At 31.1% G+C, this 65,535-nt stretch overlaps 5 protein-coding genes across 10 annotated transcripts; 2 read left to right on the forward strand and 3 right to left on the reverse strand.

Annotated features, from left to right (window-relative positions):
- Positions 1 to 2,747: 2,747 nt before the first annotated feature.
- Positions 2,748 to 12,118, reverse strand: LOC137808443 (B-box zinc finger protein 18). Of its 3 annotated transcripts, none has more exons than XM_068609559.2 (5): positions 11,803 to 12,100; positions 10,959 to 11,055; positions 10,757 to 10,872; positions 10,410 to 10,652; positions 2,748 to 3,058 (listed from the first exon to the last, which is right to left on the reverse strand). In XM_068609559.2, the coding sequence occupies exons 1-5, from the start codon at positions 11,923 to 11,925 to the stop codon at positions 3,047 to 3,049; spliced, it is 591 nt and encodes a 196-aa protein (XP_068465660.2). In that variant the 5' UTR covers positions 11,926 to 12,100; the 3' UTR covers positions 2,748 to 3,046. The 3 variants fall into 3 exon arrangements, with proteins under 3 accessions (XP_068465660.2, XP_068465661.2, XP_090155895.1); XM_068609560.2 differs by lacking the exon at positions 2,748 to 3,058 and adding an exon at positions 9,161 to 9,560 and having other exon boundaries at positions 11,803 to 12,118; XM_090299769.1 differs by lacking the exon at positions 2,748 to 3,058 and having other exon boundaries at positions 10,221 to 10,652.
- A 4,234-nt stretch (positions 12,119 to 16,352) lies between these two features.
- On the forward strand, positions 16,353 to 23,734 carry LOC137808444 (kinesin-like protein KIN-7G). 3 transcript variants are annotated; one of them, XM_068609561.2, is made up of 14 exons: positions 16,353 to 16,590; positions 17,577 to 17,993; positions 18,531 to 18,620; positions 18,723 to 18,823; positions 18,912 to 19,025; positions 19,099 to 19,180; positions 19,305 to 19,372; positions 19,458 to 19,523; positions 19,621 to 19,745; positions 20,521 to 20,857; positions 21,377 to 21,481; positions 21,573 to 22,517; positions 22,727 to 23,046; positions 23,161 to 23,734. In XM_068609561.2, the coding sequence occupies exons 2-14, from the start codon at positions 17,783 to 17,785 to the stop codon at positions 23,480 to 23,482; spliced, it is 2,886 nt and encodes a 961-aa protein (XP_068465662.1). In that variant the 5' UTR covers positions 16,353 to 16,590; positions 17,577 to 17,782; the 3' UTR covers positions 23,483 to 23,734. The 3 variants fall into 3 exon arrangements, with proteins under 3 accessions (XP_068465662.1, XP_068465664.1, XP_068465663.1); XM_068609563.1 differs by having other exon boundaries at positions 16,390 to 16,590; positions 17,583 to 17,993; XM_068609562.2 differs by lacking the exon at positions 16,353 to 16,590 and adding an exon at positions 17,125 to 17,296.
- Positions 23,735 to 35,341: 11,607 nt separating this feature from the next.
- On the forward strand, positions 35,342 to 39,361 carry LOC137808445 (uncharacterized). Its single transcript, XM_068609564.2, has one exon. It carries the CDS (start codon positions 35,439 to 35,441, stop codon positions 38,901 to 38,903), a length of 3,465 nt encoding a protein of 1,154 aa, XP_068465665.1. The 5' UTR covers positions 35,342 to 35,438; the 3' UTR covers positions 38,904 to 39,361.
- Positions 39,362 to 44,008: 4,647 nt separating this feature from the next.
- On the reverse strand, positions 44,009 to 46,497 carry LOC137808446 (V-type proton ATPase 16 kDa proteolipid subunit). The gene is made up of 3 exons (XM_068609565.2): positions 46,244 to 46,497; positions 45,877 to 46,162; positions 44,009 to 44,413 (listed from the first exon to the last, which is right to left on the reverse strand). The coding sequence occupies exons 1-3, from the start codon at positions 46,317 to 46,319 to the stop codon at positions 44,281 to 44,283; spliced, it is 495 nt and encodes a 164-aa protein (XP_068465666.1). The 5' UTR covers positions 46,320 to 46,497; the 3' UTR covers positions 44,009 to 44,280.
- A 2,617-nt stretch (positions 46,498 to 49,114) lies between these two features.
- On the reverse strand, positions 49,115 to 53,334 carry VND1 (vascular related NAC-domain protein 1). 2 transcript variants are annotated; one of them, XM_090299771.1, is made up of 4 exons: positions 53,157 to 53,334; positions 51,818 to 51,994; positions 51,208 to 51,479; positions 49,115 to 49,937 (listed from the first exon to the last, which is right to left on the reverse strand). In XM_090299771.1, the coding sequence occupies exons 2-4, from the start codon at positions 51,972 to 51,974 to the stop codon at positions 49,374 to 49,376; spliced, it is 993 nt and encodes a 330-aa protein (XP_090155897.1). In that variant the 5' UTR covers positions 51,975 to 51,994; positions 53,157 to 53,334; the 3' UTR covers positions 49,115 to 49,373. The 2 variants fall into 2 exon arrangements, with proteins under 2 accessions (XP_090155897.1, XP_090155896.1); XM_090299770.1 differs by lacking the exon at positions 53,157 to 53,334 and adding an exon at positions 52,429 to 52,597.
- Positions 53,335 to 65,535: the final 12,201 nt, after the last annotated feature.

Raw genomic sequence — 65,535 nt, forward strand, 5'->3', positions numbered from 1 at the left:
GATGAGAAAAACTGCCCCCTCCGCTCACCCATCTTCGCCTGCGCCTTCAAATAAACCGATCCAAACGTAAATCATACCCGCTCGCCCCTCCCTCCTCATTGCTGGCACCCGGAAACAAACACTGCGTAAGCAAACGTGTTATGGATTATTAGTTCTTAGTAAATTTGAAGTAATATGTTATATTATTTGAAGGGAGATGATTAAAAGGTTATATGTTTTTAGAGTTAAATATGTTTTTCGTCCCTCTTGTAGTATAAAAAATTGATTTTGTTTCTGGTCTAAACTTTAGACTATCCAAATATTTATAATATGAAAATTATTAGAATAAGTCATGTTATAAGTAAAATTGGTTGAATTTGAGGTTCCACTTCATCAACATATTGGAAGTAGTTACACTGGTCATCAATCTGCAATCAAAGCACCAACGAATTTTGAAAAAAACTATCAATCTTTGAAAAAATACTAATAATAATTTTGTATAGTTCAATTTGAGATTTCACTTCACCAACACATTGAAAATATTTACAGTAGACATCAATCTACAACAAAAACAACAATAAATTTTGAAAAAAACCTATCAATCTTTGAAAAAAAACTAACAATCATTTTGCATACAGAATGACTTATTTCAATTATTTCCATACTACAATCATTTGGATGGTCTAAAGAACCAGAGACGAAAACCAATTTTGTATTGCTGTAAAGAGGCGAAAACTTATGAAAGAGAAGGATAAAATAAAAGGTTATGTAAATAAGGATGAGGAACATGCAAGGGATATGACGAAGGTCTTAGTAGAGGTGTGAGGATTTGAGGGAATAGATGTGTGAGGATTTGAAAGAAAAGTGTGAAGAAAGTTAGTGTGTTTAGATTGAGTATGTTAGAGTGGATTTGTGAGAAAGTTTATTGAAGTTTGTTAGTGATGTGATGTTGTGGAAGTATTTTTATTTTTTTCAAAAATGTAAAATGTAAGACTACAAATTTACCATTGTCTTTATAAAAAATAAAATAATCAAATATTATATATTTTTGTGTAAATTTAGATTAATTAAAAATATTAGTAGTATAATATAATACAATTCGAGAATTAATTTCTGGAAAAAAAAAATACGAGTTACTTGACGAAAAAATAATTTACATGCAAAATTTTGAATATGTAAAAAATTGTCAATTGTTATATGGAAATAAAAAATTTAAATATTCATAAATTTAAAAATTGTAATTAGAAAATCCTTTTGTATTAAATGTAAATAGTATTATTATATTTATAATTATTATTATTATATAATTTGTTTATTATAAATAAGTATATATTTTTTTATTCAAATTTTATTTTATTATTAATTATTATTATTATTTCATTTTATTAAAATATTTGTGTTAGATAAATTTATTTAATAAAAATAAATTCAAAAATAATCTCATAACATGAGGTAAATTTCCTATTTAGTACCATTTACACTTTTATTTCCCTAACTAGCACCTTTTTGTTTTTATTTCCCTATCTAGCATCCTTTTATTTTTTATTTCCCTATCTAGTACCATTTCAAAAATAAATAAATAAATTATTTTTTTTTTATAATTTTAATTTTGAATACATTAAAAAGTAAATATTTTTAATGTTTAAAATAGTTAGAAATATAATTAATGAATAAAGAAATGAGTTTTTATAAAATAAAAATAAAAAATAATAATAAATTTAAAATTTTTAGTTTAAAATTATTTTTTTAAGAATGAAGAAAATAAAAAATTAAACCCTACAACAACATAAAAATTGAATCTATAAACATAAATTAATATTTATTTTTATTATTATTGATGATGTAATCATGTTAATTTCAAGTGAAAAATACATGACATAATTAAAAAAAAAAAATCAAAGTCGTAATAATTGAATTGTACTGATATCCTAAGATATATTAAATAAGGTAGAATCTGAAAAAAAAATTGTGTATACTAAAAAAACAGAAATCCTCTCTATATATAAGTATAAATAATATTTTTTCTATGTAAAATACACGTAACTTTCTTTTAACCCTTTCATCCGGTTTTTATCTTTTAATATCTTAAATATGAAATAATTCAAAAGGACAAAATTAGAATATATTTTAATTTTTTTATAACTTTTTAATTATAATTTATAATAATATATGATAGAAACTCCCTATTTAATGTACATATTGTTTTATTTTTTTATTCTTAATAATATTGTAGAGTCATAATGCAAAATTCACAGTGATATCAAGATACTAAAAATAAAAAAGAAATTAAAACATAGTGGAGAAAAAAAATTAATAGGAAGTGACTACTACATATATAGATTACAAGAATAATTGTTCACATTATATACAGTTAAGTTCTAAGTATTTAGAATATTTAATATTTAATTTTATACAATCAAACCTTCTTCTTTTTTTCTTTTTTTGAACCATGAAAAAATTTCGGAAAAATTTCGAGAATTATCGGAAAAAATTTGAGAATTTTGGAAAATTTTTGAGATTTTTCAAAAATGATTTTTTCATCAAACCTTTTTTATTTACAACATAACTTTATTATAATGTACAATAAATAATATATTTAATTATTTTTTTATAATAAATAAATTTACATAAAATAAATAATAATAGTAATGGACATACACATGACATAATAAAAATTATATACACAGGAATGTGACCTATTTTTTTTTAAAAAATTAATTAAACATTACTATAAAACCTGATATCTTAATTAAGCTAATAGACATGTATTTTTAATAGGATTTAAAACATGTTTATTGATGTGTTTTTGGCTAATATCATATATGATTTCATAATACAGTATCTAACTTAACATAATAACATTTTACAATTATAAAAAGACATAGTAAATTGTCTCATCTATTTACATCCTAAATTGTCCTAAAACGTATTGGTTTTTTTTTTCTTTCTCATTTGAACTTCTCAAACTCTTAACTAAAAGCATCTCTGGTTCTTCTTGTGGGAAAAAATGATAGAGGCTTCTGTTTCCCCATGCAATGTGAGAGGGCCAAAAGAAGAGGAACATCTCTTAACTGTAATACTGAACGGAAAACACATGCAAATTAGAGAAATACAAAATTTACTTACAATAGTTCAATATAAACAGTTTGATCGTTGTTAGAGTGACCACCATTTAAAGAAAGCAATAAAAAATTTCACAAGTAAACCATATTCGTGCACACAACAAGATATCCTAATTTAAGGGAATATGCATGCTCTCGTATTTGATACTATACCAAGTTTGTTTTGGCTTTTATATATATATGAATTTATGTTAGATATTATTATACAACTTGACATTTAAGTTAAACTGACACCTCAAATAACAACAATAATTTGTTATCACATGAAAAAAATATTATTAAAAAAAATACAAGAATAAGAAAAAAATTATGTTAACAAAAACAATACATACATATAGCTAAATTATATCTATTCATTGTGGAAATTTTTTTTTCTATCAACTTAGTGTATTTTCAAGTTGTCCCTTTCATCCTGTTATATACTTTAAATATATAGAGACTTGGACAATAAAACCATGAATAAACATTGGACAATTCATTATAGAAAGATAATACTTTTACATTCCTAGAAAAAAATATATAAACTTTACAACTCATTTTAATATATATATTAAAAAAATTAAGTTAAAAAGTAAAATAAATATGATTAAAATATTATTATTTTAAGTTGTTAAAAAAAATATGTGTTTTTGTTTGGTGGGTGTCAAAGTATCACGATTCTTCATTTTATGTGCGATCTTATACTATTCTCAATCATGGAATTTTATATGTATGTGCGATCTTATACTATTTTTAACCATGGAATTTTATTTGTATTGCTCTCATCACAAAACCCTTCCCCTCTACCACGCATTTATTTCTTTCCTGCCACATGCACCATACAAATTGTGGCTACTTGCAAACCAACATTACACAATGGTTCTACAATCATTTTGACTAGTCATGCAATAATCATATTGAAGACCATTGATATTAGATTAGTAAATAAGTTTTGTAAAGGTTGTTAATATTCTACTTATTAATCTTGTATAGAACATAGGATGCATTGTCTCTCGTTGATTCTCTCTGCTACCAACTAGAAACGTATACAGACTTATAGGTTGTTGTCTACGTTTTAGCTCATTGTATTAATGTGAAAAACATGTTTATATTATATAGAAGTGACTAATGACATGATTCACAAAATTAGTTATAATTTTTTTTATACATATAGGACATTGTGTGAATGCACTAACATTGTGAGAGAGCATTCATTTGAGATAGAAATGTTTGAGTTATAATATCTGAAGTTTTTTATGTGACTTTGAGGAAGAAGAACTTGTTTTATAGTGAATTGTTTGTGGATGCATATTAAAGTAAGTTCATTAATAATCTTGATGAACCGGTCTAACTTGTGTATTTTTATTCTTTCTTTTTTATTTCTCGTCAATGTTTTTAATGTTTTTAATATTATTGTCATGTTTGTTGATTGTGGTGTTCTTGAGTTTGGTGAACTTTTCCAAAATACATAACAAAATTATATGATGAATAAGGTTCTTTGATTCAATTATGTCTTATACAAAGTACGAAGTTGAGAAGTTTACTAAAGTCAATGATTTTAGATTATGGTGATTTACAATGTGTGCACTTTTTTTCAACAAGGCCTTTCGAAAGTGAATCCAAGATAGATTTTGGGATGCTGGGAAGGATAAGAGAATTTTGTTGAAAATAACTTACAATGCTATTATTTTTAACCTTGACGATAAGGTATTAAGGTAGGTGTCAAAGGAAAATATAGTTGCAATACTATAAACTGTACTCGACAGGAGTATTTGGGATCTCGGTCCAAGCACTTGGGTGTGGTCAGCTCGGGTTTTGGACAAGTATGGGCCAAAGGGTGGATCATGAGTTTGATTCGGATATTGGTAGTCAGCTCAGGAAAAATAATTAAAGATAAAATAGGTATTTTATTCTAGTTGTAATACATATGTTAGTTAAATACAAATAAAAAGTTGTTGAGAATAATGTTGTTAGCACCCGAGAATAATAGTGTACATGTAAATAGAATATTTTCTTGTTGTTAACACTTGAAGATTAGAGGTGCACGTGAACAAGTGATTTTTCTGTTATGGTTATATGCTTTTTGTTGAGGTTATACTTTCATTGGTAGAAGTTGTATCTATAAAAAAGGGCTTGAGATCCCCGGTAAAGGTACATTGTTTCTGAATAATTAAGACTGAAACTAATTTGATATTTGAATGTTCTCACTGACTTGATCGTCGGAGTGTGATCAACAGGTAGAACCCCTTTATCCTAGCGAAGCGGCACCTTGAAGCAACAATTGGAGACAAAGCAGAAGAGTAACTTACCCATTCAATCCGTTCGAAGTCAACCGACGAGAACATAAACTAAGCTTGAAGTCTTTATATGACGAAGTCTCTAGTGAATAATCTAGTTCAATCAAGTCGAACCCTACACTTATAAACCACTCATTCTTAAAAATAATAATTATATGTAAAAAAGTAAAACATATTATAATAAAAGTTAAAAAAAATTATTAAAAGACATGTATTATAATTTATATATCACATCAGTATATATATAAAATTTATAATTAATTTCATTAATATAACTTAAATTTTTAAAATACATATATTTTTTATTTTTTTATTTAAAATTATTTTACTTTTAAAGCAAACCAAAATAGTCACTTGATCTGATATAGGGTCGATTTGAGCCAAAAAAAATTATATTGTATTTATAATATGGGTTGAGCTAATATAAATTTATTAGGCAATTCATTACACCAGGTTAGGCCAGATTGTTTGACACCTCTAATCTTACCCAATATTTTATTCATTCTTATACTTTGAGCATCTCAAATTTAACCTTGTCCCTATAATGACTTGACCTCAAATATTTTCTTTAGCTCCAACTATTTTTAGCTCAACTTCACACTTTAAATATCCTTACACCGACTTAACATTTTAAGTACTAAGTCAAGTTTTAGGTCTTGAACACTTAATTTGTACTGGTAAACCTACTTGGAATTAGGGGTGAGAAATTGTATCCCTTCATTTTTCTATTGCAAGAAAATGCCAAATTTTAAATTTGTGTGTCAATAAATTTATATATATTAATGACTCCATTATCAAATGAGACATATCTTCTCACTCACCTTAGGTTTCCTCTTCCTTCAAGCTCATCTCACCTCCTCCTTCAAGTTTGCATGTGACAACTATGACGATGAAAACTTACTCTTTAAAATTCACACATGAACATGTAACACCCATGAACAAAACTCATCTCACCTTACTTTAGGGTTTCTCCTCCTTCAAGCTTGGAACATGACAACTACGAGACATCTCACACACAATGTCAATTAGGTTTTCATCTCTTAAGGTATGGTTTTTTCCTTCTCTCCCGAAAGGTTTTCAGTTTTTATTGTTATGCTATTGCTATAATATGGCATATGAATGTGTAGGCCAAGTCACATGTTTGGAGTTATGTGGATCAAACAAATTTATTAGGCATATGAATCAAACAAAATAATACACAATTGTTAAAGAGACTATTTCATTCCAATTCATTTTTTAAAAGTTAAATGTGACCTTAACATAAGAGTCTTTATTTTTTATTATGTTGCTTTTCTTTATTAATATTTTCTTCCAAATTATATGCGATGGTCTTTTTCCCCCTCATTATTTCTACTACTTCAATGCATTTGTGTTCATGATTGTTGAACTTGTAACCAAGATTTTTCTAATCTCTAGTCCCATAATTTACTAGTTGAACAACATTCTTTGGGCAAAATAGCTCAAGATAAAACAATACTTATTATCTAAATCTCTAAAATATTTGTTATTTTCTTATCATATATTTCTTCATTTGACAATATCATTGCATAAAAATATGAATAAAATAAAAGTATATTGCTTTTTATCTTTCAGAAACTGAAAATTGTCATATTTAACTAGAATCTTACTATCATTAAACCTCTACTAAAGTTTTTCTATTTTTCCATGCCTTGAATCATAAATAGTTTCAAGAATTTCAATTTATAGGTTATGTGGCTTAATAATCTTCTAATAAATTATATTTGTTTAAACTTTATGTTTTTTCTATTAGAATTGAGCCAATTAGTATTGTCAATATCATCTGTAACAGATTGTTCGCTAACTTATTCATCAACTAAACTCATTGCTAAATTCTTTTCATGCCGAGTAACAATTTTATCAAGAACACCACATTGAGACTGAGTTAATTTTTTGAACATTTATCCTTTTTTTCATATTTTTAAAACCAAATTCATATATTATATTTTACATTTTCCATTGCAATTCTATAAAGTGTAAAAATATAATAATAAAAATAATAAGAAATATAAATTAACAAATTTTGCAAAGTAAATAATAGAAAAGTATGAGTAGATAGGACTGAAAATAAAATAGAACTACACATTGTTATTTCCTAAATAACAATTTCATATCAATTATTCAATTGAGATATCAGATAGTTTAAAAAATTCAAAAGAAAAATGATTAAACTAAAAGTTAAAAAACTGGTTGACTATAAAGGTTGAAATAAGGCATTTTAGAATTTAGGTCGACTTAATTATACATTTAAAAAAGAGTATATATAATAATAACGCTTTACGCATTAGAAAATTTTCTTTAAATATGTTAATGGACCTATACTTATATATAGAGGTTAGTAACAAATATGTAACATTAAAATATTACTCTAAAAATCTTAATATAAATATTTTATCATTACAAATAGTATTTTAAAAAATCATTCTTTAATGTCCAACTATTTTTAAATAGATGGTGCAACTACAAATTATTTAACATTGAATCAAAATATATTTCAAAAATTGAAGTATGTTTAAAATATTTTTTTTGGAATGATGGAATGAAGTAATTGATTCAAACTTTATTAGTATCTGAACCAAACTATGTGGACTTTTTTGCACGTTTTATCTTAGACTAGCTCTCTTTTACATAATTATTCTGACTTTTTAGACCCCATTAAGAAAGCAGAGAAAAAAAATGCTGCTTACACACTAGTTTCTCTGTCATTCAATTATATATACCTTTCGAAGCATATTAACCATAGGGTAGTATCCCTGCTGAGCATTGATTTAAAGTGGAGGGACCACAGACTAAAACAGAGTAATGCCAACCAAGTTCCATGTGTTGTCGTTGTTGTAGTTGGTGTTTTGGACCAATACAATAAAAGGAGAGAAAATTTGCACCATCTTTTGTTAGGATGTCCCTTTCTTGAGTTTCAAGAAAGATGTGCTCCAAAGCAAAGAGATAAGGGTCATGAAAGTAAATGAATGAAAAGAAAAAAATGGAAGAGACAATTAGATACTGAATATGTTTCGGTTCCCCGAATGGCTGAGACACACATAAATAAGTAGTTGCAACAGTGAAGGTCATCATTATAGTAGTAAATGATGGTGCCTTTCAGAGATAGACAAGTGCTCAATAATTCAATATTTCCACATGTGTAATAAGCCAACTGAGTCTTTTGAAGATAAACAAGTAAAGCTAGAAATCAAGGCTACTTCTACTTCCAACCTTGAAACAAAATGTCTTAATCAATCAATCAAAGAACTAGGAAAAAATAAAAGATTTCAGATGCGACAACCTACCACCATAGGTGGTTTGGCTAAAGTTTGAGTTATTATACTCTCTATATCTACCCTTCCCTACCCCGTGTTTGTTGGAAATATAAGAGAAACACTGTGTTGTATCGTGATAAATAAGACTTCCCTGTAAGCAAATTCAATTCAAGTGATCTGTGGTGCAACCCTTTATTCAGTTTGCTCATCAAGGTTTATACACTGCGTGTTTCAACCTATGCACTCAAGATCAAACATGTTGAAACTTCACAAACAATCCCCAGAAAATTCTAAAAGAAAACAATCCCAAAAAAGTTCCAAAAGAAAGACAGAAAAAAATATTGTAGAAAGAATGTATTCTCGTCTCACATAGTCTCTCGTGATTGTTCTATGTATACTCCATTGGATATATGTTTCTGTTAGCCACCATTAAAACACAACTTCCAGCCTTTTGAGAACAAAATCAATGGATTTAAAAGACTACAATTATCATGATATTGAATCTTACAACTGACAAAACCACTTTGAACTTTATAAGAAATATAAAAGATATTAAACCTCTAATTCATTGTCATAAAATAATTTCAATAATATGAATAAATAAAAAGATTAATTGCCGTTATTCCAACGTGTTGGCTTTTTCAATGGCACAAAAATCCTTCGAACCTTAAAAGTTACCACACAATCCATTGCATGGGGATTAAAGATTTACAGTTAACAATGCTAAGCAGTAACATATGTGTTAAAATAGGAAATTGGTCTCCACCATACTCCTCAAATGACTTGATGATCCAACACATTTGAGAGAATAGGATTGTGAACACAGTAGTATGGCAATGCATGAGAAATATATAAAGCCTTTCCACTTTAAAGATATCTGGTGTATGATCCTGTTGCAACTGCATTTATTGCTGCCAAGATAGACAAACATTCCTGAGAAATGTGTATGCCACTACATGTTATGCATACTGTAACATGGATATGTGTAGTAGTACAAAAGTTACATGGTTCTACTTTACTTTCTTAGTCACCGGTTGACTGCACTCTAGATGAAAAGAGGAGGGATATAGAATGGGAGTCATAAAAGGGTCTTTTAATTGTTCTCTATATCATTCTTTACTTCAACTCTCTAACCAAACAATGGTTAAGCAACAGACGAGCAGAAATTTCAGTGTTGTTAGGCGGAACATTGACCCAGCGTTACAACAGGTTCTTACCATATAGAGAAATCAATTTCTAATGTTTTGCCAGGATTTACTGGTCCCTACTTCAGAAGGAAGAAGCAATTCCTAAAAGTACGTAAAATTCCTTTTTACCAGTGTAACTTTTCTTTACGTCAATATATATCTGAAGGATTTTCCATCCCACAATTAGGAAAACATACTAATAGTCCTTGGAGGTTGCTAAACTGCTTATTCACTAAACAACTAGGTACCCGAGGTTGAATGATGCCATGACAGCCATGCTTTAAATGACGTTTAGTTAATCGTTTAACACGATAACTAATTGAAGACAACATAACACTAGAGATGAATGCAACAACAATTTCAAGGCAATGATCCAGGTTCAAGTGTAGTAAGATGAAATTCTGCTATTTGAGTCAAAACTTCATAAATTCATTATCCTAGTAAGACTTTAAAGAGGAGATGTGCTTGCAATATATGCAAGTACCTGAAATGATTACATTTATGTGCAACATACCCATAGCAGAACATACTTTCTAACTAGTAAGGCAAAAATTACTTTTCTTGCATCCTAACCTGATTATTTGATGCTGGCTCATGTATTCTCTGAGGCTTCATGTTCAAATCAATCATTTTGGTTCCCATCATGGCATGCTCATCAGCATTGGGTTCTGGCGTCAGAATCAGAGGCATCCTGTAATTTTGCTGTTTCTCTCCCATTTTTATTTTGGGCAGTGCATTTTGTCCTCTTTTAGTCTCACCTGGATCCAGAGGCTGTGAAGCTGGGTTTTCTGACTTACCAGGTTTATCTCCTGGAAACTATGTTGCAAGCAGACATTAATTTTTTTTCTTAAAACAAAAGGCATCACTAAGACCCTCCTAAACCATGGCCAATTCATGTTTGCAAGGAGAGAAATACATACCTCAACTCTCTGCCTAAAAAGAAGATATCTTTCGTGTGTCCTTTTACCTCCAACATGAACTATCATATCACACTGCAAGCAGAGGGAACTTCCATCTGTCTCACAATAGAAGAAAGCTGCATCCAGATTCAAAGGAAAAAACAGCAAATGAGGAAAAAGAATATGAGAATCAGAATGAGGATAGTGAAAGAAGAGTATCTACCAGGTGCATTCTCACAAATGTCGCAGCGCGGCACATCACTTGGACTTGCTAGACCAACCCTTACATGCCGGCTTGCTAGCTTATTACACATGTGAACCTGCCACCCCAACATAGTTTAAACTGTGAGCCACTGTTTGAAAGATTTTGACCAGGAAAGGAAAAGCCAAGACATTAAGTAAACCTTCGAAAGATTTTGACCAGGAAAAGCCAAGACACGAATTAAACCAACTTGGATTTCAGAACTACCCAAGTCCAAAGAAAGATAATTTGATAAAAAAAAGCATTTACCTATTATGAAGCAACATCAAAATAGGTGAGTTAAATTCAAGTCCTTCAATTTGAAGTACCATTTAGGCATAACAGCCCATAGGTACTTACTTTTAGTAAGGAACTTTCTGCTTTCTCGAAGTTCAGCCAATGATTCCAACACTTTTTGGCATAACCAAGTGGTATGCCTTGACACAGCACTAAAGTTGCGCCTTGGTAACCGATTCGTCATAGATTCAAATCCAGAAATAACCTCTTTACCTTGAAAAGACAAGGTCATGTATAATCCAGAAGTATAGTTGACCCTTTTCCATACTAAAGGGAGGATCAAACACTAGACTTGATTAAGGGATGTCACACAGCATTTGGTTCAATAATTTCAACATTGTTAAGTCTTGGTTAAAGCTTTGTGGGTGAAAAAAAGACGAAAACTTCCACTAAATGGAACAAAATTGATAAAATGAATGTAAAAGAAGCATGAAAGGTTGAGAAAAGAAGATAGTATATAAGAGACATTGAGGGAGCAACATGAATGGATAGTTGATCGAGTAAGAAAGAAAAGGGTGGAGAATTGCACCTTCTTATCACAGGCACGGCATAGGGCGGCCTCATCGGCGGCGCAGAAAACGATAGCGGCGGCGCTCTCACAAGCATCACAAAGCGTTCGCATAATTGAAGTTGAAGGTGTGTTGTTTTGCATGATCCAAGAGAGAGAGATGCATATGTTTGTTTATTTATTGTTAAAAATTCAGAAGCAGTGACACAATAAATGTGTGTTTGTCAATTTTGTTGGTCTGAGAGATTACTTCTCAGCCACAAATTGAAAGCCACTCTGTCTCTGTGCGGTGTTGTGTGGCCTTGACAGCACCTCTCCCATTATTCTCTTCCTAAACGATTCATATCGCACCTGAGTGGGACCCATTTAATGCTCTTTATTTATGCTTAAACTCAAAAATCAAAATCTTTTGCTTATTTCAATAAACAATCCATCCACTTCCAAACCCTTTCAATACTCTCATATTAAACATCTATATTTATATATAAAATTTTAACTCAATTATTTAATTATTTAGATTTTAAATTTGATAGAAAAAAAACTTTATAGCTAATTAGATACCAATTTATAAAATCACTAAATAAAAATCAATTTTAGAGATAAAAAATAATTAGTTGCTATAATAATTAAATTATAAACCATTTTATAGACTAAAAAAATTATTGGTTTCTAAATTAGTTTCTATTATTGATAAATAGTTTCTAAATTGATATCTAATTAGCTACCAAGGTTTTAACTACCAATTATTTAGATTCTAAATTTGGTAACAAAAAACTTTGGTAACTAATTAGATACCAATTTAGAAACTATTTATCAATAATAAAAACTAATTTAGAAACCAATTTTTTTAGTCTCTAAAATAGTCTCTAATTTATTCACTCAACCCATCTTTTGGCTTCCAAAAAAATTAGATTTTGAAATGACAACTAACATAATTTTATAAGAGAAATGTTACATTAGACATTCTAGCAGCCTTTCGACAAAAGCCAGCACCCACACCATACTTAGATAAGGACATTAATCTCAATTAAAGAGATAATAAAACGATATCAACGTCTATTGGGCCTGTTTGGGCCATCTTGGCACGACAAAACCCATCAGAGTAGTATAAATAAGGGAGGAACCCTCATGGTGAAAGAGAATGTTATTTTGAATCTTGAACTATACTATTGATATTGATCTCAACTGACTTAAACGTTGAAGTGTCTTTACAGGTACTTCTCCCGCCTAAAAAATAATAGAAGGATAGTCGAACTAAAAGGAAAAACAAGATAAATTATATAAATAATATTCGATCTCAAATAAATTTGTAAGAATTGTTATCTTAAATATATACATAAATAAATGGAAGAAAAACAAGAAAGTTTGTTATCTTGAATATAAACATAAATAAATGGAAGAATAATGTGAAAAACAATTATGCAATGCAATACCCATCAGACTCAACAATGTTTGGTTTCACTTTAAAATTTCATATTTTGTTTTTAATGTGAAAAATTGAATATTTCCAAGTAATTTTAATTTTAATAGAAAATAACATTTTAAAAATATTGTTAAATTTTTTTAGTAACATTTGTTTAATAAAAAATAAATTATAAAATTTAATTTGAAAATTTTGTAGTAAGCTTCTTTTAATAAAAAACACAACATTCTAAAAATGTTTCTAAATTTTTTTATTTTAATAAAGACAGCATTGCAAAAATATTACTAATTTAAATATTTTGTAAAGCTCTAAAATTATTACTAAAAAATTTTAATAACAATTTTTTAACAAAGGCAAGGTTATAACAATTGTAAAATTTTGCAACATTAAACAAAAGTTCTTAAATTATTTATTTTAAAATAAAATAGTTTTTTAATAAATTATACAGACAAAAATTCTCTTTATTAATGTTGATTTTTATTATAACTGAAACACATTACTAGTATAGTGTAATATATTTAGTTAAATTTAGTATTTACAAAAATAATTTAAAAACCATAATATCTTTATTATCATTATTATCTATATACTATTCAAATGATAAATTTTCTTATATGATCATCCTTATTTAGTGTTTGAGAAGGATAATATTATAAAGGCTACAAATAAAATGTGAATTAAAGTTGAAAAGGGCTATGAAATGTGCATAAGGAGTATTTTAGCCTAATAATATGAGATATGTTAGGGACATGAATTTATGGTGAAACCAGAGTAGTGTGGAACCATTAACAATACCTAAGTGCAATAGCTATTAATTCTAAAACTGCTATAAGCCATTAAGACATGGAATGAAAATCTATTTCTGGGTGCTTCAGTAATATAGGTATGGAATTAAATTAAATAAGATGGAAATTATAAGTATAAAGATCACACATGCAAAAGAGTTATAAATATAAAAACAACAGTAGAATAAATATAATTTTAAAAAATAAATAAAATATAAATAAATTTAAGTTTATGAATTTACTAAAAATAAAAAGATATGAATTTACTAAAATTGTTAAATTTATACTTAAATTTAAAAAAATATAATATGCATTTGAGTTACTTTTATCTATACATTACAAATAAATGTGTATGTGGTGATTGTTATTTTTTTTATAAAATGATGTTTATATTCGTTAAAATATATGTGTGTAGCGATTTTGTGTATGTTCATAGATATGACCGCCACAAAATATAATATGAGAGTTTATTACAAACCGTCCGTCCTAGCATGCATTATATAATATCTTGTATAAAATGATGATTTTAAACATGTAATTTATATCAACTATAAATATCGTAATTTTCTAATAGGGTAAAACAATTCCAACACTTTAAACGTCACTATATACTATATAATATGATATTTATATATTAAATAGTGAATATTTATTTAAAAAATATCACAGTAATATATATATATATATATTATTTATAGTAATATTTGGGTTTGATTTTCACGGACGGTATTAATATTCTGATTTCAAGTCTATTAAGATAATATTACTAGGTTAATTATCTCAGGTATTGTCCGCTTTAAAGTTCATTCATTTGACATGAATTTTTAAGCGATATGAAACGTGTTGAGTGTAGTGGAACAACTATTATAATTTGTATAATAATTTTAATAAATGTAACTAAGAAAAGAAAATAATTTGAAAAGTACTAAGTGGTGTAGTGAAGAATGTACGAGTTTGTTTTCCAAGGATCGATCATCATGGACCAGTTTTTGGATCTTAGCCCCTTGTCTCTGTACCCTCAACTCAACAACCAAATAACATCACAGCTTGCTCTGTGTCCTATTGGTTTCCAGAAGAAAAATTGTGTGACAAAGTAATTATGAAGACGTATGATAAAAACACAGGAGTTTGGTTTCTAAGCATTGATCATATAAGAATTTGTATACGGTGATTTCCAATTAAGGTAATCTCAAACGCAGGTGTTGTACCAAATTTGGATTCAATGATTAATTTTTTCACACCTTTCTTCCTACAAACTTGTGGCTTCTAGTGTTATACATTGGATAAAACACGAAAAGATAATATTTCGTACGAAAAACAGAGTGTAGAAGTTGAAATTATGTTGGAGGTAAGTGTGGTGCCGTAGTACAGTGGTTATCTTTTTTCACACACACACGTCAACGACTGCACCTGTAAAAGTTGAAAAAAAGAAGGTACCACGTGCATGTGTTTCACCCATTTATTTATGCTCTCTTCTCTTCCTACATAATTCAACCCATCTCCTTTCTTTTCCTTTTTTGCCTCTCATTAAATGTTACATTTATTTCTAATCTATTTACAGATACGATACGGACACAAAAATATATATAATTTTTAAAATATAAAACACGAATATATATATATTATATAATTTATATAATTTAAAATTATATAAATTAAAAATAAATATTTATATAAAAAATATGTTTGAGATTCTTTTGAATTTTGGAAGCATAAAGATATTCTTTTATGATAAATTCAAAAGAATTTATTTCTTATTTTTTAATTATAATAAAAATTTATACAATAAATTTGAGTTCTTATAAAATATTGTATTTATATCTTTTAAAATTGTGTTAGAACCGTGCTAGAATTTTAAAAAATCCAACAAATAATTTTTGAATTAAACACTTCACTAATAAGTGTCTTACGAGTGTGGACACCAATACGTATGTTCGACACGGATACGTCATTTAAGAGAATTATTTAAGCTTATACTACATTAATTAAATTACATTTCGTAATAAATCAAATTATTAAAATATCATTAATATTATTTTATAAAATAGAGTTAAACTTAAAATTAATTTTTTATGATTGTACTAGAATTATATAGAATTTATTTTAGTGAAAATTTATTAGTTTTATTCTGCTCTTGAATTATTTATTGTGTAGTTTTACACATAAATTGATAGTATCGAGAGAATATGTTATAGATTTAAAAAAAATAAAAAATTAAAGATATTTAGCAATGTGAATCAGGTAGACTGGTACAATGTAGCGGGTAGGTTGGTAATTTCCAGCGATTGTGATCTGTGATCTCTGAGCGAGGAGTGTTTGTTTATAGCGCGGTCGTTAAATTTGTTTGAAAAAAAGAAAGAAAAAAGGGTGAAAAAAAATGTAGAGTGAACTGCAACTAACAAATTAAGAGGGAGACGCTATATCTTCTCCTCACTGTTTCAAAAGCACATAACACACTCTCACCATTTTCATGCTTTCACCATTTTCCTTTCTTCTCTTTAACAACGCATCTTACTGCACCTCTCAACAACTTTCAACTTCCATTTTTCCTTTTTCTCACCTTCTTCTCTTACTGTTCGATTTCAGCTTGCGTTTGCGCAGGTGAAGAAATGCTTCGACGTTTTTTTTTTCTTTCAAGTTTTTTTTCCTGCATTTTTATTTTGCTTTTCCGTTCATTTTTTTCAGAACTTGTTTCTCAACTTCCGCATTGTATTTTATTTTTCACACTACCGAGGCTAAAAGCCTTCTCTGTTGTTGCTTATTAAGGCTTATGAATATTATCATCATTCGTGTTGTTGTCTTTATTGATTTGTTAGTATTTGTGAGAGCTTTTTCTTTTTTCTTTTTAATTTGATATAGAGTTTTGTTTTTGCTGAAAATGTGAATTTCCTTGTGCTTGATCCGTACTAATAGATTAATGTTTATTATCTGAAGCTCGGATATTTATTCGGGATCTCCAGTTCTAATTTTAACCGTTTCTTCTTAAACACGGCAAAATTTGCGTCAGATTAACGGTTCAGCAATGAGGCACTTTACAATTATGGTTTTATTTTTAATATAATCTTTTGTTTCTAATTTATCTCCTTTTTTGTTTGGATCATCTTATACATGTTAAATTTAGGAGAACAAGAAGACAATTCTACACAAGAGAAACACGTAGGAATTTTAGTAAGATAATTACATCCATTCAAAATTTTCTTTTCTTCTGGCAATACCATTCCAGATATTTTATTCCTAAATTTCGCAGCACACCAAGTTGGTGAAGAATTTCCTGCAAAACTTGACTCCCTAGTCTTTGTCGCCGTTGGTAACTCTCTAAAACTAAGTCTAAAAGTTCAATGTTCCATGTGAGGGAGAATTTGACAGTCTGTTCTGTGTCTTGGGGAACATCCCAGAAAACTACAATTTTTCGATTAGAATAGGCAGAGCACCGTATTTTTGTGTAAAATTATATGAGCATGTCATGCTGGTCAATTATTATTTTTGGCCCCTCTCTGGTATCTTTGAATTTAAAACTGCGAGAACAATATCATTCTTTTTATTTTCATTTCTTGTTTATGGAGTTGTAACCTTCGATTATTTTGTAGCTGCAGATAATGATTGGGGGTTGAAAGCTTTGGTGGCCCTTGTGTTCCATACCGTCCCAGCAATAGTACAAAACAAGATTCAGAAAACAACTTAAAAAGTAATAAAATAACTGAATGCCGAAGTGGCCTTTTTGGGGTACTTTGAATTCGGGACATGGTTTCGTTGTCACTGGGGGCATTGAAGTTTTAGAGAGAAAGTAGAAGAAATGGGTTCCATTGCAGAGGAGGAGGCAATGCAAGGCTCAGCAGGCAGTGAGGAGAGGATTCTTGTTTCTGTTCGCGTGAGACCTGTGAATGAAAAGGAGCTCGCAAGAAATGATCTGTCTGAATGGGAATGCATTAATGACGCTACCATCATGTACAGGAGCAACCTTTCAGCTACAGAAAGGTCCCTGTATCCAACAACTTATACATTTGGTATGAAGAGGCTAACCTTACGAATCCATGCGTATATTTGCTGATGTTAGGTTTATGTATGAAAGCTTATGGTCGAGATGCAGAATGCTTTGGGCTGAAAACATTTTTGAGTGAATAATAAGTTAGTGGAAACACGGACTTAAATTAATTTGCTTCATACAAGGCTACCAGGGTTGTGAAATTGTTGGGTGTTTTGAATGGTTTTTCATTTATAAGATAAGGCCAAATGAATTAACTTGGAGGATGTGGTAGGAATTCATCATAATTGATGTTGGTGGCGCAAGTTGCTGGAATGTTTCGGGGTTTTCAATCAAGGGCTCTTTGGGATCTTTGTTTAGTCAAAGTTATATAAAACTGTCATAAATCTGGTCGTTTCTATACATGGAAATAGAAGGCGGTTCATTGTTTTTATCCATTTAAACAATTCTACCAACACCATACTCATGGCTTTAATTTCATTAGATCAACATGGGTTAAAAGCTAAAATTAAGTTCCTCTCTTGATTCACCTTAATTTTTTTTTTCTTTTTTGCTGTAGATCGAGTATTTAGTAGTGACGCCCACACAAGGCAGGTGTATGAAGAAGCAGCTAAGGAAGTTGCTCTTTCAGTTCTCAGGGGCATCAACTGTGAGTTTTTTCCCCTTTATCTGCCTTTCTTCCTTCATTAGAATGAACTTCCTTGGAATTCCTATATGGGCTTATTTGGTCTTTGATTAACTATTTGATCAGCAAGCATTTTCGCATATGGACAAACAAGCAGCGGAAAAACACACACCATGAGTGGTGTAACAGAGTACGCTTTAGCAGATATTTTCAACTACATTCAAAAGGTAAATGAAATCTGAACTCATCGATTAATCACTGCATGGCCTTTTCATTGTCAGAACCCTATATTGATTACATTTTGATTTTTCACAGCACGCGGAAAGGGATTTTGTTTTGAAGTTTTCGGCATTGGAGATCTATAATGAATCTGTCAGGGACCTCCTTAGCGTTGACAGTACACCTCTCAGACTTCTTGATGATCCAGAGGTAAATATCTTTTATCAGATTTTTCAAAAAGCTAGTGCTTCTACATTATATTAACAGTTTGCAAGTTGAACAGAAAGGGACAGTTGTTGAGAGACTCACAGAGGAAACTTTAAGGAACTGGAACCATTTTCAAGAACTCATTTTTTTCTGTGAAGGTAAGGACTAAGGAGATTTGCTCTATTAATTTTTGTTTTCGTTTAATTTTCCTCAATACAAATTGAGTTTTTGCCCTGCCAGAGCTGACTGCTAAGTTATCATAAAATTGATTGCATTTTTCAGCTCAAAGGCAAATAGGGGAGACAGCACTGAATGAAGTGAGCTCCAGATCTCATCAGATTCTTAGACTGGTACGTATGTTCCTATTTTTGTGCAAGGGAAAAGAAGTTAATTGGACCTCATTGCTAAGATTTCCTAAATAATGTGATTCTTCAGACAGTTGAAAGTTCTGCAAGTGAATTTATGGGAAATGACAAAATGAGCTCCCTTGCCGCTTCTGTGGTACGACTGATTCACTCTGATTACAGAAAAATATAGAAGAATACTTTTTTATGTTGAAGAACAGTAATCGAAACTAAATATTTTTCCCCGGGTACAGAATTTCGTTGATCTTGCTGGGAGTGAGCGGGCATCCCAAACTAATTCAGGTGGTACGAGGTTGAAAGAGGGTTGCCACATAAATCGTAGTTTACTAACTCTAGGAACTGTCATCCGCAAACTGAGGTTAGCTTATGAAGTTTGCATTTCAATATATATTTTACTCAACTAAATGCATACTGTCTCCACATACGTTTAGCCTTATCCAGAACTTTACCCCACAAGCAACCAATCTTTGAGCATGTTTGAAATAGCAGAGATAAGTGTTGTTGGAAGATTGTTCACTGTTTTATAAACATATAGCTTTTTTTGGCTACATGAGGTTACTTTTCTTATAATGACATATGGTGATTTCTTAACCCCCTCTTCAAAATTCAAATATGAGGTGATTTTTTTTATTTACTGATCTTTACAACGCTAGAACCTGCAAAACTGTATTAATACAAAAAAGGAAACCACCATAGTTTTTCTGTCGTCTTTCTCTCTTTTTTTTCATCATCTGTCATTTCACTGTTCACTTGTATGCATGTTCATATAGATTAACTGGTGAGCTTTTTCTCTGTTTTTATAGATATACTCTAATTGTGGTACAAAAAGATTATAGATAATAAATATTGACAACCAATGAAAGACACAAATATTTACCATTTAATGCCGAAAACACTAGGACACTACTTAATCGTTAATTTACATTATTATTATGCAATAATCTGGCCATTGACTCTGTTACTACGAAGTTTATTATTATATTGGGAATTATGAAGAGAAGAAACGTTTTCAAACTTTTTTTCATTAACTGACCGAATGTGTCAATACAATCAATGTTTGATATATAAAGAATCTTTTGTACTCATTTTTAAGAAACATTGCTTTAACCTAAAAACAATTATTTTGATGACAGCAAGGGGAGAAATGGACATATTCCTTTCAGAGATTCAAAGCTAACGCGCATACTGCAGTCCTCATTAGCTGGCAATGCTAAAACTGCAATCATCTGCACCATGAGCCCTGCAAGAAGCCATGTTGAACAAACCAGAAATACCCTTTTATTTGCTAGTTGTGCTAAAGAAGTGACAACCAACGCAAAAGTCAACGTAGTGATGTCTGATAAGTTGTTGGTCAAGCAACTGCAAAAAGAGTTGGCTAGACTGGAAAGTGACTTAAAAAATTCAGGGCCAACGTGCCTTAAACCTGATACTTCAGCATTACTGAAGGAAAAAGATCTCCTGATTGAGATGGTAAGGATCAACATTTTCAGAACAAAGATTCATTACGTCTGTCAGAGTAGAATTTATTACGCTAATGAAATATATTAACCACAATGTTACATCATGTAAGTGCATTTCCTTAAAAGGTAAAAGTAGATTTTGCACTGTTTGTAAGATAGTACATTCTTTCCTGATTGTTATTTAATTTAAACTATTTGTTACTAGTCCTGTAATGTTCAGCAGTTCAGGGTTTATTCCACACCTTCCCTGATGTAGACTTTTTATTCTTAGACAACAAGGGTCCCTGAAGTGCTCACAGAACAGCTAGTTTCAGCTGGTCTTTTTAGATATATAAAAAAAAAAAGCATTTTGGTGACATAACTTCAAATGTTTTCCACTATGTATCGTTACTGACCATGTACGCCCAACCAGCAGATGAGTTTTAGAATATATGGGGAATGAGGGCACTATGATTTCCTAAAGTCTGAGCTTGTGTTTCCCTTTTAAGCTGTAAATATGAAACCAGCTGTTGTTCCTCTGTTCTTGCAGTTAAAGAGAGAGGTAATGGATCTGAGGATGCAGCGGGACCTTGCTCAATCTCAAATTAAGGATATGCTTCAAGTGGTTGGAGAAGATACGTCCTCAACTGAATTGGTATGTGTACTATATTTGCCTACTCTAAAGCATTAAAAGTAGTAATTGTCATTCTTTTTTAATTTATTTTATGTTCAAACCCAATATACAGGACAGTTTGGGTAATCAATATCCCAAATTACGTGTGCGAAGTTCATATGACTTTGATAATCAAACTGCCGAGCGACCAAAATTGCCAAGTTTTGACTGCATTGAGAGTGTCAGATCTTTTGATGCATCTCAATATTCAGATGGACATAGCATTAGTTCTGATGAGAACTATTTCCAACTTCCTGATTTGGAAAAGAGTATTCCCGTCAGGATTCCTTCTCCTGTGTTTTCTATTGAAAGTCTTGATGGTGCAAGTAATGATTTGGATCAGAAAAGTGTTGAAGAACAGCACGAAGATAATTTAGAGGAAGGTTGCAGGGAAGTTAGGTGCATTGAGTCAGAAGACATGATTACAGACACCCCTACACATTCAAATCCAGCAGATATAAGTAAAAATGTATACACAGACTCTGTTGCATCATCTCCAACCGTCTCAGGATTAACCGAAGTTGATAACAGATGCAAAGAAAATCTAGATTTGTGGTCAGCTGAGCTAAAGGAAAACAAAGAAATAAACAGCTTAGAAGAACGTTTTGTTCTTCCCTCTCCAGAGAAAATATCTCCATCGCTGACACAAAGTGGTTCATCTTGTTCTAAAGCCGTCAAATTAACCAGAAGCAGAAGTTGTAAAGCGACTCTCATGAGAGATACATCTTCAGATTGGTTTGACCAAGAAGAAATAATTCAGAACACACCCCCAATAGGAAGCGAAAAAGACTTCACTGGAAGACCGGAGGGCCTTCAAAAGACTTATACACTCAATTGTAATGCCAATACTGAGATGTTACCATGGGATGATCACGAGAATTCCCAGGGAAGTACTGTAGATATACTGAATACGAAAACAGATATCGATTACGTAGGTTATGACGACAATTCATTAGCACCGGGAGAAAAGGAAAAAGATGATGGTCTTGAAAGTTCAAATCTGCAAGCGAACCCCGAGGTATGCTTCTAGTTGTTCATCTTCCTTAATTTGTTTTTTTGTGTGTCTTCCTTTGATCCAACTAAGAATGCTTCTAATCTACTATACCGATTCAGTTTTGAATTTTGGTTAACCATGCAAGTGATGGGAAGTAGCATTCCTATATTATTAACCAAGCCCATCCTGTAATGAGATTTCAACCAGTGATTATGACTTAACTTGCATGGCAGGTTCCAGCAACTGGTTTGCAGTCCGATAATACTGCAAAGAAGTTCAAAGATGTCGGTTTGGACCCATTGCAATCTGAGGAAGGAAAACAGTTGGAATGGCCTTCAGAATTTAAGCGGCTGCAGGAAGAGATTATTGGACTCTGGCATGCTTGTCATGTTTCATTGGTTCACAGGACTTACTTTTTCCTTCTATTCAAAGGAGACCCATCAGATTCTATCTATATGGAAGTAGAGCTAAGAAGGCTGTTTTATCTCAAGCAAACTTTTGCCAAAGGGAATGAGACTGTGGAAGACGGACGTATCCTTAACCCTGAAACAAGGTAAGACTTCAAGCATTAATCCTCTTTAAAAAGATTTATGAATTTTTATTTAAACTATAAGTTTCACAACTTTTTGTGATTACAAAACCTACAATGCCTTTCTTTTGCAAACAGCCAGAGGTACCTGAGAGTTGAGAGACAGATGTTGAGCAAACAAATGGAGAAGAAGCTGTCAAAATCTGAAAGAGAGAACTTGTATATTAAATGGGGAATTCGTATAAGTTCAAAGCATAGAAGGTTGCAGCTGTCCCATCGCTTGTGGTCAAAAACAGATGACATAGACCACATTAGAGAGAGTGCCAACATTGTTGCAAAGCTGGTGGGTTCGGTAGAGCCGGATCAGGCTTTCAAGGAGATGTTTGGGCTCAACTTTGCCCCACGGTACACAAAAAAGAAACATTTTGGATGGACAACTAGTATGAAGAATATTTTGTAAGCTTGATTGTCAAAGCAAATTATTTTTTAGGAAGTTTGATTTGGCCATGTAAAAATTCCCCTTTGGCTCCATTTAACATAGGACATTCTTTTTTTCAACCTTCTTAAAACAATCAGATCTCTATTTTATGTTTCTAACTTCAATTGCTGCTTGATTGTAAAGAGTTTATCAGGATGTGCAATTCCTAGCTACAGATTTCTTTTGTACAATGTGCTTACCTAATCATTGAGAACTACCCTTACTGTGTATAAATGAATGCATAGCACTAGTCAACAGTTAGTTTTTATATATAACCTTTTCTTTCACATATCTCGACTTTCACATTTGAGGAATCTATAAAGCATTATCTAGCCTTTGCAATTTGAGTTAGAGACGAAGTTGTTAGAACAAGAGAAGAAAATTATAAAGAAAACTCAATTTTGATTAAATTTCATATGAGAAGTCTAGGTTTTCTTGCGGAGCAAGAAGTTATGATAATAAGTTTTAACCTTATTTGGTCAAGTTCAATAGAGATGGACTCTTGTTAAACTCAGATGATCATTTTGCTAGTTTAAGAGTTACGTTATGTTTGGATCTGCAGATGTACAGTTGCTGAAGACGGAATTGTAGAATGAAGCGCTTGGTTCTACGGATGTGTGAAGAAATGCTAGCAAAGATTTATGCGATGCTACACTGTAGACATCCTTTGTGAGCTACGAAGAAAGCAAGAAGAGAAGGAAATTCATGTCAGCAAATGCCCTTGCTAATCTAAAAGGGTAATTGATTATGTTGGTTAACACAGAAAGGAATAGATTGTGTATATAATTTTATAATATAATATTATTTTATAACATAATAATAGTATAAATACATTTATATATTTATAATAATAAAAAATATTATTAATACTAATAATATAAATAATAATATTAACTAAAATAAAATTTTAAAATAATCATGATAAATGTAAATCAAATAATTTTAATAAATATTATTATTAATAATTATTTTAAATTAATTTTATTTGTATTAGATATTAATAAAAATAAAAATAATTATTTATATACAAAAATTATATAATAATAAATAATATTAATTATATAAATTAATTTACTAATTTTTGTATATATTAAATAAATTTGTGATTTTTTTTTCAATTACAGTGATCATATTATTTATAATTTTTTTTATAAAAAAATTGTGTTCTAAAATTGATAAGAGACTTGTATTTTTTATATAAAAAATTAATTAAATTAAATTTTACAAAATATTTTAAATATTTTAAAGATAAGGGTAAATTTGTAAACTTACATTTTAAACATTCAAAAAATAAATAATTTTTTTCTACAACCATCACATCACTCACAAACTTCAATAAACTTTCCTCAGTCATCCACTCTAACCTACACATCCCAACACACTAAACTTTCTTCTCAAATTCTCACATTTTCACTTCTCCACACCCTCAATTTTTCACTCTTCAATCCAAACAAAACATTAAAGATATTGATAACACTCACTCGAATTAAAAGATGTTATTTTTCATGATTTAGTCACATCAACCCTATCTTCCTTTCCATTCTCATATTTAATATTTTAGATCAAATTTATGTATTTTTATTATTTTATATTTTTGGGAGTAGTTTCTATTTTTATTTTTTTTTATAAAAAAATATATTTAAGAGAATGCAATATCAAGACGATTAGGAGTAAGCATTTGATGAGATTGAACGGGAAAAGAAGCCCCACGTTCGAGGAGTCCTCCTGCAAGACAACATTTGGATCTCGAGTTGGTTGTTCGAGGAGGTTTTTGCTACCAATTATTTAGATTTTAAATTTGGTAGCTAATTAGATACCAATTTAGAAACTATTTAACTATAATAGAAACTAATTTAGAAACCAAAAACTCTTTTAGTCTCTAAAATGGTCTGTAATTTAGTTACTATAACAACTAATTATTTTTAGTCTCTAAAATTAGTTTCTATTTAATGATTTTCTTGTAGTGATTGTCTCCCTAACTCATCTCATCTTATTCGATAACTCTATAAAAATGAATTTTAAGCTTAATTCAACCTTACAAAACTGGTTTGTAAAAACGAGATTTGCATCGACTTATTTACTATAAATTGATCTTATCTCTAATCGATGTGGGATATTCAATACTAACGATTTTTTTTTCTATAGAGCTTCGTTGGTACCGTGAAACTATAAATGTAAAACATTTTTTTCACTCAATATAAGCAAGTAATTTGATTAAAAAAATTCAAAATTTCTTATTCTTTTGTGAAAACAATCTTACATACCGAAAACTCAGATACTATTAATATTGGAAACCAAGTTACACATTAAAAGGTTATTACCAAAGTTAGACATAGTCAACCTTCACTTGTTAACTAATCCAAAAGATTAACAATTATTCTCTTTTGTTACAAAGAAATTTTGCAAAGACTTTATGGCTTGCTTGCTAGAATGCATATCATATCACTTGAGATTGTGAAGAAAAATAATTTTAATGAAGTTTTTTGCCACAACATCACCCACATATTCAATGGACTACTTTAGACCACGCAAGAGGGTCTTTGTATTGAGCTCACAAGTTTTCCTAATATTAGCTTTGGTGGAACCAAATAAGTGATGGAACCAAAGTTATGTAGTTGAGTTGGTTGGAAGTTTGTCTTCATAAAAGTTATACATGTGGGTTAGGGTTAGGATGCTCTCATTTGATTGCTTTCGGACTCTCTAATATACAAGAAGAATTGGAGATTTATGAATCTATTATTTTTATCAATTTAAAGAAAAAAAAATTTGTCACAAGAAAATCATTAAATAAATGTCCTACAAGAAAATCATTAAATAAAAACCAATTTTAGAGACAAAAAAATTAGTTGCTATAGTGACTAAATTAGAGATCATTTCAGAGATTAAAAAAAATTACTTTCTAAATTAATTTATATTATTTTTAAATAGTTTCTAAATTGGTATCTAATTAACTATCAAGATTTTAACTACCAATTATTTATATTCTAAATTTGGTAACAAAAAACTTGATTGCTAATTAGATACCAATTTAAAAATTATTTAATAATAATATAAACTAATTTAAAAACCAATAATTTTTTATTTTTAAAATAGTGTCTAATTTAGTCACTATAACAACTCATTATTTTTTTCGTTTTTAAAATTAATTTTTATTTCATAATTTTCTTATAGAGATTTACTGATAAAAAAATAATAATTTCTCTTTCATAAACATAAACAGAAGTAGTAGGAATAGAGCATTAGAAGAGAAGTATGTTGGAAGCTACAAGTAAGGGTTTAATGGGAGATTTTTTTACATAAAATAGGAAATGGAATTATCAAAAAGGAAAACAGGGAATGGATATGAAGTTGATGCCTTAGAAGAATAGATTCTGCAACCTTTCATCTCATGACCACTACAATTAATACTCATAAGTGTTGTCATTTATTTTGATGTCCCATTCACATGGGTTTCTACTTTGGGTTGGTTTGCAAAGAGGTGAATAGTAAGTTTTCCAGCTTCTGACAAACTAAACTCAGATTTACTTACAATTTTTTTAGTTCACGTATATTTTCATAAAAGACAATTTTGTTCAAGTGGGAAAAAAAATAGTGAAAACTCTTTGTTAACACAGTCGCTTACTAACTTTTGATTAAGTTAGAATACTCTTATATCAATTTACTGAGGTACTCATACTTAATGTTCTTAAATGAGCAACTTAGGAGATTAAAAAAGAAAAACTGAAAACAAAAAACATTAACTCAACACATTCAAGTGAATATAGAGTAATTAATTGATTACTTAATTTTTTATTCTTGAGTTGCATTCTCTTAACTTCTTTCTTTGTTTTTTTGTTTTGTTTTATTAACAAAAACAAAATAAAAAATGAAGAACAAAAGGCTAAAAAAAAAAACTTTTTAGAAGATAACATTATTTACTATTGATATTATGATAGAAAATACCTACAAATAAAAGAAAGAAGAACATTGAAGTTTTATTCATAAAAAAAACAAGGTATACATTTGAGACAAAGAAGAAAGAAAAACGAAAAACATATAATCATATTATGTAAATTATAGAGAAGTAAAAAGAATCTATAATAGGAAGAGAAATTGTTACTCAGGAGAAAACGTTGACCGTCTAACACTTAGTAGACGTTGATTTAACACTAAAAAGACATATGAGTGTCTGCTTATGTGTAGACCGTCTAACACTATACTCCATAGTGACCGTCTATCACAATATTATACAAAAATATTTATTTCTAATAAAATCGTCTAAGACCAAATGATACAAAACACAGATCGTTCGTGTGATAGAAAAATCAAACTATAAAAAAAAAAGTTAAGAGTATTGAGTTAGTTAAAGTTTTATAGATAAGAAAAGTAAGAAAAGTATGGGTAGTGTGGAAAATGAAGGTGTGGTGGGTTGGGTTTGTGTGGTGGTACATAGTGATTATTGATAAAGTATCTATTTGTGTCCAAAAAATGGTATGCATAAGAGGTGTTGATGCATGGCCACTCTGCTTGGTGTATAGAGAACATGTAGAATTGACAATTAACCCACTTCCCATTCCCATCTCTGTATAAGGTTAAGACCATTCAACATCATTATGCTTATGTCTCTTCACTCACCAATCAACAAAGTTTCCAACTACCATAGTCCTTTGCAAACCATTGTATTATGCTGTTTATTTCTACACAAGGCTACATATTAATAAAATATATGTTTATGGTGCACCCTTTATTATAAGGTCCACTACTCTACTATTTCAAACTACAACACTGTATGTTGTTGTTGCAAGCTTTCATTAAATGCATTGCATTAAATTTATATATAATGCAATGAAAATTGTGGAAAGAAAAAGACCATAAAGTACTTTTTTTCTTTTAATTTCAAGTTATTTACAATAAGTCTTAGTAGGCAAGATTTTAGTAGTAAATTATATACCAGTTTAAAAATTAATTCATAAATTTTATTTTATATATTTATAATTTCTAAAATAATATTTTATTGAATTAATATAATGATTATTTATTTTTAATTTCTAAAATTAATTTTTATTTAATAGTTTTTTTTTTATTGTGGGTTCTAAAAAAATGAAAAAACCTTAGTAGGAGTTCTTCTACTTCCATAACCATTAACAAAGGCTTATCCATAATATAGATTCGAGCATTATTCTATAGTTTTTAAATTCTCTTCAGTACCTGATTGAATGGGAGTGAATATTTTCGATTAATTGTTTCTTCTTATTTTTATAAAATTTCTAGGACGAGTTCAATAAAAATATGTAATATTATGTGTTTGTTTTTATTTTTTTGGGTTTTCTCTTTTCGATTGAAGGATACAAATAAATTATAATATATAAATAAAGAGAAATTTCATTTTATTAAGTCAGAGATTAACTTAAACTTAAAGTGTTGTATTTTTATAAAGATAAAACCAAAATAGCTTCTAACCTAGTATACCTATAACTAAGGAAGTGTTGCTTTGGATGTATCTTGAGTAATGTTCATGGTTTGTTTATAAAAAGTGATTTTCTGAGTTTTGCTGGTTCTGGATTTTTTAAAATGATTTCTTCTACCCTTTTGTTAATGACATGGCCTACATATTTGTAGGGTGTTCGATTGGATCCAATAATTCAACAATAATGCGATTATAAATTTACACTGCAACAAAATCATTAAATAGAAATCAATTTTAGAGACAAAAAATAATTAATTGTTATGACTAAATTAAAAATCATTTTAGAGACTAAAAAAATTATAAATTTCTAAATTAGTTTCTATTATTGATAAATAGTTTCTAAATTTGTATCTAATTAACTACAAAGGTTTTAACTATCAATTATTTAGATTCTAAATTTGGTAGCAAAAACTTTGATAACTAATTAGATATTAATTTATAAACTATTTATCAATAATAGAAACTAATTTAGAAACCAAAAAATTGTTTAGTCTCTAAAATAGTATTTAATTTAGTCAATATAACAACTCTTTTTTTATATAAAATTGGTTTCTATTCAATGATTTTTTTTATTTATTGTTATTTCATTTTAGAATCATATTCACGACCCTATTTAACATGATACTTAACTAAAATTACTAAATAACATTAATAAAAATAATAACAATATAGTTATTATTCATTTTATTCTATAATTTTATTAAGTAATAGTGTATTTATAAAAAAATAAATTATCCAATACTTTAATATTAAATAATATAGTTTATTTTGAAAATAAAAATCTAAAAAAAGTTATGAAGATGACAAAACATTGACATCGAAAAAGTTATGATTAATTTTAATAATGATAGCTTAATAGAATTGATGACAAAACATTGACATTGTCAATAGAAAGAAAATGAAGGTTTAAATCACTTCAACTTCTTATTCTTTTATTAGGGAGTTTAATTGGATATATTCAAAAGTTTCATATAATAATTAAGGTCAATAGTAAATTATACACTATTTTTTTTTTATTTCATTAAGACATCTTTTTAGCACAAAATTGAGATCAAAGTCACAAAATGTTAAAAGTTCAATACTTCAAGCAAGTTTTTTTTGGTCTAATCACAATATCTTTAAGGTACATTGATAAATTATACTACCATTTTGTTTCGGGTAAGGAATGCGAGTAAAAAATGGACTTTCATTCTACTCTCACCTCTATTAGAATTATTAACATCACATTTTTATCATTATCTTTAATATGGCGTTTATTATTCCTCAAATATTGTCATTATCATTTTCAGAACTTTTATTATGTTACCATTATTATTACTATCATCATTTCTATTAACATTAACATTTATATTATTATTATTTTTATCATTATATCATCATACCAATTCCCACCATCTATCATCAATATTATCCAATATTTATGATATTATACATTAAATATGAGATAAAATTGATATATATATATATATATATAAATATATCTTATTTTTAAAAAGCTTATATTGCATCATCGTGTCTTTTATTTCATTCCATTTTATTTTCTCATATCTTTATCCCCAATATATTAGTGTCTACTAAATGGGTTATGAATGGGTTTAAAGTCAAAAGAGTGAAAGGTCGTTAAATAGGTGATCTATTTTACAATTGTTTTTAATAATTAAGATTTTATCATTATAATATCTTACAAGTACACTCATCAAATCTTGATTGAATGTGAATCTGGATCCAAGTTAAAAGTTGACCCAAATCTAATAATTAAGAAATAGTCTAAATCCAGTAATTGAGAACAAGTAAAATCCACATAGATTGAATGAAAAAAACATAAATCATCAGTAAAAGATCGAGAAACCGTGTGAGGGAGAAAAGGAAAATTAATTGTTTCACCGTCCTCTTTTAGTTTTTTAAATTTTTGAATGAAATTGAAAATCATGAATGGAATTGAAATGATGAAGCAGAGTGGGTAGAGCACATTCCATTTCTCAACGACTGCATAAAAGCATGCAGTGTTATTAGCAGAAGAGGGTTGTGATTAATGTGTTACAGGGCAGTTATTGGTGGCAGGAGAGGACCATGGTTCATTGCCACATAATTAAGAATAAAGGATCAAAACCCTTTTCCCTTTGTTCTGTACTTTTTGTTTTTTCCCACTAAACTACCTTCAAAAACATTGCGCTGATTAGAAATTTTGTCGTATGGCTTGTCTTCGAATTGTCAAAAATTTCAACTGAAATGAGTATGGACGTATCTTTCCACTTGTGGTCCTTCATATCCAATCACGTCACTCCAACTTCTTCCTGCCACAACTTTATGCCCAAAAATACATTCCAAACCCTAAAAACACTCCAAACTTCCCTCTTTCTGCTTTCAACTTCGCCAAACCTATTATTACAACTTATTATTCTACATCGACTTGAGATAAGGACATTTTATAATATATAAATGGGTGCAAACCTCATCCCTATGAGTCAGTTTTATGAGGTTGAGTTAGGCTTAAAACCCACTTCTTTACATGGTATCAGAGCCATTTCGATCTCTACGCATGAGTTGGTAGCCTCGGCGTGAGGGAGATGTGTTGAAAATCCTACATCGACTAGAGATAAGGACATTTCATAATATATAAATGGGTGCAAACCTCACCTCCATGAACTGATTTTATGAGGTTGAGTTAGGCTTAAAATCCATTTCTTTACCTACAGTAATTTCGATCCAATAGATACATATAAATAAACACAAGTTTCAAGTAAAAGTTTACACAAAATATCAAACACTTGAATTTCAGAACCTGTAAAAATCTTTTCGATCGAGAGCGAAAGAAGAAAAACTAAGATAATGAATAAGAATTGAGAAAAACTAAACCTAAAAAGTTAAAAAATATTGTGCAGATGGAAAGAGAAAAATCAATTATTTCTTTTTCAAGAAAACAAACTATTTTATTTTAATGTATTTAATCACCATAAAGTAATTGGTGTCGCTTTCTTAGGAGAATCTTTTAACTCAATGTAAAATATTGTTAGAGATAAGAAAAGTGACATTGACCTTTGAAGGCCATAGAACCAAAGTGAACATTTAAAAAAGAACAGTGAAGGTGCAGCCAAAATCTGGGGATGGAAGTGTAAGTAGCAAACAAGTAAAATATGTCATATCCATCAGAACATCAAGAAACCTCAGCTTCATAAAATTCAATTATCGTCCCCTTGTTCTTTATTTTGGCGCAAGCATTTGTCACCCCATTATTCCAACTCAAGACCAGAAGTGGATCAGATCCAAACCTCAATTCCAACATTAAATTATACAAAATAAAATGAAACATCTGGGACAGATTGCTTGTTTCCACATACGACCAAGAGAATTTCTTAGGAAGCATCAAACATTATTAAAATTGACATCAAAGAATATAGATTCATTATAACTAATGTATTTACTTTTATACATATTAACATAATAAAAAAGTAAAAAAAAAAAAAACTGTAGAAAAGATAAGGTAAAATGAATGATGAAAAACACTACTCCAAAGTTTCACGTAACTCATACCACATATAAGATGAATCTTCATAAATTCTAAATCTTAAACCCTAACTCATACTACGACACCTATCACAAACTGAACTCCCTCACGCTGAGACCCAACACAAAACTTGCTAGAATAGACTCAAAATGGTTCTGATACCATATTACAAAATGGACTTTAAACCTAACTCAACCTCATAAAAACAACTCATAGAGTTGAGGTTTGCACCACTTATATACAATAAAAGACTCTAATCTCTAGTCGATGTGAGATCTCCAACAACACCATTTTAAAAAAAGTTTTTGAAGTTACTCGGATTTGTAAAAAGATAGTTAATGCATGTTTTTTTCCTATGGACGAAGAGGGTTTGAAGTAGGCAACGAATTGGAGACAATTAGATGCAGTGATTAAAAGGGTCGACAAGAAAACAGAAGGGAAAGTTAAACATGCAAAGATAAGATAGATAGCTCAATCATTCTTCAATCACATCCTTCACAAACATTTAACTATGCCAATTCATTCAAAACCTACCACATTAGGCCAAACATTAACATATATATATATATATATATATATATATATATATATATATATATTTATAACTAAATTAATATCTGTTACATTTAAATAAAAATCACATTATTTTTATTCAGATAACCTTCTCAATTATTTTGAAGCCCTGATCCCTTTCATATTGGATTAGATTATGATCCTTATTTAAATTACAATTTATATTTTTTAAATTATTCTATTAAAATTATTAAATTAAAAAATTAAAAAATGGTTCTAACTAACAGTTTACTGTACCTTCACATATTAATGTTCACCCTCTATCGAATCTGAATCTGGAGTCTCTGTTTATAATTTGTTATCTTAATATTAAAAGAATGTTTCATTAATTGAGGTTGGCATTCTTAATTTCCCTTTCTTTGGTCCAAATTCCGTTTTAATTAATTTTTAATATCGAATAAAAGTACTTATTACGGCGGTCCCCACAAAAAAAGACTATTGATACATACTAGTTAAATAAATATTATAAGGAGAAATAAGCGGATTTAATAATAATTATTAATTTTTTTTTAAATGTCTTGATATTATTTAAAGAAATATCCATAAGGGAAAGTGTACGAGAGGAAAATATGAGATAGATAATATTAGTAGTGAATATAGATGTAAAGATTATTATTAAATATTTTTATCTCTCACAGTAATTTTGTGTGTGACTTAATGTGTCCTATATATATATTTATATTTGTACGTACAATTTTTTTAAATATTTTAATTCATGGAAAGTTAATTAATAAGAAATGAATAATAATTTAATTGAAAGTCGATTTTACACATTAATTTTTTTTAAAGAAGATAGTAAAAAATACATGGAATTGATATTTTTTTTATGTAACTACATATAATTAGAAACCTAAAAATTAATTTTATTTAATATTTGGTTGAAAAAATGGAAAAAAAAAGTCACATTGAAAATATGGAAACAATGATTTATAAAGGACACTAAAATCGCAAATACTTGTCTTTTTATATAGCAGTTGATATGATGCTAGTATGTTTTTTTTTTTCTTTTCAAAATGTTCATTTCTTTCTATCACGTTTTTATATTAATAATTTTAGACTCATGCTTTAATATAGTCTTATTCGTTTATATACTTCTTTCATCTTTAATTATCTGGAGATCTTTTAAGAATGAAATTGTTTTTAAGAATAGAACTGGATAGAATATCCATCTTCAAAATAAATAATATCTCAAATACAATGATTGATTATAATTATATTATTTAATAATAATATATTGATGTGATGCATATATAAAAAGTAATAAATAAAAAGATTAGATATAAAAGAGAGATAGAAGTTATGTTATTATGGAGTTGGGAGGAAATAACAGTTCACATGCCTTTTCCCTTCTGCCGGTCTACTTGATGTCCTAGCAAAGGACTCTATTTCCCTTCATTACTTCCTTTTGTTGCTTTATTTCCGTACTCCATCCATAAACACAACACCTACCATACACCAATTCTCTTTTTTCATTACCTCTCTCATCATACAACTGCATCAAATTCTTGAAATTATATTTTAATTCAAATCAATTTTCATTTCTATAATTTTGAAAGAAAAAGATATACTATTGGTGAGGTACGGTGGAGAAGTGTATTAAATAGAGGGAATCAAATCGGATGAGAGATTCAGTATATGAAGAAGAAAAAAAATGACCGTTAAATTAGTGTTTAGTGCAGCAGAGTGTGAACAGCTGGCTTGCATTGCATTCTTAATCTAATAAATTGTTTTGAGCAGACAGACTCCATGACTCACTTCTTCCTCTATCTAACTATCAATAACAACTTTACTTTTGTCTTCTCCATGCATTTAGCCAAATGGCACAGCTAGCTTGCTTCTAAATTGTTTATGCATAAAAACAAATATCATATTAAACTTTATAACAAATAGATATTTTAACTGTATATATTTTCGAACCGGTTTGAGAACGATTCCTCCAACATGTCAATACTTTAAACTTTGTGTTTCATCTTCTTTTCTTTTCTTGTCTGATTTCATAAACGGATGGTACATATAGAAGACACTTCAATACTCAAGTTAATCGGAATGTCAGCATTCGAGTGTAAGAATATGATAAATAATAACATACATTTTTATTTAAAATACGTATTATTTATACTATCTTAATAGACATTCATTAACGAATCGAATTAAGAGATTGATTCATATTTATGATTGGACTAAGAATTATGGATTAATCTTTTGAATTGTCGCCAAAAGTTAGTCGTTCAAACATAGTATTTTACCTTCTCACCGTCCAAGTAGACTAGGACTCACTTACTCCTTGTACAATATATATAAATAAATATATATTTTGAAATGAGTGTATAGATAATTATAGAGAAATAGTGAAAGTGAAAGTTGAGTGTTTAAAGAGAGTGTATGAGGAATTGTTGTAGGAATGGGGAGGGAAGATGGGAAGTGAGGATGTTGGAATAACTCAAAACAACACACTCATCACTAAATTTCTTCTTCTTCTTCTTCCCTCGACTACCATGACTAAATTTCTCATCCTCCTCTTATTCTGCGCACGCTTCTTATCATGCGCCCACTGCGCCTCCGTCACCGAGATCCAAGCCTTGACGTCCTTCAAGCTCAACCTTCACGACCCTCTCGGTGCGCTTAACGCCTGGGACCCGTCAACGCCGTTAGCTCCCTGCGACTGGCGTGGCGTTTATTGCGAAAACGACCGAGTCACCGAGTTACGCCTGCCTCGCCTTCAACTCAGTGGCCAGCTTGGTGACCGCATTTCTGACCTACGCATGCTTCGAAGGCTAAGCCTTCGCTCCAACTTCTTCAACGGCACCATTCCCCACTCTCTCTCCAAATGCACGCTTTTACGCGCCTTGTTCCTACAGTATAACGACCTCTCCGGCCAACTCCCTTCGGAGATCGGAAACCTCGCCGCTCTCCAGATTCTCAACGTCGCCGGCAACAACCTCTCCGGGAAAATCCCCACCGAACTTCCTCTCCATCTCAAATACGTTGACCTTTCCGCCAACGCCTTCTCCGGCGAGATTCCGACCACCATCCCCGGGCTTTCCGAGCTTCAGCTTATCAACCTCTCCTACAACAAGTTCTCCGGCCAGATTCCGGCGCGCATTGGAGAGCTTCAGAATCTGCAGTACCTTTGGCTCGATCACAATGTTCTCGACGGAACCTTACCTTCGTCTCTCGCGAATTGTTCCTCGCTCGTGCATTTGAGCGTCGAAGGGAACGCGCTCGCCGGGGTGTTACCGGCTGCGATTGCGGCTCTCCCGAACCTCCAGGTGTTGTCACTCGCGCAGAACAACTTCACCGGCACCGTTCCGGCTTCGGTTTTCTGCAACGTGTCGCTCAAAGCGCCGTCACTTCGCATAGTTCAGTTAGGGTTTAATCGTTTCACGGATTTCGCGTGGCCTCAAGCCGCCACGTGTTTCAGTGTTCTTGAGGTTTTGAATGTTCAGCAAAATAGCGTGCGCGGCATGTTTCCGCTGTGGTTAACGAACGTGATCACGCTGTCGGTTCTCGACATTTCTGGTAACGCACTTTCCGGCGAGGTTCCGCCGGAAATTGGAAATCTCTGGAAATTGGTAGAGCTGAAGATGGCCAATAATACGTTCTCAGGTGAGATTCCGCCGGAATTAGTAAAATGTAGGTCCCTGCGTGTTCTTGATTTCGAAGGAAACAGGTTTTCCGGTGTGGTTCCTTCGTTTATAGGAAATTTGACAACGCTGAAGGTTCTCTCTCTTGGTGTGAACCATTTCTCTGGTTCTGTTCCGGTGAGTTTTGGTGGGCTCCATTCTCTTGAAACTATGAGTTTAAGGGGTAATAGATTGAATGGTACAATGCCAGAAGAAGTGATGAGGTTGAAGAATTTGACTGTGTTGGACCTCAGTGGAAACCAGTTTTCGGGTCATGTTTCTGGGGAAATTGGGAATCTGAGTAAATTAATGGTTCTGAATCTGAGTGGTAATGGCTTCTATGGGGAAATTCCTTCCACTTTGGGGAATCTTTTCAGGCTCACTACACTTGATTTGAGCAAACAAAATCTCTCCGGCAAATTGCCATATGAAATTTCCGGGCTTCCCAGTTTGCAGGTCATTGCTCTTCAAGAGAACAAGTTGTCTGGGGTGATCCCTGAAGGGTTTAGCAGCTTGACCAGTTTGAAATATGTGAACCTAAGCTCCAACGAGTTTTCTGGGCATGTTCCTAAGAGCTATGGCTTCCTCCGATCGTTGGTTGTTCTTTCATTGTCTGATAACCGCATCATGGGAATGATTCCCCCGGAAATTGGAAACTGCCCTGACATTGAAATTCTCGAGCTTAGATCAAATCACTTGGGGGGTCCCATTCCCACGGATCTCTCTGGCCTAGCCCATTTGAAAGTCCTTGATTTAGGTAAAAACAACTTAACTGGGGCTTTGCCTGAGGATATCTCCAAATGCTCAGAGTTAACAGTTATGTTAGCAGATCACAACCAACTTTCGGGTGCTATACCAGGGTCATTGGCCAAGTTATCATACCTAAGTATGCTGGATCTCTCGGCCAATAAATTGAGTGGCGAAATTCCCAGTAATCTAAACACCATCCCTGGTTTGGTGTACTTCAATGTCTCAGGCAACAACTTAGAAGGTGAGATTCCACCAATGTTGGGTTCTAAATTCAACAACTCCGCTGTATTTGCTGGCAACCAGAACTTGTGCGGGAAGCCATTGAATAGAAAGTGCGAAGAGACAGACAGTAGGGAGAGAAATAGGTTGATAGTGTTAATCATTATCATCGCGGTTGGAGGCTGCTTATTGGCTTTGTGTTGCTGCTTCTACATCACCAGCCTTCTGAGATGGCGCAGAAGGATTAAAGCAGCAGTGTCAGGGGAGAAGAAAAAGAGTCCAAGAACAAGTTCGGGAACAAGTCAAGGTCGAAGCAGCACTGACTCCAACGGACCAAAACTCGTCATGTTCAACGCCAAAATCACACTCGCCGAAACAATTGAAGCAACGAGGCAATTCGACGAAGAAAGCGTGCTGAGCAGAACAAAACACGGTTTAGTATTCAAGGCCTGCTACAACGACGGAATGGTTCTTTCCATTCGCAAGCTACAGCACGGGTCACTAGACGAAAACATGTTCAGAAAAGAAGCCGAATCGATAGGAAAAATCAGGCACCGAAACCTAACCGTTCTCAGAGGCTACTATGCAGGTCCATCGGATGTTAGACTCCTGGTCTACGATTACATGCCCAATGGGAACCTCGCAACGTTGCTCCAAGAAGCATCACACCTAGACGGTCACGTTCTGAATTGGCCAATGCGACACCTCATTGCATTAGGAATAGCCCGTGGCATCGCGTTTCTACACCAATCCTCACTTGTCCACGGTGACATCAAACCCCAAAACGTGCTCTTTGATGCAGACTTCGAAGCCCATTTATCAGATTTCGGGTTGGACAAGTTAACAGTTACCGACCCAGTTGAAGCCTCCACTTCAAGCACTGCTTCAGTTGGCACGTTGGGTTACGTGTCCCCAGAGGCTGTGCTAACAGGGGAACCCACGAAAGAGTGTGACGTGTACAGCTTCGGCATCGTTTTGCTGGAACTTCTCACTGGGAAGAGACCAGTGATGTTCACGCAGGATGAGGATATAGTGAAGTGGGTGAAGAAACAGTTACAGAACGGTCAAATTACGGAGCTACTAGAGCCTGGTTTGTTTGAACTGGACCCAGAGTCTTCGGAATGGGAAGAGTTCTTGCTGGGCGTGAAAGTTGGTCTGCTTTGCACAGCACCAGACCCTCTTGATCGACCAACCATGGCTGACATCGTGTTCATGCTTGAAGGTTGTCGTGTTGGACCCGACATTGCATCCTCCGCTGAACCCACGACGCAACCTTCTCCGGTGTAACATAAACAACAGACACGTGTCTGTTGAAGTTTGACACTTTTTTTTTTCTTTCAGGAAAAATGGTTTTCTGACTTCTAATGCAACTTGATGATGTCAGACATTGTTTCTGTTACCAAGGATAGGGGTGGTGTTTTGTAGTGGTGGCAGATACGAGTTTCTTGATGCTACACGTGGCTCTCACTGTTGTCCTAATTGTAGTTTAAAAAATAGAAAAAAATTGAAATTGGAATTCATGAGTTAGAGGTCTCAATTATTAGGCACTGTGTAGAGTGGGTCCTCATTTATTTGATTTGGATTATTGCAGTATGATCTGTCATTTTGACCATTTTTTGAGTTTTGGGCGTGTATCAGCAACAGGGATTCAGAGAAGGAAAAAGTAATCATTTGTCACTCACCTTTTATCTCTCATCTTCCATATTGTTTTCAAATATCAATAAATATGTTCTTTTAATTTTTAATAGTATTAAATATTATGTTTTTAATATAATGCTATATGCAATTTAATTATCAGTATTATTTTCTTGATACCAGTTGAATAGTCCTTGTCTGCATTACTATCTTTGGTAGCATGTGGAAGATGCAGAAGTAAAATTTAGGTATGAATTCTTATATGAACACAGGAACGTGTAAGCATGTTTGGTTAAAAAGCAGGGATTGGCTTGTGATGTTGCGTTATAGAAGGTTAAATTAAATGTTGTTTGAGTTGTTTTGTAGTGTGAAAGAAGAAAATTTGAAAGTAGGTGAAGCGCCAGAGAAAATATAGAAATGAAAAAGGAAGAATTGATGCGACATGAAGCATCACAAGTCTAAGTTCATAATAACAATCCTCAAAATTTTCACTCTTTTCAACTGTTCAATTTGAAGTACTCTTCACTTTACAGAGCAAATCTCGCCAAATCTTTTCAAGTAATTCAGCTAAAAAAATTACATGTTTGTAACACTTTATCTCAATCACACCGTTTTTTTTATTTATTACATATTTTTCTCTTTATGTCAATTTCGGAATTTTAATTGAGATAATATTTTTAAAACAATTTGTTCCCTTTAAACTCGAGATTTTATTAAGGTTTTATTTTTAAAACATTAAAAAAATATGTATTTAAATTGTTGTTCATATCAATATTAAAATAATAAATTTGTAAGTTTCTTTTATATATTTATTTAACTTTTTTTTCTATCAAATATCAAACTCTCAACAAGTATATTTTTAATCATTATTTGTGCTTTAGCAGAGATGTTTTGTAAGTTTAAGCTTAATATCACTTTTATACTAGTTTAATTTGAACAGGGTATTAATTCAGTTTTTAATTTTTGAACTTATTAAATATCTTTATTTTTAAATTAAATAAATTTGTTCCTCAGTTAACTCCTTTTCCATTTATCTTCAAAGATTGAATTGATTACATTTTTGTAAGAATAAAAAAAGCATTCAAATCTCCTTAACTTAATTTTTTTTACAAATTGATACTCCAAACTGTAATTTATCCAATTTTGAATTTTACAACGTTTGTAAACAGATACCTTAATTTCAATTTCAATTAATATTTAAAATTTAGCACTTTTATTAAATTCAAATTAATTTTCTAGTAAAGAAAAGGCCCTGGTTGTTGATTTATTTTAAATCATTATTATTTATTAATTTTTATTTTTATAAATAGCCTTTTCAAATATTAACATCTGATAAAATTTAGAACTAAAAAGTTTGTAAATACTTCTAGTGAAAGTATATTCTATTGACATGCTTACAATAACTTCTCCAGAAGGCTTTTTTAAAAAAAATAAAAATGAGAACTTATGTACAACTGAAGATAAAACTAAAGAAATTACATGAAATAACATTTATACACAAATTTATATATAAGTTAATTTTAATTTGTAGCATAGAAGTCTTTAAGGATAAATATCTCTTCATCCCGATACGAGGAAGTGATGTATGGGTTGGAAATGTTTTTTCTTATAGTTGTTCTCTGCTAGGTGCACTTAATTTTTCGTTGCATGGAATTTAATTTTAAACAACTGAGAATGGTACCGGTAAAAAGTATTTCGATATTTAAGTTATGATTCAATATAAGGTAGGTGAAAGTAATAAATATTGTTTAGTGATACATACATTTATCTTGAATGTAATGCATATTTATTTATAAGATCCTAATGGGACATCAATTTTGAACATGTATTATAATAGACTCCAAAGTTAATTTCATACCTTTGATAAAACTCATTGCATTCTATAAATCATACTCAATCATATCATCCATGGAATGTCCGATATCACAACCAATCGACCACGTCACCTAATGGGACACTCAATCATTGATACCGATGGTAGAATTGATAATATTTTTTAATATAATACACTATGCACAAGATGAAAATATTGAAGTAAAAAAATAATAATCTTTGGATTTAAGATTCAACATTAATTAAAAGTATAAATTATAGTTGAAAATTTGCTGATGAAATTAACATTTATATGAATGTATAACAGAACATGTTTATTCTGTGCTTTTATTTTGTAACTAGTAATTTTACTACATATTTATAATTTCATATTTTTAACTAACAAAATTCAAGTAATAGCTAATTTTGTTAACTCGTATTCATCTATTAAATTTGTTAAACATAGGTCATTTTCAACTAAAATAGGTCTAATAAAAAATTAAGATACTAATGCGTGTTACTCTTATATTATAAATTAAGACACTTACTTTGCATATAAAACTTTTATTTTCTTTACTCTTTTTAATTAATTCACTTTTTATATATCCATTTCTTTCATTATTTTTAATAGACCTCCACGGCATAACAATGACAATTATGAATAAAACGATCTACTCAATGAGCCTTTACTGATGACAACTATTTATGAAACAATAAATGACTATCATGCGATAAATTCAAAGCTCGCCATCGAAAAGAAATATAAATACCTACTCTCTAGGGAATATAATCCATTATAATATACATCCTTAACTCTCATATTATTAAACCTTTATCATTATCTTGGCGCTCCCACTGACTCATGTATCAAAAAATCTTTTTTCTAGTGGAGTCCTCCTCTTGCTCGAGACCAACCGAAAATCCATTCACTTAGGAACATCTAGTCCTTATTAAGACGCTCTCCAAATACATTTTTTATAGGAGCAATAATGATAACAATGTCATTTTTATTCATGTATCTTGTGAGAGTGGATAGGTATACAAACTTCCAAACTTAGAATTTATTTGAACATAGGGTCAAGTGCTCCTTTATGAAGGAGGGACTTTGAAATTCCTGAAACATATTAAATGATGGCTATTTAAAGTTGTTTTGGTTTGCCTCTCCCTCTTTATGCTATTTTGGAATTGTTCACAAGCATATTCATGAGTGTTTTGCTTTCTTTATTCTCTTTACATTTTTTCAGTTTAGTTATCATCCTCCGTTTTATTAAAACTAGGTACACTTCTTCTCACAATGTTTTTTTTTTCTTTTGTTCTTCTCTTGGTGGTAAGGAGGGTGCTAACATTGAGGAAGAATATTTCTTTGATAAAGGAGATGTGGTAGAGATTTTGAGCCTTGCTTCCCTTAGTGATGTAGTTGTGATGGAGGCTTCTCCAACAAAAGAGGCTAAACTAAGTGGGGCAGAGTATCCTTCGGAGGAAATGAATGGGCAAATTCTCCCTTATCTCAAATTTTGAGTATCATTCCCAATGAGATCGATGCATATCCTTCCAAAGAATTAGTTTATGACTTCTCAAAATATTTGAACATATGTTGTAATGTAACAATATTTCCTCAAGGATTTAGACCATTTGTTTCTTTTATCTAGTTTTGAGTATATGATGTTAACAACAATGAAAAACATTTTTTAAAGCTTTTCAAATCTTATATGTGAATATGTTTGCATGATCCTTATAGAAAGAAGTCCAATCTCATTGCCCAATCCACGTTTTATGTTTTTATTTTCAAATTTAAACTAAATCATATTCTTTACAAAATTAATTAAAACAATTATTTATAGTTATTTTTGCCTTATAATAAATAATTTTTTATGAATATTCTCTTCAAATTCAAGCCAAATTCTATTTTATATTAAAATCTAACAACTTTTGTTATCTTTAAAATATTATTTCGATAACTGTACTATTATCATTAAATTAAAATTTATTTAATATTTATTTTAAAATTATTTGAATTCATTAACAAAATGAGTTATACAGTTAAACAAATCGTATACAAAATATTTAAACTATATATTTGTTGGAGTTAAATTTTAATTACTTATTATTTGTCGTAAAACTACATAAAAAAATTATAATATCAATAATCATTTATTTTTAAAAGGAGATATTTTGAGAATAAAAGGGAAATATTGGGTGAAACATATTTTAAAAAATATCGTAAAAATTACGAAGTTTATTTTTTAAAAAGAATTAATGGTAGTTTTGGTTGTAACGTATTTTTCCAAAATAAAATAATAAATTATTTAATTGGAAATTGTGACATGGTATCAACAAGTTCTCAACCAGACCTTTTCCCCCTTCATTGCTTTTGGTTTGGGTGTGGGTTTGTTTGCAGTTCATGGTATGGGTGTTTCTTCTTCCACCCCATCAATTTCCAAAAACACTATTTTACCCTTTTTTTAATGACTTAATGATTATCTTTTCAGGATGTTTTTTCAGAATATCATTTCCAGAATTCATTAAATGTATTTCAGAAAATCAATCTAAAACCCATATAATAAGATTCCAAAAATGTGTTTTCTGAAATAACTTTTCTAGAATATGTTTTGAAAAGAACTTTCCCAGAATGAGGGCGAATCAGAAGAGACATTTGGTCATTTCACCTATTTGATTGGGATGCAGGAAGAGTTTTGATAGGGTGCTGGAAGAAACACCCTCATGGTATCGACTTCATTAATGTTGTTTCATGGCTTTGGAGAACTTTTTGTTCTCGCTTCAGTCGCGTGGTTACATGGAAGGCAAGGACGCAGAAATATTTTTGGATCCTTGTTTCAATTGAGCCTTGTGCTGTTTCTCTATGGCGAAAGATAGAATGAATGCGACATGAGGATTTCAGCTGGAACTTAATGCTGTCTTATTTTGAATAAATTTAGGGGGAGGCATTTTGAAGAGTAGAAAAAACAGTGAAAGTAAATGGAATCAAAACATACATCTGTCTTATTATGGAGATCTCTATTCTAGTTTGGATTGAGCATATAATTAAAGAAATAATTACGGCCTAGGAAGAGATTGATTGACATTATTCCTGGACAGCCTCAATTTTATAATGCGAACATAAGTAGACTCACATGAGCAAGCCAAAGCAGGAGTCAGTGTACAGTCATTACCCATCAAAATCTGTGGCTGTGTATCACATCCAACAGCAAATTTTATATCAATCAGCCCTGGATTGGCCGGCACGGGAAGAGAGGATGATGCCAACAATAAGACCATACAAGGCCAAAGCCTCAGCAAAAATGAGGATGAGAATCATTCCAACAAAAAGCTTTGGCTGCTGAGCATTTGCTCTGCAAAATAATTACCAACATGTCACATTCAGTTTGTTAAAATGAAACTTAAAATCTTAAATTATCATTAGTAATTCTGAATCAACAGGCGGAGTAAACTAAAATGCAATGTGATGTGTCACCTAAAACTAACCATATCGAATTTTACCAAACTAGAGACACCATACTATCATCCCAGGATCTGAAGAAATTAACAATTCCTTGCAGCAGAGTACACACGTGTGATTACGGCTCTGCACTACTTTTTGTTGTCCATGCATTTTATCACGATAAATGCATGGAAACATTCAATCTCTATATCAGCAACCCCATAAGATCTCTTCCACCCATCACTAGCAACTTGGTTACTGTTTATCTTCAACTGATAAGACACTAATTAGTACATCAAAGGAAATTTTCACATATGGTTTAAGCACACATTCCTTCTGCCCAATTGTACGCTAAAGCAGTCTTCAACATTTCACCACATTGCATCTCTCCAAATTGCGAAATGTAAAAGGCCATTGTGATTTTGGATTCACTAATTAATTCAAGGATTGCAGCATTTGGAAATGAAACTTAGTTGACTTGACAATACGTACACAGAAACACATCTAAATATCAACAACATTCATTAAAAAGTGAGTAGAAAGAAGCTACTTTGATGGGTACCAAAGCAGTGGTAGGTTGCACAAAGATGAGGCTCAAAATATCACATCAGGTGGATTCACATGGAATCATCCATGTTCAAAATAACGTTGAAATGTCATGCCATCTAATGTGATTTTAAGTAAATTTTCACAATTCCCGCGTGGAGGAATTGATTATGGGTCTAAGAATTGATTTTAAGTTCAAACAACTTTAGATAGCTTTTGCATTTGATAAAAAGTATTCTACTTAGTCTTACTACTAACTTTCGTTTAGAACAAAAGAAAATCCAAACGCATCAAACAACTTCAAAATCAATTTTAACCAACATGGCATAATTAATTTCATTCAAAATCAATTTCACATACACACAGTGAACAAAGTATTTCAAATCACAAACAACAGTGGTAATACTAGTAGTAAAAATACTAGAAGTAGCAATAATAAGTTCAATAAAAGAAAAAACCAATGAGACGCATTCATCACTAAACACTTCCAAACTGGCTAACAAGACCCAAATAGATGTTTCTTCATTTCTTCATTCTAGTGTTGCAACTTGCAAGTTGTAAACTCGCGAGTTACAACCACACAAAACACTCCGAAAAACTAATTCACACAAGTAAAAATATATGTATTTTGATGTTATACTAGAATAACTGATACCAATAACACCATAAAAAAAAAAAATATGACAAAGTAAAACTGTACACACACTCCCCCCTCACACATGCGTAGTATTTGATAACTAACCAATAACAAGCAAACAGAACAGTTGCAATAACTCGATTTAGAAGAACAGTTCATGATGGAAAGGGAAGAATTGAGAAGATGAATACCTGACACCAGCGTCGCCGACGATGCCGATGGCCATGCCGGCGGAGAGGCCGGCGAGGCCACAAGCGAGACCCGAAGATAGGTGAGCGTAACCGTCGAAGAGGTAATAGGATTTGGCCTTAGGGTTAATGCCCGTACTTATGATAACCGCAATGATCAAACCGTAGATCCCCAACACACCAGCCATCACGACCGGCACGATCGATTTCATCACCAGCTCCGGTCTCATCACTCCCATCGACGCTACACCCACGCCGCTCTTCGCGGTGCCGTACGCCGCACCCATGCCTGAAACGACGCAAAAATTCAGGTAAATGACATCGCGAATCAAAACGATGATACCAAAAAAAAAAATAGTGAAGAGAGTACAGGAAAAAACGAGAGCGGCGGCGGCTCCGAGGAAGCCAAAGAAAGGAGCGGTTTCGTCACCGCTGAAGGCAGCCATTTTGTTTTTGTTCGGAGAGAAAGCGATTCCGTTGCGGTTGTTCGTTCTTTGATCGCTACCTCTTCTCTGTTTCGTTTCTTTATTTTACTTTCTTCTCTGCTTTCAAATAAATTATTTTTCAAATTAAAGATTAAGAAAACAATTTCAATTTTAGAGGACAGAAGGAAACTAACCACAAATTTAAGAATCTAAAAATATATTTAAATAAAAAAAAAAATTATGAGATGAGGTTTATTTGAATTGGGCTTCGGCTTGGTTTGATTAGCCGTGATCAGTTTTATGGCTTTCTACACCCTCCAGTTTTATCTTTCCACCTCCTCTTTATTCTGATATTTGGAATATAAATTTTGTATTTTAAATTATATAATCTAGATTGTAAAAATCACAAATTTTAGTTTATGGATAGATTTAATCTTGAAGTTTCTAGATTTCATATTCTGAAATTAAAAAAATGTTCAATAAAAAATATAAAAGAATAATTTTGTATTTTTGAAAGTTTGCATATGTATAACAGTTTTAGGGTCTTGGCCTTGTACATTTTTCGTCCTCCACAACCTTTATTTTTAAGTTTTGGATCTTTTTTTTATTTAGAGAACATTCTACTGAAATAATTAAGTGGATTTTCTTCTAGCACAAACAATTCATTTATAATTTTTTTCTAACTTGAAACATGCTAACATAATCGAAAAGTCTTTAAAATTCACATTTTAAATAAAAATATATAAAACGAAAACAACTTTCTCCTCTTAATACAGATCTAAACCTTTTTTAGAAAATAAAGTTAGTAAAATAATATATATAGGAAAAAAATATAAATTTGAAACCCAAATTTTTGGTTCAAACATGACAGCAAAACATAAAGAAATAAGTTTTAGGGTGCCCAATTTAAAAGCAAGCAATAGAAATGTAACATTATTTTAGTTTCACGATACAAAAAATCTATCATAACTAGGTTGTAGATGAAATTAAACTGTTTTGGTCAAATATACTTTTCTAGATAGTAGAGACCGAAATAATTTCATTTGTAAATCGAGATGGGTAATAATATTCTCTCTCACAATAATCTATCACATGAGATGGATTTTCATTTCTCTTTAATTTTGTGTCAAATTTCTTTGGAGACGAAAATATAACGAGTTTAGAGCTATGAAGCCCAGACACAGATACGAGTATGGATACGACACGGATACGGACACGGAAATACGACTAAATTGAAAATTATAGGACATGGGACACGACTATGTATGAATTATTTCCTTTTTTATTTGTGGATTTTCTTAAGATTTTTATATATATTTTTATTTAAATGATTTGTTTAAGATTTTATGATTTTATTTGAGATTTTAGTTAAGATTTTCTGTGAAATAAGGGTTTACAGAGTGAACCACGCCCCTCCAGCGTGTCCAAGGAGCGAACCGCGTCTCCTTCGTCGTGTCCTGGAAGAAGGCCGTATCTGACCCATACAACACCGTGTCGTGCACACCCGCCGCATATCTGCGTCGCTGACGTGTCGGAAGCACAAACGGTTCGATTTTGGCCGTATCCGAGCTTCACAGGTTTAGAGATAGAAAATATCTATCTTTATATATATATTTTTCACTAGTTGTGACATTGAATAATTGTATATGATAAAAATAGTTTATAGAAATTCAAAAGAAAAGGAAGTAAGTAGTTTAAAGATGTTACAAGGTGATTTTAAAATGTCAAGATACCAATATCATTTTATTTTAAAGATTCATTGATGATGACACTAGTAATGTTATATATTTTGAAACCTTTCAAGTTATATATATAAAATCTACAAAAGCATTAATATATGTTTTTATTTTTTTTAATAAATATTTGATGATAGATAACTTTGTTTTAAAATAGTGTGGTTGTTAGCTCCCTTGGTAGACTAAACAAAACAATCACAAAAATTACTACTAGTTCAGCCTGAAATCATGCATTATGGAAAAAAAAAAGTTACTAAAGTGCCATACCATGACCAAAACAACACACCTGCATACATTACAAGAAAATCATCAAATAGAAACCAATTTGTAGAAACCAAAATAATTAGTTGCAATAATAACTAAATTAGAGACTATTTTAGAAATTAAAAAGAAATTTGGTTTCTAAATTAGTTTATATTATTTTCTATTATTGTTAAATAGTTTCTAAATTGGTATCTAATTAACAACCAATGTTTTTGCTACCAAATTTAGAAACTAAATAATTGGTAGTTAAAACCTTAGTTGCTAATTAGATATCAATTTAGAAACTATTTAACAATAATAAAAAATAATATAAACTAATTTAGAAACCAATTTTTTTTTAGTTTCTAAAATGGTCTCTATTTTAGTTTCTATTGTAACTAATTATTTTAGAATTTAAAAATTGGTTTCTATTTCATGGTTTTCTTGTAGTGATAAAAACTTAGTATATGTAAATCAATTTTTCTTAGTGGAATTAAACTATGATAAACTATTATAAATGGTTTATATATAGTGATTTGCGACGTTGAATTAACACAAATATTTTATTCATGTCTTTTGCAAAGATTAAGCTTATACTCAAACAGAGAAATAAAGCAAATTGAACCAGAGAAATGTGAGCAAATCTAAGTGGCTTCTAAACATCACCTAAGAAAGAAGTGGCAACATGCATGCTTAATGAAGAGGGCATATGATAAGGTTTCTTTTACTAAAAACTTAAAGAATACAACATTTAATAGCTAGGAATAAGAGTGATGAGATGGTGGAATATCACTATTTTTGTGGTGTGGCTAGGCACTAGGGGACTCATTATTACGCAACATATAGCACAGTATGTGTTTGTGATAATTTAAGTGTTAAACTACTTAGCTCCTGAGAACTCATATTGGCAGCATCAATCTTAATTTACACTGACACACCGCACTCGTGTCTGATGGGAGCAGAGAGATTCTAAATTCTCACTCCTCCATGCATTTTTTTACAAATTAAGATTACATATCATCATGTCTCTCAACATCCATAAAACATTTATATAGTTACTACCAATGCAACAAATTAACCCTACTCATGGATCCCTTCATTTTTCAAATACACATATCCCAATGTCACAGTCTGATGAACTTGTATTCAAAAACGGGTTGAACTTGTTCCTTTCATTAGTATTCTGGAGTAGCAACAATGCCATGTCCGAGCCAGTGTGATGAGTTGCAAAGCTTGACATCCCTTCTATTTCATGCCTCTCTTCTTGACTCAACTGAGAAGCCACAAACTTGTCAAGTGCCCTCCAATCAGTCACTTTCTTTGTGTTGGATAATTCCTCTGGGGAACCATTTTCGTTGTTAATATTCTCTGATATTAGTAATGGCATGGAAGGACTTTCTAGCTGAGGAAGCTGCATCACTCCTTCTGCATGCATCAACCTCAAATTATTATCTGCTTCTATCTCTTGCTTGTACAAGAAACTTTTAGCTGTAATTTGATTCCTCTGAGGTTGCCTTAACATGAGGTCAATAGGGTTCACTGAAGAGTTGACACCACGTGCTTGTTCATCGTATATGTAGCTTCGATCCCATCCTTCAATACTCTTTGTTTGGCCGTTAGTTCTTTTCCTGAAGGCTCTGCACACAACCCATCCTTCTTCCTGCATACACTCGATTATGTGTTGGAAAGCTAAGATGAGACTTTTGTGGACTTCTTTCACTGTCTCTTCAAATGTATTATGTTTGACTTGACTAGGTCAACCAATGTTTTTAAAGGAAAAAAAAGTGAAAGTTCGTGTTTAACTTTTTATGAGTGTTTTTTTGCTGTTAGCTTTTGCAATTTTTCGGTCTGTTTGTAAGAAATAGTAGTCAAATAAGCAAATCAATAATTACATCCGATAGAAAAGCATTTAATAAAAAGATATTGTTGTGGCTTATTACATGTTATGTTTGATAACGAAATAAGACTCCTTTTGGTTCTTTTATTTGTTTACCTTTTCTGTCTTCCTAATTAAAAATTGATATGTACTAGCAAAAGGTTTGTAAATGGTGACATTTTCTTAATTATTAGCTTTATTTCTGGTTGATATCTATGTCAATTTTCAACCAGAATGACAAGAGAAAAGATGAAACAAAAACTGACAATTGATTTGAATCCACTACTATGACTTTAAAACAATTTCTTACTTTTTATAAGTAAATAACAATTTATTGAAAACAAATGACTACGATTTTTTGTTCAAAGTCATTCCCGGCCATAATGTGGCTGTGCTTCTGTTGGTGTAGAGACACGTTCCTTTGTTTCTCAAAATTTCTTTTACCATATAAAGGTAAAAAAGAAGAAGATGGGTTTTCACATATGACAAGAATTAAAAGAGTAGCAGAAAAGAAAAAGAAAAAAGTTGAATAAATAGGCTTTTGAAAGAACTGACTTTTGACTTGCTGTTGGAAAAAGTTCTGTAGCAAATAAGTAGAAAGCTTGTACGTGCCTTGAATATTCAGCTAGTGGTGTACGAAAGCAAACTTGTCATTAGGGTGTATATTAAATTATAAAACTGATTTAGGGGAACCAATCAAGTGCTTAATATGAGACTAAACTAACGTGAGAAACAACGTTTTGGGTTCCTTGGAAGTGATTAATTAACAGTGACTAAGCTAGGAATAGTAGTGGATCCCCAGTATAAAAAAAGTTTCCTTGGTTGCGAGTGTGAATAGGACAAGGTTAGGGTAGTGAAATGTGTGATAATTACGTATAATTGAGTAAATGAAGGGCCATCTAAAGCCACTCATCAAGTGTGAACTTATATAAGATCTCAAATTCAACTCCATAAACAAGAAGATAATTGTTTATATATAGTTGAGAAAGCAAGAATTTAGGAATGAATACGTAAAAGGGTATATGGTAGTGGTAATATATAAAGATATACTTGCCTGTGGAGGTCCATTCTCGAGAGTTTCAAGCCTATACTCGTGCATGATCCAATCACTTTTTTGTCCATTAGGGGCTCTTCCTTTGTAGAAAACGAGGGTCTTTCTCATGCCAATAAGTTTGGTCCTTTCGTACACTGATTTGTCTCTTCCTGTCGCCTTCCAGAACCCTGCCATGGTAGCTCTGTTCGTTCTTGTCCCAGTTGGATATTTTTTATCTTTATGACTAAAGAAATACCACTCATTCTGCTCCTCATACCCAATCCTGCATCTCTCTGCCAAACTCAAAAATAAATAAATAAATCTACCTACACAACACTTCTTCAACAAAACTTTCATCAATTTCACAGTTAAAACATACTTTGATTCACAAACAACTCAAGGTCTAAGTGGGTGTTTGGGAATAAGAAATAATCGTTTCTTTTTCCTTTTAAAGTTCATTAAGCTGAAACAAATGGAAGATTTCACTTCTTCTTAAATAAACTGAAGCAACTAAACGTTCAGTACATGTATATATATCATGCATTACCTTGTAGGATACTAATTAAGCAGTACTAGCATACGTATAATATATATATATATAATACGTTTATGTATTTGTGCATATACATACCTTTGAGATCCCATGGTTCAATACGATATAGGTCTATTTCTTTGATAACGTCAAGATCAATGTTCTGAGAAGCAACTTTTTTCCTGAGATAATAACCCACAAGTTCTTCATCTGTTGGGTGGAACCGAAACCCCGGTGGGACACATGACTCCATCATATATATATCAATCACTGGAACTGCATCAAATTCACCACCACCACCACCATTAATACCTTCCACCCTTGACTTTCTCCATCATGTATAAATTATAAGCTTGAAGAAATGAATGTATGTGTGTATGAATGTGAATGTGGGAGAGAATAGAGAGTGAGAGAGAGAGGGTGAAAGAAGAGAAGCAAAGAGAAAACACTCCAGTAACCAAAAAGCTAAAAAGGCAAACCCCAAGAAAAGGAAATATATAATAGGAGTCCTCTTGGTGAAAAGGTGGCAAAGTGGCATCAGAGATAAGCATGATCTGATTTGGTGGAGAAATTGAAAAGGAAATAAAAATAAGCGCGTGTTATAAACAAAAACCCATAATTTGAGAAACAATGATTAATTTCTTCCCTGGGTGCACAGAGATCATGAGAGTTAGGTTTTGATGAAAACCATGAGGAGTTGGAGCTTAGACCTCTGTTAGTGAAGGGTGTGCGAGAAACGGACAGCTAGAGCCTTGTGCTAATCATGCTGTCTTGTGTTGCTGAATGGTGCGAATCATTCTCCAAGAACGGGGTTTCCCAATCCACGTTACCATTCATAATTATACATATTCTCAAATAATCACATCAAAACATTTTCACATAAACACTCTACTTTTTATTTGTTAAAAAACACTCATGTTTTTGCACTGCACTTGTACTTGGTGGTAAAAATATTATAAGAGTGAAAGTAAAGAAAGGGTAGATGAGATGACGTTATCAGAAATTGGGCACGCGTTTGGTCGAAAGCTAAAAGCTCGAGGGACAAAAAGAGAGGCACCGTTTTATTGGATGAAGGCCTGCCACGAGCAAAGGGATGATAATAATAAAAAGAAAAGAGAAAAAGTTAAGGATAGAACACAACACAACACAACCACAGTAGCCATTCCCCAAAGTCTGTCTCATTGTGGAAGCTCACCCTCTGACTCTGCTGTCCCTTTGTCGAGAATTTTCACAGCACACATCAGTCTTCAACTACAACTTTTCGGGTACCCTACCCTTACCCTTTGCCCTACGTCCTTCCTTTTCTCGTTTTCATCAACATTTTTCATCAACACTCATTCACTATATTAATCAGTTATCAGCATTAGACATAATTAAATATGCAAAGTTAAGATGAAGAAACAAACCAACACACATGATTATAAAATATTTTATAAACCTGTAAGCTGTGTTCTGAGGGTTAATTGTTATGAGATGTTTGGATTTGGCATGCAGAGATGGCAATGAGCTGAGCTGATAATCAGTGTTAGTGTTAAAGAGAAGTGCAATGAGGAAGAAGTGGAGAGAATTATAATGATGATGATGATGAGGTGAAGGAGAAAGTAAGAAGATGAATGTAGAAGTATGAGGGAGAGAGAGTGAGAAGAAAAATGGTGTCATATATAAAAGAGAGGAAGGACCACTGAGTTGCGCATGGCTTCATGGTTGTTCCCTCCATAGGTGACGTCATATCTTACCTTCTTTTCTCTTTTTGGTCATGTTTTTGTTTTTTTCTTTTTGTTAGTTTTGTTTTACCTTTCTTCTTCTCCTCCCACCTTCATCTTAGCCAACCTATTTATTTTACTCTCTCAGATTATTTTGTTTTTTTGAACGGCTGTTGTTAAGTATCGTAGACTCAACGTTTACATCATATGGCAAAAATATGGATGGACCCTTCCTTTCTAGAGACATCATGTCTCGTACCGTCACTCACTTCATCCAATTCATTTTTCATATATTTTCAGCTATTGAAACTGAACTTCAAACCATTCTATCGTGGAACTAACTTAAATTAAAGCTTTTAACATGCATCAATTTACTATGTAACTTTCTTAGTGGTGTACATTTTTTTTAAGTTTTTTTCTATCTGCAACAAAGAATATCATGGAAGTATTTGAGGATACTTACCAATTATCTCGAGTAGTCTGTTAGAAAAGACTACTCGAAACAAAATTGAGCCTTACAAATGATACAAAACAAAGTAACTTAGCATGTTTCGAAAAAGGCATACACTTAGCCACATATATATTTCTGACAAAGAATTTTGTTTTATCAGCAAGAAACAATATATACACAAGAAATGTATTTTATAAATTGTTGGAGATCCTACATCGACTAGAGATTAGAGTCTTTCATTGTATATAAGTGGGTGTAAACCTCAATCCTATGAGCCGGTTTTATGGGGTTGAGTTAGGCTTAAAGTCCACTTTGTAACATGGTATCAGAGCCATTTTCGAGACTCTGTGGCTCCATGTTACTTCAAATCAAACAAAGCCGAAAATATAGCAAATCCATGCCTAAATCTGCATACTACGTTGCCTCACACCATTGGCTTTTGGTGCTCCTTTTGAACTTCTACTCCATATTTCATAACAGTTCAGTTTAGACTTCTGCATCATGAAGATGCCCCATTGATCCTGCATAACCACTTCTAGTCTGCAAGAGTATCTGCGCCATGATAGAGCCAAAGAACTTATGCAATCCATTCTGGAACCTGTAATCTCCAAACAACAAGAAAAACACCTTTCCCAGTAGAAGATACTGAAGACCATCATAAAACAAATAGCAAAGGCCACATCATATAAATTAAAAAAATTAGATTTTTTATACATACAATAGGGTATAAATAATAAGAGAAAATTGACACATTTTTTAAGTAGAACATATAATATACATGTCGTTTGGTCTTAACAAGTCAAAACATTGTAAATCGTTTTCTATCATATAAAATGTTACTAAGTTGGTTTATAACTTCACTGTCGGTAATTATTGATTTGGTCTTTCTATTATTAGGTTTTATGAGTAGATACAAGAGGAGTACTGATATAAGATCATAACCTTGCACCAGATTATAATGGATAAGAGAAACAATATTTTACTCAAATGGATAAATTTTTAAACTGATGTCTTTCTATGTGCTATCAAGGTAACATTTTCCTAACGAGAGAGTTAGTATCTTGAGACTTCAGTCCATCAAAGACTATATATAATCCATATAAGATAATAGTGATCTTTTTTATCAGTAATAATTATATGTAATAGTGATAATAATAAAATATAATAAGTATATAAGATAATAGTGATCTTAATAAAATGGAGGTATTTCAGGAATACTACAATCCTTATACAAACATTTTTCGTCTAAGTTCCTTGCCCAAATAAAACAGAAGAACTAGACAAACAAAATTAGCACCCTTAAAGAACCCCTATAAAACCCCACATCGCAAAAAACCACCTAGTAATTTCTGACATATCTCATACATACCAGAGGCTCAAGACACCAATCGGAATACGAAAAACTTATTCTGCGGATTTTGGATAACACCCTTAAGTTGCACCATTGTGAAAATTTCAATGTGGTCTATCATGCCATTTTTAAATTTTTTTTTATCAGCAAAAAAAAGAATATATAATGGAGGTATTTAATGGATACCTCAACCCGCTTTTAAAAATCTTCCTATTCCTATGATTCCACAACTTAACTATCACAGCTACACATACACAACCCCAAACTGGTTAACACTTTTATTCGCCCCACTAATCTTAAAATTTAAAAAATGCGTTTTTGGTTCCCAATGATCTGTCAAAGCCACCCTTATTCACTCATAACACTTGAACCATACTAGCTAAGCAACTCTGCATGTGTAAAAGAGGTGAGACATGATTTCCTCTTCCTCCCCACACAGACAACAAATGCAGCTATCCATCTTGATCCCTCTTCTTGTCAGATTCGCTCTAGACGAAATCTTGTCCTCCAGAACCCTCCATACTGTAACAAGAGCCAATGGTTGAGCCTTAATCTTTCAAAAACCCACGTATAAATCCCCCTCTTCCCCGTGGGCGTCTTCTTTAAGGATTTTATATGCAAATTTGACTGTGAACTCCTTTGTCTCGCCATCTTTCCATATTAACGTATCCTCCTTATCCATATTTACGCTCTTCTCCCAAAAGAAGTAGCAACTCTTGTTCCTGCTTCTTCTCTCATTCAAACAGATTCCTCCTCCAATCAATCTTCCAAACCCACTCTAAATTTTTGTTCAACTCCCCTCCTTGCCAAAGAAAAGATTCCTTATCCACACAATTGAAAAAATCCTCAAAAATTTGGTCTTGACACAACTCTAAATCCAAATTTTTGATACACTATAATCCAAATCCAAATTTACGTTCAACACAACTCTAAAGTTAGACTCACATTTACTATGTAGTATGCATCCATCTAAATTGATAACGACAATTTATATTTCCACGTGATGAATATAAATCCTTTCTTAAAGCAAGACGATCTTAAGTTAATTAGTTATGCTCTGAACAAAAGGATAATGAAGAGAGATTATTTACATGAATGTTTTTCTCGTGCTTTTCGTTTTCTAAAGCCAAATTGTGTCCATTTGAATACCCATTGTAGAACTTTTGTGAAGTGTTATTTCAAAGAAGGGAATGGGGAAATGGGGTAATGAACGTAGGTTGAGTAGTGGGATCAACCAACGTGTCTTTGGTGGGTTGGTGAACTTTTGTCTCCCACCTTGACGTAGAAGATAAACATATACATAATAATAAATTAAGACTTGAAACAAAATCCCTTCCAATTAACTAAGAACATGCCTTCTCTTACACACCATCCTCTTATTCTTTGCTCCTCAACTCAAACTAAAACTACAAATGAAATTTGTTTCCAAATTTAGCTTAATTTTTTTTATACATTATTATACATAGTTGAATTTCTCTTCTTTCTTTTGTATAAGGATTAAACCACTCTTGAAATGACTCACATTTATTAATTTATTATTGACAATAAAAAAAATTCACAGTTGAATTAAAAAAAACTATTATAATTCATATCCTAGCATAAAAGTTCATTCATATGGTCAGATATTTCACATAAACTATTTATAAAAACATAAAAAAGATGTATGCAAATTTTACTTATGAATCAATTTTATAAGGTTGAATTAAACTTGAAGTTTAATTCCTAATATAATATCAGAGTTATATAGAATCTATCATAATGAAAATTTGTTCGACTGATCATGTTACCACTCATAGATATATAGTTTTGCATTCGAGTTGACAGGTCTGAATATGAGAAAATGTATTAAAAATTGCATATCGACTAAAAATAATAATTTTTCATAATATATAAATGATTGCAAATCTTATCTTATAAATTTATTTTCTAATACATTTTACTACAGTAAAAGAAATGCCAAATTAGTGATATATTTTGTGTTAAAAGGAAAAGAAAATGTGGCTCTACTTGTAGAAATTGAATTGGATGCAATCCCTTTCATTACGTATTACAATGACATATATAAGGAACTTGGGTATAATGATTTGTGAGAGTATAGTGATGTGAAATGATACTGTATTCAGTGTTACTATTTTGCTGAAGCAGTTAGAACAGTGAGAGTTTGAAATAAATCTTGCATAATCTGAGGTAATCAGAAAATAGGAAGAAAACGCATGCAGCAAGCATCGTTTAGTGGGTAGTGAAATCACATATCTTTTACGCAAAATCATTGCTCATTAGTAGTAATTTTGTAATCATAATAGTTATGGTGCACGTGTCGTTCTAATACCCTAATTTGGATGCAAACTATTTACCTTTATTTATTGCTTCCTTCTTTTGTTCCGCGTTTGGATCAAAAGATAACTAAGCCATAATTTACCCTCTCATTTCCTCCATTAGTAACTTCTAAACTTCATATTAGCTTATTACTATTACAATCTCATCTCTTTTGTTTAATTATAAAGGAGTTAAGATAATGTAAAATAAAGTGAAGAGAAATACAATACAAGCAAAGTGATTCAAAAATTCAACCTAAAAAGAAAGTTCTATAAATAATTATATACCTTTCTATAACAATGATACAGGTAAGATATTTTATTTTATTTTTGAGCATTTATATAATCATTCCTATGCTGCTATTCTCAATTTACTTATGTATAAAGTCAATAAATTAATAAATAACTTTTTTTATTAAATTTTACAAAAAATGCAAGTCTTTATATGTTTATTAAGTTGATACAATCATAGAAGCAACAGTAAATAAATAAAATGATATTAGGATATATCATAAATTATAAAAGTAGAAAGATATATAGTTAAAATAATTATATATATTATCCAAACATAATAGAAAAGTCCAACTATAATAAAAATATCCCAACATGTTGCTATTGATTGGCTTTAACGCAAATTTGTAAGTAGTGTGTGTAATACAATTTTCTTAACAAATTATTGATTTTGTGGTTGGTGACTATGTGTGCAACCACTGTTACTCAAGGTGATAGGTATTGCTTGACCCATTTCCATTCAATTTTGAAGATAAGTACTTATCTTGAATTTTTTTTAATCAGCAATGTAACCATTCTTATAAATGAATGAATACTTACCTTTTATTTATTTATATATATATATATATATATATATATATATTACTATTGCCCAAGATATAAAAAGTAAAAAAGAATAATGATACCGAAAATTTGTAACATGGGAAAACTTCATCAACTTGAGAGATAAAAATTAACGGGATCTACTACAGAAAATGTTTTCAATGTGAAAGTAAAATTACAATATTTTTTCTCACTCTATGAGGATAACACTTAATCTCACCTAACAATGATGAATACAATGTCTCTCTAGTCTATCATTAGGATTTTTAATTTCTCACTATGGTGGATATCTATTCTCATGTTTACTCTCTATGTTGCTCTTCTCCCTTACACACATCTCTTCCTCATACGTTCCCTTTATATAGAGAAAGAGATGAAGGATTCTTCATAAAGAGATAATTGATAAATAATGTTTATCACATTTTCAAGATACCTTTAAAATATTATCTTCAACTTTCTAGATTGAACTTCATAGTCTTCAAGAGAGATATAATTACAAGTAAAACCTACACACCACAAACATTTAACGGGATGTTATAATAGAATCAATGTTGAAACTCTCTCAACATATGACAAACTTGTTAAAAATATCTATTGACAAGAACGTGTTACGTGACTTTATAAAATGAAGGGAGACAATATGTTTATTCTTTAAAAAAATATATTATAATTCTAAGACGAAAAATATATTAAATCATTTTTTATATAAGTTAAATATCTTTTATATAAATTATATCAAGATCAATCTTTCAATCAGTTAAAAATTTTACTTAGAGTATAAATGTACAGAAACTTCTTATATGAGTTGTATAAATAGACACAAACTTCTTATATGAATTTATTCACGCTTTATTAATACCAAACCTTTCTAATGTGTTAGTTAAAAAAACACACAACCAATATAAAAATTCAATTCGAGATGATTTAAGCTTGTGTCCATTAAAAAAATCATGCTTAAATAAACTTCATTTATTTCCTATATTTTCTTGCATTGATTTGACGACTTTGAATACAGTTTTAAACTGTCTAACCAAAAGCTTACGTACTCGTATCTAGATACACTACATCTAAATTCATGGAATAAAACCAGATTGTTCATCATTACAATAAAATCATACATAATTGTTTAAATTAATGTTAGTAAGAATGAAGAAATAAAGCAGAGTACAAGACTTAATAACTAGAATTGTAAGTAGGCATGGAAAAAGGTCAAATTATTATTTACCAGAACTGAGTTTCTGCAAGGCATAGGGATTATATAATCTGTGAAAAGCATTGAAGACTTGGTAAGTTACACAATTAACGTGCTTCATGAATGCATTGTAGTGCAATGTAACAACATTATGGCAAAGATAAAAACAACTTTATTAAACTTTCACACTTTCGACATTGATGTGGACAGCCTTAGTCCACGTAGGACGGCGGTGTGGTGCATGTCGGCCGTGGGTCGGGAATCATGCGGCGGACCACATCATTCTAACTGATAAGAGACCCCAATGTGGACCCCACCATCATCGTTTCTTCTCCAACCCATTTGCCCTAATAAGGTTCCATTGCTAAAAATTCTCCATTTCTAAACATATTTAAAGTTCTTTACCCTTTCTCTGCTGAACTTTGTTCTTTTCTGTGTAGGTCATCGATTAGTCAATGGATTAAATGAAACTAAAATCAGATTTTAATTCGAATATTGTAAATTAACAAAAATGTTATTAGAAGAATATTATATTACTTTGTGTACTACCGGAAGGTCGAAAGACCGAATAGTCGATAAGACCGAACGAACGTGAAAGCATATGATAAACTGCGATTAACTATAATTAAGTCAGTTTTACCATAAACTATGATTAAAGCACAAATGAACTTTCGCTTGAGTCCAAAAGAAGGTCCATAACAGCTGAAGTCCAACACAAGGTTAAAAATATCATAAGGAACCATGTGCTAAAGGTAATCTTCTAATCTCTAACCTATCCACATATAATACTCAGACTGACTTGAACGTCGGAGAACCTTCGCAGGTTTCTCATCCCGTCGTTTTTGGAGAACTTACTAGACGAAAGCTACAAGAGTGATTCCGAAAGTTACCCGACCCGACCTTGTAACAACATTGTAAAGATAATATACAATAACATTATAAAAAGATAATATGTAAGAATAAAAGAACGTATTATTAATAATTTATTTCCATGGGCATGAGAAAAAGGTTGAAAGAAACACATAGCGTAACCGGCTAAAGGAGATCCTTGATGGGTCCTAGAAGGATCTTCACCCTTTTGACATGGACACTGCTCCAAATTCCTTCTATCTCCATCAATGAACTACACTTTACCCTCTTAATTTTTTATTGATGGAATTTTAGTATATGGTTGACGGTGGTTGGTGAAGAGAAATCACAGTATCAAATTTGCAATTTGAATTGTGTGGCTTTACACGAAAAGCAAGATTAAAAGAAGAAGGAAAAATCGAAATGGGGTTCACCAAATTCTTCAACTTGAATTAGGTGTGAAGCAGAAGGTTCATGAAAGGGGGGCACGAAGCATGATTGCATCCCTCATAGTTGCTAGTTCTTTCATTGCACAGAAAGGAGTAAAAAAATGTGTGTGTTCGCTTTCTAGAGCGCAGACCCTAACATGTTACTCAATGCACTATCATTAAAACGAATTTTTAGACCCCCTTGATGGGATTTCTCTGTGCCCTTTTGCACACTGTTTGTGGGAGTGAAATTATAGGCATTAATCACCTTGTGATTTTTCATTCAATGAGGTGATGATTGATCATTATGTTCATCAAGAGTGGGCATTCCTGTTCCGAATGTCTATTACAGTCAGATCTTAAAAGTTGGATCGATTGCAAAACCCACCAATGTTATGGCAAATCGAGACATCATGTTGTGCCGATCGAGGTTTCTTCTGGATATTTAGAATCATGATTATAGGATGAGATCGTATTAGAGTAGAATTGAGGGACCAAAGTTTTACCAATGATGTTAAAAGGAGGTGTAAGACGTGTAATGCCATGGTAAGCTTTCCTTCAACATGTTCTTTTGAATATAGCTTTACAATTTAATCCTCAAGAGTCATCATTTGGTCTCGCAAACCTTGGATTTGTACAATTTACTCACTCATTAAACTCAACTCAAACAATCTTAGTTTATCGTGATGAGTTAGTATCTTTAAGATTGTATCATAGTAGAGTAGGTTAAGGTGTATTTTGTTTTTGCTAGTCTTCATGTTTATTCTTTTTTTTTTTCTAAAAATCAATGGAGTCATCATTATAAAAACAATTTCTAGAATTGACCCATACCTAAATTCTACTAATGTCTCTTTTTTTATTCCGGAGAGAATCCAGAACTAATTGTTTCCTCCATCCCTCAATAAGACCAAGACTAGTTATCACATTTGGAGTAGAAATATAAGAATGGTTGTTGTGGTCAAGGTAGAGGTAGAGGAAGATCAAGCAATTAGGATAAAGAATGTTTTTATTGTCATAAAATGAACCACAAAGTGAATACGTGCTATTCTAAACATGGATATCCTCCATTGTACTAAAAGACAGAACAATTTACTACAAGTCAATATAAAGCTTGTGTAATCTAAATGTATAGAGTGATTCTTTACAACCTATCCAAAGTCAAGAAGAGAAACAAAAGTGTAGTCCTTTTACTACTAAACAAATACAAAGACTTTGACAACTCTTAGATGTATCAAACTCCTCAAACCATAACATCAACCAGATTCAAAGGTATAATGGTGAATCTCTTGCACCAGAAACACAAAGGGTAAGATTTTATGGATTCTTGACACTGGTCCTATTGACCACATTACCCATATTAGACATCATTTTTTTTAAATTTTACAAAATTAAACATGTTAGTATAAAATTAATTAACGGTTCTTTTATTATTGCTTATCATGTTGGAACTATTTAGTTTTCCAATTTTTTTATCACATTCAATGTTTTATATATACCTAAATTATCACTTAATATCATTCTTGTTATCACAATGCTTTTTTTTGCATGGAGACCTAAATGAAGAGGTGTGTGAAACACCTCCTCCAAGGCTATTTACAAAAAAAAAAATGAAATCAAGTTTGCATACTTACAAAGTCTATACTTACAAAGTCTTTATATTGGACTGATGCAAGCAAGCAAAAAATGGTTTGCCAAATTTTCCTCCTTTCTTAATTCTATTGGTTCCTCTCAATCTAAATCTAATTATTCTCTTTCTATTAGAACATCTTCAAATACATTCACAATTTTGCTTATGTATGTAGATGGTATAATTCTTGAAGGTTATTCTTTACCAAAAATTGAAAGAACTAAAAGTTCTTTAAATGATTCTTTCAAGATAAAAATATTGGAGAGGTCAAATACTTTCTCGGTCTAAAGGTGAGCGAAAAGGGAATTCATCTATCTCAAGGGAAATATGTCCTTCAAATGTTTACAAAAATTAGGATGCTTGCAAGTAAACCATACTCTACACCTCTTATGCCTAATAACAAAGTTCTTTTTGAAGGTGCAGATAAGCTATAGAACCTAGATTCCTATAAAAGACTCATTGGCAAAATCTTATAACACTATTAAAAAATTATTAAATAGAAACCAATTTTAGAAACAAAAAATAATTAGTTATTATATATATTGACTAAATTAGATAACATTTTAGAGACTAAAAAAATTATAGGTATTTAGATTAATTTTTATTATTGATAAATAGTTTTTAGATTGACATAACTAGCTACCAGGATTTTAGCTACCAATTATTTAGATTCTAAAGTTGGTAGCTAAAACATTGGTAGCTAATTAGATACAAATTTAAAAAATATTTATCAATAATAAAAACTAATTTATAGATACCAATCACTCTTTTAGTCTCTAAAATAATATATAATTTAGTTCATATAGCAATTAATTATTTTTTGTCTCTAGAATTAGTTTCTATTTAATGTTTTTCTTTTAGTGTAAGTTTTGTTATTCATCTTCTCGGCCAATACCTACAAGAATCCACAAGTCATCATCAACAAGCTGAACAACATATTCTACGTTACATCAAAGCTAATCTTACATAATTATTGTTCTTTGCACTTAAGTTTGAAATTCAAATAAAGAGTTTCAAATACAACTTGTGAATTATAGTAGCTCGAGTATATCTTTCAAGATCTTCACATATAGACATTCACTGCTAGTACTTTAAGAAATTTCTACTTTAATCATCATTCAACTTGCATAACGCACAATCCTAATTTTCACGAATGTGCAAAACACATAGACATAGACTCTCATGTGACTCATCCTATTTCATCATCTACTTATATGATCTTCCAATCAACTAGTAGACATATTAAAAAAAAAACTTTAAGTCTAACAAATTTCAAATTGATTGTTACCAAACTTTACATGTTCAATATACATCATTCAGCTTTAAGGAAGGGTATTGAAATAGGTTTTGCTCTAGCATCATATTGCATTGTTTTTGTTTTTTCTAATAATAAAAGTTCTGAAATTTTTTCTGTTACCAGTGTGTACGTGGTCTTTCTCTCTGTGCTGTTTCTCTCGCGGAACCCTAATATTGCGATGGGTTACCATCTTCTCAACTTGAAAATACAAAGCACACATGTTCCACCAAATGTCACATTTGATTTGGTTTGCCTCAACAACAATTTGGTATAGAAAGACCACAGGAACTGCAAATGATGGGAAATTATTAAGTAATTAATTTGAAGAAGAACTTTCCAAGCATGTAATCAAAATGGGGCAGGATAGGGACCTTTGATTGAGAAAGACTGGCAAATATATGACAAGATGAGTTGCCCACAGAGTCCTGCTTCAGAGATGACAGTGACTCAATTTCAAACTGCAGTGGAACACAGGTTCTTTAAAATTAAATCAAATTTATATAAACATTATTAAAATATTTTCTGTTAATAAAGATTTCTTATAAAAACTCCCATTGATAGAAGAGAGAGATATACTGTTGCACTCACTCCCTTTTCAGTTATAGATACAGTGTCATTTTTTCCATTATTGGAAAACTTTCTTTCGTGCTACTATGCCAAAAAGGGATAATTACCTTCAGTTACTTTTATTTTTTTCTACTTTCATCATAAATTTAGTCAACACTCATAATTAATGAAAAACTTGAGGTTGATTGCTTAACTGCAGAAAGGGTATGAGTGGCAAACTGAATGCATAGTTTTGAACAATCAAAGAAAATTATATTCCAAAATGGAATGGAACGTGCGTCATGTACCTAGCTAGGGCATCTTCGTGTGCATCAAAATCCAGGAGGGCTTAATAGTTTTGCCATTGATGCTACGTATACAATATGATGTTTTTTTTATATTAATTCATCACATAAAATTATGTTAACCTTTTCTTTTATCTCATGACGATTAGATTAGAGATTAAAACATTTTATTATACATAAGTGGATGCAAATCTCACTTTATAAATTAATTTTATAAAGTTGAGTTAAATTTAAAATTTACTTTTTAATATCAGAATCATTTAAAGTTTATTCTACTTAAAGTTTGTTTGACTTATCTATCACCAGTTTGGGCTTCTGTCGGAACATTCATATATAGTTTCACGCATAATTCATATGTGGTTGTGAACATCATCTTATAAACTAATTTTTTGTAAGATTGATTTATATTTACAAAATTTAATATTTGGGTGATAACTCCATGTTCCTAAAAAGTTAGATAGTAAGAGGTGTGTCCTTAAAAAAACACTTTTTTTTTTAAGTTATGAGATATTAGTAAAACACTCTTTTTTTTCATTCTCTTTGAATTTTGATATCATTAAATTTAATATAAGATAAATTAGTCTAAAGTTACTACTAATATTATTATAAGAAAAATCTTATTAATATCGGTTAAAAAGTAATTTTGACCTACATTGTGGTTGAAAACAACTTAAGACTAACTTGCAAATAATCTCTATTGATGTTAATTGAAGAAAATTATGCTTGATTAAGAGTTGAAAAATATTGATGTTGACAAAAAAAAATCTTTAACTAATTTTAGGTGAGAAAAATAATATTGACTTATATCAACAAAAATATAATTCTGAAAATAATTACGATCAACTATAATCTAAAAAATCTTCTTATATTAGTCAAAAACAACATTAAATCAGTGAAAATTTGTCATGAATGAAGTCCC

The sequence above is a fragment of the Phaseolus vulgaris genome, chromosome 3 (assembly GCF_051622355.1).
Source record: "Phaseolus vulgaris cultivar YP4 chromosome 3, ASM5162235v1, whole genome shotgun sequence".
Classification (NCBI taxonomy): Eukaryota; Viridiplantae; Streptophyta; class Magnoliopsida; order Fabales; family Fabaceae; genus Phaseolus; species Phaseolus vulgaris.

What these genes read in the sequence shown, in the direction of transcription:
- LOC137808443 (XM_090299769.1), bottom strand. Translation starts at nt 11,925, where the DNA reads ATGCAAAACAACACACCTTCAACTTCAATTATGCGAACGCTTTGTGAT. An exon ending in GCCGTGCCTGTGATAAGAAG is followed by an intron (nt 11,056 to 11,802) that starts GTGCAATTCTCC and finishes TTGGGGTGGCAG; the next exon opens with GTTCACATGTGTAATAAGCT. An exon ending in CATTTGTGAGAATGCACCTG is followed by an intron (nt 10,873 to 10,958) that starts GTAGATACTCTT and finishes ATCTGGATGCAG; the next exon opens with CTTTCTTCTATTGTGAGACA.
- LOC137808444 (XM_068609561.2), top strand. Translation starts at nt 17,783, where the DNA reads ATGGGTTCCATTGCAGAGGAGGAGGCAATGCAAGGCTCAGCAGGCAGT. An exon ending in TCCAACAACTTATACATTTG is followed by an intron (nt 17,994 to 18,530) that starts GTATGAAGAGGC and finishes TTTTTGCTGTAG; the next exon opens with ATCGAGTATTTAGTAGTGAC. An exon ending in AAGATCTCCTGATTGAGATG is followed by an intron (nt 20,858 to 21,376) that starts GTAAGGATCAAC and finishes CTGTTCTTGCAG; the next exon opens with TTAAAGAGAGAGGTAATGGA.
- LOC137808445 (XM_068609564.2), top strand. Translation starts at nt 35,439, where the DNA reads ATGGGAAGTGAGGATGTTGGAATAACTCAAAACAACACACTCATCACT.
- LOC137808446 (XM_068609565.2), bottom strand. Translation starts at nt 46,319, where the DNA reads ATGGCTGCCTTCAGCGGTGACGAAACCGCTCCTTTCTTTGGCTTCCTC. An exon ending in CGCCGCTCTCGTTTTTTCCT is followed by an intron (nt 46,163 to 46,243) that starts GTACTCTCTTCA and finishes GCGTCGTTTCAG; the next exon opens with GCATGGGTGCGGCGTACGGC. An exon ending in GTCGGCGACGCTGGTGTCAG is followed by an intron (nt 44,414 to 45,876) that starts GTATTCATCTTC and finishes ATTATTTTGCAG; the next exon opens with AGCAAATGCTCAGCAGCCAA.
- VND1 (XM_090299771.1), bottom strand. Translation starts at nt 51,974, where the DNA reads ATGATGGAGTCATGTGTCCCACCGGGGTTTCGGTTCCACCCAACAGAT. An exon ending in TGAACCATGGGATCTCAAAG is followed by an intron (nt 51,480 to 51,817) that starts GTATGTATATGC and finishes TGAGTTTGGCAG; the next exon opens with AGAGATGCAGGATTGGGTAT. An exon ending in TCGAGAATGGACCTCCACAG is followed by an intron (nt 49,938 to 51,207) that starts GCAAGTATATCT and finishes GAGTGTATGCAG; the next exon opens with GAAGAAGGATGGGTTGTGTG.